At 49.9% G+C, this 72,089-nt stretch overlaps 1 long non-coding RNA gene across 3 annotated transcripts; it reads right to left on the bottom strand.

Annotated features, from left to right (window-relative positions):
• Window positions 1-37,602: 37,602 nt before the first annotated feature.
• Window positions 37,603-42,903, bottom strand: LOC140427310 (uncharacterized). 3 transcript variants are annotated; one of them, XR_011948460.1, is made up of 4 exons: window positions 42,769-42,884; window positions 41,992-42,189; window positions 40,502-40,635; window positions 37,603-38,452 (listed from the first exon to the last, which is right to left on the bottom strand). It is a non-coding gene; the product is annotated as an uncharacterized lncRNA (long non-coding RNA). The 3 variants fall into 3 exon arrangements; XR_011948459.1 differs by having other exon boundaries at window positions 37,604-38,452; window positions 40,502-40,632; XR_011948461.1 differs by lacking the exon at window positions 41,992-42,189 and having other exon boundaries at window positions 37,609-38,452; window positions 42,769-42,903.
• Window positions 42,904-72,089: the final 29,186 nt, after the last annotated feature.

Genomic DNA, 72,089 nt, shown 5'->3' with positions numbered 1-72,089 from the left:
TGCCCTGCCGTGGAGAGGAGGAGGGCGATTTTCCTGGTGTCCGAAGCATTCTCCCTTTCTGTGGCTTCTAGGAAGAACTGGAAGCGCTGTTTAAACAGCTTCCAGTTGACGCCGAGGTTTCCAGCGATTTGGAGCAGCTGCAGCGGGCTGATGGTGTCCATGGCGCAGGATGGCGGATTCCTGAAGATGTGTAGGTAGGTCTCACAGTCGCTGGGTTCCAATCCTGGTACTATGTCGTGTTGGGTGCTCTGCTACACACACGAACCAACACGGTTGCATATGGGACAACTCTGTTTTATTACTAACAATAACAGCATCTGTAAACTTGTAACTGTGGTTCGTGCATTACCCTTTAACCTGTGGACCCAGCCCTAACACTATCTTGGAGAGGCACTCAGCACATGGTGAATGTCTGAGTGGCTTGCTGTGAGCTCTGTGCCCTGAGCTGTCTCCTGCTGGAATGAGCGGGAACTGTGGTGTTCCCCGATTTATAGTGCGTGTGCCCTTGCTTGTGATTGGCTGTGATGTTGCGTGTGTGTTGATTGGTCCATTGATCTGTCCATCAGTGTGTATGTGTGTTTGCACCATGATGTTTATCTGAATATCATGACAATAGCGAGCGTGAACTGCTGCAAGCTTCCCGGTGCTTGGCCCGGTGAGGCGGCAATGCTATTCGCCGCAAATGAAGGCTCGCCAGCCAATTTGCCGGGACCACACTCGCCAGCCTCCGACTCGCTAACAAGGCTGAGCAGCACTTAAACAGCACTTGCAAAGCCAGCCCCACTCAGCTCGCAGCCATGGTGCCGAGAAGACCGGCCCCAAGATTCAGGAATGCAGACCTGGGGAGGATCCTCGCTGCAGTGGAGGCCAAGACGGATGTCCTGTTCCCCCAAGTGTTAGAATGTGGCCGGGGCATTCAGAGGGTCCATAGCTGATTGGAGGAGTCCCAGAGGCTACGGGCACAGGAGATGTCGCTGACAATGCGTGGCACCGAGGCCAACACTGCTAAGGTGGCAACCGCAGTGGAGAGCTGGGTGCACTACATCAGCAGCATTAGTGAAGGTGTCCAAGACGTCCCGTAGTCGGTGACAGCCATGGCTGAGGGCCTCAGTAGAATGCCCGACTCACTGGGGGATGTTACCTAGTACCAGGCCGACCTTGATGAGGTTCTGCGGGACATGTCCCGTTCTCAGATGGGAATGACCGAGGCTCTGCGGAGCTTGTCCCAGTCGCAGGTGGGCATTGCCGAGGCGTTGCAGAGGATGGCCCAATCACTGAGGAGCATCACCTCTCCATAGCACTCACCCACCCTCCAGCCGTGCTCATGTCCCTGGAACTGTCTCCCATCCCTTGTGTTTAGGCTGTTGGCTCCTGCGTGTGTGGTGTTGCCTCCCGCAGTGTTCAAGCGCAGTGTCCAGGCATCAAGGTGTGATTGGGATGCGAGGTAATGACTCCCACATGCTTCATGGCCCGTCCATCGGGTTGCTTCCGGACACATGATCCAGAGGTTGGAAAGATGATGCCATGTGTGGTTGCCTCCCCAGCACCTCCCCACCTCACACTCCCCCCCGCCCCCATCGCATGGCAGCCCATCCCTGCGGAGGGTGCCCCCCCGCCCCCCCCCCAGCTGAGGGTCTCCAACTCCACCGAGCACTGGGGTGGCAAACCCATAACCCCCGGGCTCTTTGCCTGTGAGCAGAGATGGCTACTCACCTCCTCGGCTCCCCACAGAAGCCCTTCCACCAGGTTCACGTTTTTCAAAAGGAGTACTATTCGGCGCAAGCGTGACCACTTGCTGGGGAAGCCATGAATCACGGGAGGGCATTGGATATGGGGTAGCTCCCTTTAATTGTATGGGCTTGAATGGTGATAATTGGTTTCTCGCCACGCTATGGCAGGATCCTGATTTCGTCTACGGGAGCGGGTCGGTTGCATAGCAAATTGTTTGGCGCATGGCTCTGTTCTTGTTTTCGGCCTCTCCCACTACTCACCGGCCTCATTTCACTCAAGCGAGGGCGCAACGAGACCTGAGAATCGCACCCATTGAGAAATGTATTGTTTTGGCCAGAAATTCCCCCAAAACAGAGAGAATTCTGCACAAGGCCACAATATAGAAAATACACTGGCAGCATTAAGGATAGCAACGAGAAACCTGAAAAATGATAGATCCACTGCAGACATTACCATTAAGAGTTCAGCCAGTTACATTCACCATGTGACATTGATGTTAGTGAATGACCTCCAGTGATGCCATTAATGTTAGATACGACACCTCGGTGTGAAGGAAGCGCGGGTGGAAGGCTGGGTGACTATTACATTTTGATTTCCTCTTTAATCTATTTAAATTTCTTGGTAACAATTCATTTGAACAGCGCTAAGCAGTTCTGGTTAACAAAGAATGTGCAGCTGTGATCCTAAAAACTGATTTTGTAAGCAATGTTTTAGCTCAGTAGCAAAACACATTTTGTTGTCGGTGATAACATAAGCTACATCGTTGATGAAAAAAACTCATTCCGATAAGTTCAAGTCATCTAAAGTGTAGATCAGGTAATTACTTTTAGATAAATTTCAGAATGATTTACATTGTTTTAAAATTGATAAACTGTCCATTGTGGCATAAAAGCTAAAGAATTTTTTTGAATGAATGATTATATTTTCACATCTTGCTGCAAAGAAGACAAAGTTGTCTGTTAGTGTAATAGAGGAGCGTTTCAGTGCCAATAAATAAATCACATCACCTTAAATGAAGATTTACCAACTTCAAAACTGCAAAGTAATTCAAAGGTTTTGAGGGGAGGAGCATGGGACAATTACTTGCATGTCATTGGATACAGATTTCAAGTAGATGAACTTTTCATTATGGATTCTTTAACAAAGATCCCATTGTGAGGGTAGGAAAAGGCAGCGACTAAATGAATAATCATAATAGCTAGAGGACACTTGATGAATGGTATCATTTTGATGCCAATTCACTCCAATGCTCCCACTGGCAAATAAGATGAGGGCCATCTTCTCACAGGTTTTTAGAGAGCTAGGCCTCCTCATATCCTTATGTATTCGCAATGTATTGGATAGCGTTGACCTATAAGAACAGCACATTAATGAAGATGCTAGTTTGTGACCAGCTAATGAAAACAAAACTTATGTCTTAATAACTTTCCTCTGTGATCCAGAATTCTCTCAGCAACTTACATATTACTTTTCGTGCCAGTTTGTTATCTGACTCTCTCTCCATCACGCTTAGCACTCCTACCCTATCTGCCACTCCCCAATCCCTGCATCATGACTGTTGCTGCCCTGAGTCACATCTCACATGTTACTCCATCATACTGGGTTATTCGTTTGGTGCTCGACTTGTTGTGGTACCTAAACTGCATCACTGTTCCCTGGTACTCCTGATAGTTTAGAAGTTGTGCATCATGAATGCTGGAGAAAAGGGCCAGCACGGTGGTGCAGTGGTTAGCACTGCTGCCTCACGGCGCCGAGGTCCCAGGCTCGATCCTGGCTCTGGGTCACTGTCCATGTGGAGTTTGCACATTCTCCCCATGTTTGCATGGGTCTCGCCCCCACAACCCAAAGATGTGCAGGGTAGGTGGATTGGCCACGCTAAATTGCCCCTTAATTGGAAAAAATGAACTTAAATAAACGAATGCTGGAGAAAGATTCCATGTTTTGGCTAAGTCCACCTATTGCCATGCAAGTGTAGGCAGTGTATAAATGTGTTGGCCTCAATTATACTTAGGAAGGGCCACATTATCAGCCCTAGCCCCACTCTCTCTCCCCCCGCCCCCCCCCCCCCCCCCCCCCCCCCCCCACCATCCACAATCCCCACCTTGACCAATCCCTAAGTCAACAACAAGTAGTCCCAGGTCAGAAATATTGGGCATGATCTAACCACATTGCAACAGAGGCCCGTGCGAGCGCATTTAGCTGCGTGTTTCCTGGTGCTCGCAGCTCCGAGAAACACTACACTCTATCGGGACTTTATTGCAATCTGGGGCCTCAGCGCGGAATGCCCTGCCGAGGCCACATTTAGTCCCATTTCTTGCACTGAGGATCTCCGGACGCCAGAACTCCTCAGTGCAGGAAGAGATCAGGACGCATTTTTAAATGGGATCCCAGTCTCTCAACTCCCCCCAACGCAAGCTCCAAACCCCCTATAAGGGCATCTTGAAGTCTCCCAATACCCCACAGCAACCCCAGCACAGGAACACCGCCCCACCAGTCTGGAAGTGCCACTGGGCACCTTGGCAGTGCCAGGATGGCAACCAGATGGTACTGCCAAGGTGACAGGCTGGCAATGCCAGGGTGGCCAGATGGCACCACCAGCCGTGCCAGGATGCCACCTTTCCCAGAGGGCAGCCATCTAGGGGCCTCCAATCCCCTGGAAGACCCCCCAAGTGCAATTCCATCTGCTCCTCATTTGTGGGGACCAGCACTGAAGAGCAGTCGCCCAAGGTCTCCAAGTCAAATGGGTTAGATCCCAGGACCTCAGAAGATCTGGTGAGTGCATATGCAGATCTGCCAGACAGTGATCCCGCCCACAATGGGCGGGATTCAGATCGCAACATCTGGTGAGATTGCGTTAGATCTCGTGAGGCTTGGCGAGCTGGGTAGATCCCGGAAGAAGGATATCGCGGAAGAGGGATCTCCCAGCATCTACCGGCCACACGGAGGTTCGGGCACAACATGGCTGATAGGTCGCGCCCATAAATACTAATTTGCATTGATATAATGCCTTTAACATAGACCCTTAATTTGAGATATAACTAGCTTATGTGTTTTCCATAGGGTTTGTACAATGTTTGTATAGTTGTAAAGTTGGGGAAGATGATCAAGTTTCAGATTTTTCAGTATTTGCTCTTAGTGTTAGTTTATTTGCATCTTAGTGGAGTGGGTTGAAACCACTGTGTGATATTAGGACTGAAGGTATGAATGTACCAATAGAAAATGTCTTTCTCTTATTTAAATAAAGTTTGAAATCATTTATATCATGCTCTTACAATCCAGCTATGACAATGGCATTCACCTGACAATGTGGATCATTGCCCAAATATTTCCAATCCATAAAACCAATGTAGCCTGATTCAAATGATGATCTATGAGCTTTCTCCACAGTAAGGTCTGCCGGGGTCTTCAATAGTACCATCAATAGCCATCTACTCATCCATAACCTGCTCAATGACACTGAGTTTGGGTTCTGCCAGATATACTCAACACCACGTCTCATTGATCCAGAAATGGACACAAGAACTGAATGCCAGAGTAACTGACCTCCACGTTAATGTAGCATTCGACCAAGTATTACAACAAGGGCCTCTAGCATTAGTGAGGTCAATGACAGTCAAAGGGAAAACCCTTCTGTGTAATACCTGACATAAAGGAAAATAGTTGTGCTAGTTGGAAGCCAATAATAACAGCTCTAAGGCCATCACAACAGGAGTTCCTCAGGGAAATGTCCTCAGTTCAAAAATCTTCAGCTGCTTCAATGACCTTTGCTCCTTCATAAGGTCAAGAGTGGGGCTGCTAGCTGATGATTGCAGTATTCAGTTCTATTTACACACCCTCCAGTTATGAATAGTCCATACCAGTTTACTGTGCAACTTGAATAATATAAAGGTTTGGGCTGATAAATGACAGGTAAACTTCATGCCATATTAATGTCAAATGATTACCCTCTCAAACAAGAGAAGGCAAGACCAACTCTACTGACCTTTAACAGCAGATCATTGTCAAGTCTGTCCAATATCAACACCTCAAGGGTCACCATTGAGCAGAAGTCTAACTGAACCAGCCATATTAACATTGTGGCTATGAGAGCAAGAGTGATGAATGACATCACTCCTGGTCCCGAAATGTTGCTTCACCATCTTAAAGGTTCAACTCAGATGTGTGATGAAAGCTACCACTAGTCTGAATGGTGCAGGTATAATCACACTCAGATGCTTGGCATCATTTGGGACAGATTTGCATGATCTGTATCCCACCATTGGATCCAACACCCTCCAGCTCAACTAGCAGTGTGCTGTTGCTGTGGTATGTGTGATCTAAGGATGCACTGCAGAAACTGAATAAGGTTCCAGTATCAACGATTCAAATTTTCATTAAGCGCCATAAGATCCTTGGAATGCCAATCAGCGATGGATTCCCTCGCTGTTCCCACTTACCTGTGACAAATTTCTGCAGTACCTTTCTCGCCCAAACTTCCTGCCTCAGGCTGAGTGAGATCCAGGCAATGCAGCCGTCCTCGGGGGCCTGTGAGCCAGAATTCAATGTGGAGGGGTCGTCGAGGGGCATGGAATACTGCGGGAGAGTGTTTAGTCTTTTAGTTAGTGGTGATGGGGGGTGGGGGGGGGGGAGGGGGGAGTCTCGTGCAGGCTTTGATCTGGGTGTTTAAAATAGTTACGCAAAAGTGAGAAGAAGTTTTATTTCTTCTAACTTTATTGGAGCAACTATTAGTGTGACACTGGCAGAATCATCCAAAGTTAGTGGTTTAAATCACTTTTTTTGGATGGTTCCCAGCACAGTGCAATTGCCCAGGGGAAATTGGCCCTTCTGCGCAATCGCTGTGCAAATACTTAACCTGGGAGGTTCTGAGAGAGATTCCCCGGTGCATTTTTGGGGTACCACCTCAATCTGACGCTGGGAGCCTTGAGTTTTCAATTCCCACCCTTCTCTCAGCTTCACCTAGGCCATCTCTGACTCTTCACTTCCTCAATTTCTCTGTCTCTATTTCTGATCATAGAATCGTAGAATTTACAGTGCAGAAGGAGGCCATTCGGCCCATCGAATCTGCACCGGGCCTTGGAAAGAGCACCCTATCGAAGCCCACACCTCCACCCTATCCCCATAACCCCAACTAACCATTATGGACACTAAGGGCAATATAGCATGGCCAATCCACCAACCTGCACATCTTTGGACTGTGGAAGGAAACCCACGCAGACACGGGGACAACGTGCAGACTCTGCACAGACAGTGACCCAATCCGGGAATCGAACCCGGGTCCCTGGAGCTGTGAAGCAACTGTGCTAACCACAGTGCTACCGTGCCGCCCGTGATGAAGGCCATCAACCAATATTCACTCCAAGCCGACAGATTCCTACACTTTGCTCCTCCGTTGACTACACTTCCTCACATCCTTCTTCCTGTAAGAACGCTAGTCCAGTCTCCCAGTTTCTCTTAATGTGTCACATCTGTTCAGATGATGCAACCTTCCACACTAGCGCTTCCAATGGGTCTACCTTTTTCTTCAGCTGAGGATTCTCACCCCATGTGGTTGACGGGTCCATCCACCATGCCCGATTTGTGTCACACACTTTTGCCCTCACCCCTACCCCTTCCTCCCAGAACTATGATAACGTTCCTCTTGTCCTCACTTTCCACTCCACCAGCCTCTGTATTCAACTGATTATCCTCCGACTTTTTCACCAGCTCTAGCGTGATGCAACCACAAAAGACATCTATTCCTGCCCCTCCCCTTCCTGCATTCTGAAGCCACTGTTCCCTCTGCGACACCCTAGTCCACCCCTCCGTAACCACCAGCACAAAGTCCCTTTCTCTGACACCTTTTCAGGCAAATGCAGGAGGTGCAACACTTGTCCTTTTACCTCCTCCCTTCTCACCATCCAAGACCCTGAATTCCTTTCTACAGAAACAGTGATTTACTTGTACTTTTTCCTGTTTAGTTTAATGTATTCTGTCTGCTGGCTTGACCCCGAGCTTCCTGTTATTTGTCATTTTAATTCTCTCCACCTTGCTCCCACCCTGTCTATGGCCTACTACAGTGTTCCAATGATGCTCAACAGTGCCTCATCTCTCAACTCGGCATTCTACAGCCTTCAATATTGAGTTCAACTATTTGAGGTCATGACCTCTGCTTCCATCTTTTTTTTGCTTGGTTGGTCGGATCTCATTTTTTTCTTTATCCACATTCCCACCTCATCTTGTTTCTTTACTATGTCTCTTTTGCAACTTGCAATCTTTTGTAATTTCATCTCCACTGTCTTCCACCCTATCGTACACCTTCCCTTTTGTTCTTCTTAACCCTCTCCCCTTCCACTGCCTCAAAAGCTATTACATTTCTATCTTTCTTCAGTTCTGATAATCTCAACCTGAAATGTTGTTGCGGAGCATACCTTTTGATATTAAGGGTTAAAATTCCAATAAAAATACTTCACAAAAAAGAAGTAACCTTATTACAAAAGCAAAATGCTGCAGATACTGGAACATGCGTCGCTTGTAAGAAGGCTGTGTCCCCCACCCTCAGGTTTTTGAGATAGACAAGGACTCTGGATCTTTTTACTGGCCTGTTGAGGCCTCTCGCATTCCATGTAGTTATCCTAATGGGGGCATTCTGCCCCCTAGCTCCTGTGACGTCAGCCATACTCACCCTGAGGGCCTGGCCCTGTTTGTCTGGGCTTGAACTCGCTCTTGGTCCATTCAAAGTGGCCGCTGTCTACTTCCTCTTTTTAGCCGTCTCCATGTGCGACCTGTTGTAACCAGCACTCTACCCTCCTCACTTCTCCCCCCACCCCATATTCTTCCCCCGGCCCCCTCTACCCATGTGCCCCCCCCCTTCTTGACCCCCCTCCTTTGGCTCTACCCCCAGCATCTCCCCCTGTTTCTCCCTTATTGATCGTTGTTTCCCCTGAACCTCTGTTTTTCCCCTCCCTCCTGCCAGTCGCTCCCTCCCTCCTGGGAGGTGCCCCACGGCCTCCTCCTTCGCAGTCCCTCCACATACCTGCCTGTTTGTCTGTCCCTCAATGATCAAATTCCCCAATTTAACCAGGTCTACTTCTCTCCCCTTCCCCTCTTTGCACACCTTCATGTGATTACCGCTGTCCCTCTTGAGATCCTAAAGCTCAGACTATGATCATTGCCTTCTACAGCTGTTTCCCCAGTTCATTATTTGCACCAACTCCTTGGCCTCTTCCGGGTCATTGAAGTAGTAGTCCTTGCCCTGGTAGGTGACCCATAGCTTGGCAGTGTACAGCATGCTAAAAAGCACGTTGCTTTTATATAGCACAGATTTGGCGCCGTTAGATTCTGTCTAATGTTTGGCCAGCTCTGCTCCAATGTCCTGGTTCAAGCAGATGGACTGCCCTTCCCACTTGCATGCTTTTGTGCTTTGCGTCCATCTCAGGATCGCTCCTTATCCTGGTATCTGTGGAGCCTCACAATCATTGCGGTGGCTCCCCAGCCATGTGCCGTTACCAGAGTGACCTGTGGGCGAGGTCTGTGGTGATATGCCTCAATATTGTAGATAGTTGGTGGTGTGACCTCCAACCAGCAGGTGGAGGTGCAGATGCACCATGCGGTAACGAGACAGTGGTCATGTGACACGGCACTCAGATATAAGCCGGGGCAGATCCGGTGATCCAGAGAAGGTTGTAAGATGTACATAGGGGTAGTTCCAGGGGAGTATAAAGAAACTCCATGATACCTTGCTCTGTATCTGATTGGTATCTTATCACGTGTGTATTAATAAAGATCCTGGTTTGGACAAGTCACAATCAGTTCTGTGGATTCCTTGCGAGACATCGAACACCAAACACATTACGGTCTATCTCTGGGAGCTTGGCAAAGCCCTCTTTGTCAAACAGCTTCTCAAGCATCACTGCTACATTCTCTGTGGGCTTCCTTCCCTCCGTGCCCTCCGGTAGCCCCATGATCCGCAGGTTTTGTCGACGAGATCTGTTCTCCTGGTCATCGACTTTTTCCCTCAGTTCTTCTTGAGGCCTGCCCAGCCTCGTCACCTCGGCTTTGAGTGCTGAAATCCTATCACTCTGACCGGTGGCGGCTTTCTCGAGGTCTCACACTGACCATTAGCACAGTGGTTAGCACAGTTGCTTCACAGCTCCAGGGTCCCAGGTTCGAATGCCGGCTTGGGTGACTGTCTGTGCGGAGTCTGCACGTTCTCCTCGTGTCTGCCTGGGTTTCTTCCAGGTGCTCTGGTTTCCTCCCACAGTCCAAAGATGTACAGATTAGGTGGATTGGCCATGCTAAATTGCCCTTAGCGTCCAAAAAGTTTGAGTTAGGTGGGGTTTCGGGGATAGGGTGGAGGTGTGGGCTTAGGTAGGGTGCTTTTTCCAAGGGCCGGTGTAGACTCGATGGGCTGAATGGCCTCCTTCTGCACTGTAAATTCTATGATTACCTCTTGGGCCTCAAGCGTCCGCTCCATTTTGCCCACAGCCCCCTTCAACAGGGCTGTCGTGGCCTCCACTGCCGCCCCCATGGCTGCCACGGGGGTCCTCCTTCATTGCCTCCCTGTGTTCCTGGAACTCAGGAGTGATGAATCTAATCATTTTTTCCATCAGTGCCTTGGTGTGTGCTGGAAATTCCATGGGGATGGCCGTCGCTGGTTCTGTGTCTTCATTCGAGCTTTCCACCTCCGAGGCTGAAGTTTCTCTATTTTCATTTTTGCTGCTTTTGACCAGGTTGTTGGTTCCTCAGCCTGTTGGTTGACACTGTGGTTAATGGGGGATTTTCTGTCCTTTTGGTGCCGTTTGTTGCGGTTAAAGGGCCTTAATCAAAGTTCTTCGACAAGAGCCACTTCTGTGTGACCGCTCAATTCATGGCTGCCACTAGAAGTCTCCCATTAAGGTTACTTCACCTCTCTTCCCTCGCGACTTCTATCCTGGATTAGGATAAAAGCAGCAAGGTAGTGGATACACCATAATCTTCAGGTTACGCACTATCCTGACTTGGACATGCATTATTGTTCCTTCTTTTTGACTAGACCAGTATCCTGGAATTACTATATAATGTAACTGTGGGAATTCCAAGGATAATAATAATCTTTATTGTCACAAGTAGGCTTACTGCAATGAAGTTACTGTGAAACTCCCCTAGTCGCCTCATTCCGGCGCCTGTTCGGATACACAGAGCGAGAATTCAGAATGTCCAAATTACCTAACAGCACGTCTTTCAGGACTTGTGGGAGGAAACCGGAGCACCCGGAGCAAACCCACGCAGACACAGGGAGACTGTGCAGACTCTACACAGACAGTGACCCAAGCTGGGAATCGAACCTGGGAACCTGGCGCTGTGAAGCAACAGTGCTACCCGCTGTGTTACTGTACGTGGAAGGGCCACCACCTCATTTTCAGGGCAACTTGGGATGGACAGTGAGAGGGACCTTGAATTGTCATCCAAATATTGAGAAAAAGAACAACATAAAGTGTTGCCTGTATTCTTTTTATTTTTCTTCTTTAATCTGTCCTTGTCCCTGTCTTCACATTCATCGTGCTTTTTTCTCGTGCCACTACTGAAGCGAGTGGAGGACCCAGGCTGTTGTGTAGGTTTGTAGGATCACCTGTCTGAGCACACCTTTCAGGTGGTTTGGAGACATGCGTTGTTGGGTTCCCAGTGATTCCTGCATTTTCGGCCGTGCATTTGTTTTTTATGATTATTATTTTGGGAGGTTGTGTAGCTGAGACTTTCCCGAATTCACTGGTTCCATGCAACTCGTACATGTCATGAAAAACATACAGCCCCAGAAATAACAATACACTGTAAACCTCCCTCTTGATTGCTCTTTGAACCATTGATTAAGATACTCGAGAGCTTCCAGTGCCATCGTTCGCTGCTTCAGGAGAGGCAAGGCAGGTACTGAAGACTTGTGCTCCAGAATTTCCCTGACCCGAGCCAAGCTGTTCCAGTACAACACCAATACTGGCATCTACCCGGCAATGTGTCCACAAAAAGCAGGACAAATCCAAGCCGGTCAATCACTGCCCTTTCAGTCTTCTCCCAATCATTAACAAAGTGAATGGAAGGAGTCATCAACAGTGCTCTCAAGCGGCACTTACTCAACCATAACCTGCTCACGGATGCTCAGTTTGGGTTCCGCCAGGGTCACTCAGCTTCAGAGCTCATTACAGCCTTGGTTCAAACATGAGCAAAAGAGCTGAATGCCAGAGGTGAGATGAGAGTGACAGTCCTTGACATCAAGGCAGCATTTGACCGAGTGTGGCATCAAGGAGCCCTAGCTAAACTGGAGTCAATGGGAATCGGGGGAAAACTCTCCACTGGTTGGAGTCATAGCTGGCACAAAGGAAGTTGGTTGTGATGGTTGGAGGTCAGTTATCTCAGACCCAGGACATCATTGCAAGTATTCCTCAGGGTAGTGTCCTAGGCCCAACCATCTTCAGCTGCTTCATCAATGACCTCCCTTCCACCATAGTGTCAGAAGTGGAGATATTCGCTGATGATTACACAATGTACAGCACCATTCGTGACTCCACAGTCCACGTGCAAATGCAGCAAGACATGGACCTTTTGTTGTTTTACTGAAAATAATACGAAAAGGAGACTCAAAAGCCTTAAAAATGTGGTGCTCTCAGCCCCCATTGCCCTTAAGGTGCCTCAAGTGTGTGGTGGACTCCCATCAGAATTGACCTCAATTTAGACTGAATTTCGCATAACTCCGGGTCCTGAAACCTCCATTGGGAACCAGGGCCTCACGATTTGAGCCACCTCGCAGAAATCTCCTTTGAACCTTTCCATTCTGTGTGGAAAGGTTTGCTGTATGGGCTGTATACCCTTCAATTCCTCATCCTCATTAACCATCTGGACATGTTGTGGCCAGGTGTCCTGCTGTCAAGAGATGGTGTGGGCCCAGGTAGGAGGCTCTACATTTGCGTCCTCCCCTTTTCCATCACATGGGGAGTGTTTTATGCAGCAGTCCCGTGCAATAGAAGATTGAGGTGAATCATGGACTCCCAGGCCATCTGTATCTTCTGCAGCCTTCAGGTGTCCTTATTCCACAGGTTGGCTGAGGTTGTAACCGCTTTCCCATTATTCGATGGATCTGCTGCTCAGGTGTTGTATGCACTTAATCCCCATCTTCCTGATCTTTGGCAACCTGGTGTGGGTGGGCGGGGAGGAAGGCCTCCTTACCGCATTGTTAGCTTGCTCCTGGGCCTGGCCAATGTGACCATTAATGGGTCTGGGCAGTGGATGATTGATGGGGTTGTTTGGTCTGATTGCCTGCCCCTCTTCTGTGGTTACACTCATGTACAGTTGTTCTTGGAGAGGAAGCGCATGTTATACGTCAGGGACTGGAGTGCTTCATCTGCCCTGGAAATATTTTAACTTAAGTTTGTAATTTTCATTAACATTTCTTTTTTGTTACAGGGCCTTTTAAGGGGCTGGATTCGCCGATTTTGAGGCTATGTCTCCACGCCAGTGTGGGAACGGTGGCGTTTTACGGCAGAAAAAATGGCGTAAAACGGCTACCGATCTCCATTTGGCTGGGGACTAGCTGGGTAGAACACCCAGCGTAAGCTGCCGATACGGTCCGGAGAATTGCCGGGTCCATGGCTGCGCAGGCGCACGGCGGCAGCCTGCAGCGGCCACGCCATGCAACATGGCGCCGGTCGCTCGCGGACCCGGCTTGCGAAATGTTGCCCAGCCTTTGCCCAGCTCGCGTTCCCCGGACAAACCCGCAACAGTGCCCCCCCTAGCCCCTGACAAAGTCCCCCCTGCCCGCGGATCGGCCCTTCCCTGATTGTGGCGGCGCTGGACTGAGTCCGCAGCCGCCACGCCGAGTTCCGGACGGATGAGACCACACGCGATCAACGCTGTCGGGAACTCGACTGGTTGGGGGTGGAGCATCGGGGGGTACGCCGCTTTGGAGGGGCGGAGTGTCGCGAAACTGGCGCTGCCCCTAATTTGTGCGTGAACGGGTATTCTCCGGCCAATCGTAAGACAGTCGCCAGTTGGTAAGAAGGAGTATCACGACTCAGCCAAGAGAGACAGGTCGTTTGAAGCAGAGGATTCCGTTGTTGTCTCGAATTTTGGAGGGGGACCAACTTGAGTACCGGGAAGGCTATTGCAAAGACTGGCCCTTTGTCTTATGTCTTCGACCTATAGGGCTGTGAAATGCGGAAGCATGAAGATCATATGAGAAGACAGGAAGCTGCTGCCCCCACAGTGAGGCGTGTGGGCCCAAGGGTAAATATCAGTCCACCACCGGTGAGAGAACCAAGAGTTTCTCAAGGGGACCTCGTGTGTCAGCACAAAGAGTTGAGGAGGGTGTTGATTCTGCCTCATCTTCGGAGTCTGTAAGATTGCTTGCCACAGATGTGGACTCTGATGCTTGAAGTGTGCAGAAACCGATTGCCGAGTTGCAGCGCTCTGCAAGAATCCAAACGTCCCCTGAGACACTGACCTTTTTTTTAAATTTAGAAATTCAGAGTACCCAATTCTTCTTCTTTCCAATTATGGGGCAATTTAGCGTGGCCAATCCACCTAACCTGTACATCTTTGGGTTGTGGGGGTGAAATGCAGACACGGGGAGAATGTGCAAACTCCACACGGACAGTAACCCAGGGTCAGGAACGAACCCAGGTCATCGGCGTCGTGAGGCAGCAGTGCTAACCACTGCGCCACCGTGACGCGCCCCCCCCCACCCCGAGAGACAGATCTGATTAACTTTGCCCATTGGCTCCCTTTCTGTTCATTCCATGTAACTGTACATAGTTGTACGTATGAATTTTTTGTGTAATTGTAAGGGAACTTAAGGGGGGGAGGAAGGTGATAGTGTGACCCCTTTAAGGGGTGATCCTTCACAGGGCATGTGCCCATACAGAACGTTTGGGGATGAAGCACGCAAACGTGGGCTTATCGGGTGCCAGAGTGTGGACATGGGTAGCGGGGATCATCAGAGTAAGCCCTGGTGCTGGTGGGACTAGTCCTGTGTTGGAGTTGCGTTGATCTGTAAATATAAAGTTCTTCCTTTGTTAATAAATCACCGTTGAGATTTAACTCTGCCTCGCCATATCACCTCGCGTTCCAACATTTGATTTACCCAAATGAATATAAAAAGGGGGCTAGGAGGTCTTGTTCGGGAGTGGGTAGCATCCCTGCCTCTAAACCAGTAGTTCAATTCCAACCCTGGGACCTCCTGGCCAACAGGTGAGTTTGTAGTGCATCAAATAGGCTGATCTGCAGATCTGCAAATCCTTCCAACAAATGCCAATCACAGGCGGTAACACAGGAGACATTTCTGGTCAGCCATGTGGTGGAAAGAAAGTGAAATCCACTACCATCACTATCTATAGCTCCAGGCTACAACATGCATGTAAAAGTTCATGTTGCTTCAGCAACATAGGCACCCTGAGTGAACTGTACCACACCACCATCACATTGCTGTTTGTGGGAGCTTGCTGTGCACAAATTAGCTGCTTTGTTTCCTACATTACAGCAGTGACTAAAAGTACTTATTTAGCTGTGAAATATTTTGGGGTGTTCTGTTGTTGAGAACGGTGCTCTAAAAAGGGAACTGCTGGGTCACTGGGTGTTGGTAGGTAAGAGGCAGGCATCAAATGTTGAATTCCCTAAATAAACTATCAAGATAAGGATTTGTGCCGAGTTTAATACTTTACTGTCTAGCTTAGGATTCATGGTGTATATGTCTCAGTTCCACACACGACATCCACTCTGTGGGTTTTTAGCCAAGTGCAGATCTAACTATTATTTTTGTGATACTGCTAAACAGGAGTTGACAGCACATTGACTGCTGTAGAGCTCTTCCTCACATGATTAAAATTTGAACCCTTTGCTGTGTTGAACTATTGCTTTGATCAGCTTTGTCAATGCTTTATCATGATCTTAACAATTTCTGTAAGATTGCCTTGAAATCGTTGATGTTCCAGAGAAAACAGACCCAACTTCCTTTATTTTCCTCATAATTTCAACCTGGAAAATTCAGAAGTCAGCTCGATCTGGATAATCGCGAGTGTGGTTATTCGCTGTTGATGAGCGAAGCCACACTATTCAGCATGGCTCCAATTTCAATGCTGTTGTTGCATTCTCAAACTTCCAACTGCTTAGACTTTGACCCTCCACTGATCACAATATCTCTGCAATTTTTTTTATTTTTCAACTATTCTCACCTTCGTTATTGATATACGGCACTTTTCTTCGATTCTTCTTGTTCAAAGGATGCAGGTGTGAACATATCTGCTAGACAACTGGTTTAGCCATCCATCACCAGGTTTGGCTTGACCATTTGTGGCTTTAATGGGTCAATTCTTTGCTAAAATGGCCCACTACTCATTCTGAGGAGTAAAGATAAACCCACGCTTAATAGCTTTACTCCTGTCTCCTCTATCCTTATCACTGTCGACGTACAAGCAGCTCATGGTGTTTTCAACAAATTAGAGAACCAAGTTCAGATGCCTCTTCTCCTTCATCCCTTTTCCCTTGCATGCTAAGTTAAACCCTCCCCCTGGCCAATCCAACCCTGAAACCACATCTGAAAATTTCCCCTCACATCTCTGCAAAGGACCATTTTCCCTCACTTAAGGAGCTATAGCAATGCATCTTGTTGTTGGATTAGCTGATTGTAGTTGGGGTATTGCAATTATCCTCAATGCCACTGGGCTACAGAGGGACAAACTCAGCCAGGGTTCCTTATTGCGATCCTGCGTGTCTGCCTTGGGCCCGTGCCACACCCTGTACGGCAATTACTCACTGAGACACGGGGATCTTGAACATGAAAGAATAGTAATAAACATTAAACAAAAATAAAAGAACATTATTGATTCTGAAAGCATTTATTGAAGCATGGAGATGATGGTTTGTGCTACTTGCATCGTTCCCTCAAAAATATTTACTTTTGCAAAATACTAGAGAATAGATCCTGTGAAGGTTTATGTTTTTATTATAACCTTTCAGTTGCTAGAATCATTATTAGTTATTATAGTAATGTTGAAATATTGAAAATATCTACTTTTTGCTAGTAAAGAACCTACAAGTAAGGTTTATTATTACTTGTACTGACTCTCTTGGTCCCCGTTTCCCCTTTCCCTTAATCACCATTTTCCCTTTTGTAGCCACTGAGAGGGATCTTGTGATGCAGTTAGTGTTGCCAGGCGACAGGCACTCTGTGTGAAGGCATGCAGGTCCATACGTCTTATACCTCAGGCTGTCATGGCCCATGGTGCCTTGCATCCCTAGTGCGTGCTGTCGGCAATGCAGACCTTTTACGTTGAGCATTTATCAAAGCACAGCATAGTAATGACCACTCACCAGAGGGGAAATTGAGATGACCCACAGGCCAAAGCTGTTAGGGAGACTGGTGGGAAGGGTAAAGGGGTCATGGCACCCCTGTCCCACCCACTTAGTGGCCAGTTAGCACCGGAACAGCAGTGTTCTGTTCTCCATTGTCTCCTAAGGCTCGATATCAAACAACAAACATTTACTTGACAACTACACTAGAACAAAGAAAGGATAGACCAAAAGTTTAACAAACTCCACAGAGATTTTAGAATTTTTTTTGTAATTAATTCTCTAAATTAATTGCAAATAATATTTCAGTCTCCTGTATGCCATTTGTTGGAAAAGGAAGGTAGTACTTTGCTCTCTAGAAAAGCTGCCATGTATCTTCCTATGTAAGTTTCCTTCCATCGTGCCTCTTTGCTGCTGGCACCAGATTATTTAGTGTGATTTATGAGGCAGTGGGAAGCACTGGGAAGCAGAGACACAGGTCTTTTAATTCTCAGTTACCCCTGAAAAACAAAGTCTTTGCAGTGACAATGTTTCGGAGTGCCTAACCTGGTCAATTGGTGACACAACCTCTTTTCTTAAAGAAAACGGCACAATGTGATAAACAAATACTCCAGTGCATAGCTTTCTTTTGTTCATTCGTAATCTTTACAATTGTTTTGCCCAATGTTTGAATCGCTCAGGTACTTCTTTCACCACCCCACAAAGAAGTGAAAGTCCTTTAAAGAAAAACCAGCAATAATAAACTCATTTGTTTTGGTTAAGGTAATTCCCTCGAAATATTTCAAATAAAATTTGAACTTTAAACTCGATCAAGATTCACCATGCTGACTTGATGTCGTGACAAAGAGCTCTATGGAGAGACATTATTTCGACTTTGGCACTTCTTTAACATTAGAGCAAAATTTAGGACCGGAATTCAAAATGTTCCATGCCAGCCAGCCTCTGAGCTCCATCAGTTTTCTGCAGTACTATTGACAGACAAGCATGAAAACTGTATACAATTTTCAGAAACACATCAGAGCATTTAATTTCGGAACGTTCCCCCAATAGCAGATTTTAAAGCAAATTTAACCTTTCAGAACTGAAAAAAGTATTTACTTGAGAACTGATATACCTCTTGAATTAGAATTGGGGGCTAGTTGAGCTCAGTTTTTTTCTCTTTATTCATTCTTGGGATGTGAGTGTCACTGGCAAGGCCAGCATTTGTTCCCCATTCCTAATTGTCCTTGAACTGAATGACTTGCTGGATCATTTCTGAGGCCAGTTAACAGTTGAAAATGAAATGAAAATGAAAATGAAAATCGCTTATTGTCACAAGCAGGCTTCAATGAAGTTACTGTGAAAAGCCCCTAGTCGCCACATTCCGGCGCCTGTTCGGGGAGGCTGGTACGGGAATGTTGCTTCACAGTGCCAGGTTCCCAGGTTCAATCCCACTTGGGTCACTATCTGTGCAGAGTCTGCACATTCTCCCTGTGTCTGCATAGGTTTCCTCTGAGTGCTCTGGCATTCTGAGTTCTCCCTCCGTGTACCTGAACAGGTGCCGGAATGTGGCGACTGGGGGGTTTTCACGGTAACTTTATTGCAGCGTTAATGTAAGCCTACTTGTGACAATAAAGATTATTAGTATTATCCCATTTATGTGGAGATGCCGGCGTTGGACTGGGGTGAGTACAGTAAGAAGTCTTACAACAGCAGGTTGTAAGACTTCACCTGTGGCAGGAGCAGTGCTCCGAAAGCTAGTGATTCGAAACAAACCTGTTGGACTTTAACCTGGTGTTGTAAGACTTCTTACTATCTGCATTTACGAATGGAATACAGGACTTCTGGTGACGGGGATGTGCTGAGCAGTCGCACATCAGGTGGCTCTCCTCCAGAAAACAGCAAAATTGGCACTTCTGGCCGGATTCAGCCCGAATATTCGGACTCATTCATCCCCTCACCCACAAAGACAACAGAGAGGAAAATAATGCCAGGAAGCAGTAGCTCGGGAGGCCGCAAAGAAGCCAGAAACTGCGGCAAAGGGCAGCAGCAGTGAGCGACCAGGTCAGCGGACCCACAAGTGAAGATATTCCTGGCCACCTCCGAAAGAGGGAGACTGGTGAGCCGGATAGCGGGATCCCCCCCCCCCAAACAGGAGATGGTTGGGAGACCTTCCTAACTAAGGAACTAACCACGATGAAGGACGGGATTAAGGCAGAGTTTCAAACGGCAACGGAGGTGCGGGCCGCCATGCAGACGGCACTCGACAGCATGGAAAGGAGGCTGGAAGCCCAAGGCAACACTATACAGGAACCCAAAAGGGCATCGACCGACCAGAGCGACCGAAACATCGCCCTGGGGGCTGAGATAAAGAGGTTGGTGGTGACCCACGGAGCCTGAAAGGGAACATCGAAGAGCAAGACAACCGATCCAGGTGACAAAATATCCGAATAGTGGGTCTGCCAAAGCGCATCGAGAACAGAGACCCAACTGACTACGTGGCCCAGATGCTGGACAACCTGGTTAGAAGGGACAGCTTCCCATAGCCGCCATTGATCGACAGGGCACACATGCCGCTCCGACCAAAGCTCAGTGACAGGAGTAGCCGAGGGCATTAATAGCCATGCTGCACAGATATCAGGATTGGGAGAGGACCCTGCGCTGGGCTCGGCAGACAAAGACAAGCAGCTGGGAGGTACACCAGGACCCTGGGGCGGACCTGTGATGCACAATCAATTGCACAAAGACGCAGATTGGGTACAACTGTGGCTTTATTGCAGTCAGATGCGTGGCCTCCTGGTTACAGCTGGCGAAATGCAGAGCAATGGAGGTCACGCATATTTATACAGATCTTAGTGGGCGGAGCCAGCCGGCAGGGGCTACCGGCGAACCTGTAGTACGGGTCCTACCTTACATCCCATAATACAGTGGTTCACCACATTCACCCCCTGTTAAAAATGAGTCCGGTGGGGGTGATATCAAACTATATACAAATAGTGCAATTATGTACAGTGTTAAGAATGGGGAAAACAAGGAAGAAAAAAAAGAAAAGTTCATGTTGACGGTCCGGAGTCCGTCAAAGGTTCAGCCGATCCGGTGCTTTGGTGCTTCGTTGGGAGCGGTGTAACGGTGGCGGTGAAGTCGGTGCTGGCGGTGGTGGAGGTGGCACCGATGGCGGTGGTGGCGGTGCTGATGCTGGCCAGTCATCGGGGAACTCCAGGAGCGTGCCGAAATCCTCTTCGTTCTCTTGTGCGGGAAGGGGGGGGGGAGGTTGGTCTGGTGGGGTCAATGTTGGCGGCGCGATGGGAGGAGGGGTGGGCACATGGGTGGGGGAGTGTGTTGGGCTGGAACCTGACGGTGCCAGGTCCCTGAGTGAGACAGTATCTTGGCAGCCGTCGGGGAATTCCACGTAGACATATTGAGGTTTGGTGTGGAGCAGGTGAACCCTGTTCACCAAGGGGTCCGCCTTGTGGCGTCGGACGTGCCTACGGAGAAGGACCGGCCCTGGAGCTGCGAGCCAAGTCGGGAGCGACACCCCGGATGTGGACTTCCTGGGGAAGGTAAAAACACGTTCATGGAGTGTGTTATTAGTGGCGGTGCACAATAGTGACCGGATGGAGTGTAGAGCGTCAGGGAAGACCTCCTGCCAGCGAGAGGCTGGGAGGTTCCTGGACCGTCGGGCCAGCTGGACGGCCCTCCAAACCGTCCCATTCTCCCGTTCTACTTGCAGTTTCCCCGGGGGTTGTAGCTGGTCGTCCTGCTGGAGGCTATACCCCTGCTGAGCAGGAACTGACGCAGCTCATCGCTCATGAATGAGGATCCCCTGTCACTGTGGATGTAGGCGGGGAAACCGAACAGAGCGAAAATGTTGTTGAGGGCCTTGATGACGGTAGCAGACGTCATATCGGGGATGGGATGGCGAAGGGGAATCTGGAGTACTCATCGACCACACTGAGAATGTACGTGTTACGGTCAGTGGAGAGCTCGATTCTCCACCGCAATATTTTATCATTTTTGATCTTGCCCCGCTGTGTGTTATTGAACATGAAGGCTACCGACCGTTGGTCAGTGAGGAGAGTGAATCTCTTACCGGCCAGGTGATGCCTGCAATGCCGCACAGCTTCAACGATAGCTTGGGCCATCTTTTCGACGGATGAGTGTCGAATTTCAGAGGCATGAAGTGTGCGGGAAAAGAATGCCATTGGTCTGCCTGCCTGGTTTAGAGTGGCGGCAAGGGCGACGTCTTAAGCGTCGCTTTCTACTTGAAAAGGCAGTGACTCATCCACTGCGCGCATCCCGGCCTTGGCGATGTCTGCTCTGATACGGGCAAAAGCGTGTTGTGCCTCAACCACAAGGGGGAATTGGGTGGACTGAATGAGTGAGCGGGCCTTTTCCGCATAGTTTGGGACCCACTGGGCACAGTAGGAAAAGACCCCCAGGGAAGCGTTTGAGGGCCTTGGGGCAGTGGGGAAGGGGGAGCTCCATGAGGGGGCGCATGCGGTCGGGGTCGGGCCCGAGAAGTCCGTTTTGTACTATATAGCTGAGAATGGCTAACCGGGTCGTGCTGAACACACACTTCTCTTTGTTATAAGTCAGGTTGAGAAGGGTGGCAGTGCGGAGGAATTTATCGAGGTTGGCATCGTGGTCCTGCTGGTCATGGCCGCAGATGGTGACATTATCTAAGTACGGAAAGGTGGCCCGCAAACCGTACTGGTCGACCATTCGGTCCATCTCTCTTTGGAAAACCGAGACCCCATTTGTGATGCCGAAAGGGACCCTAAGGAAGTGATAGAGCCGACTGTCCGCCTCGAAGGCCGTGTATGGTCGGTCCGACTTCTGGATGGGGAGCTGGTGGTAGGCGGATTTCAGGTCAATTGTTGAGAAGACCCAATACTGCGCAATCTGATTGACCATATCAGATATGCGTGGGAGGGATACGCGTCGAGCTGCGTGTACCGATTGATGGTCTGGCTGTAATCCACGACCATCCTGTGTTTCTCCCCAGTTTTAACCACTATCACTTGGGCTCTCCAGGGGCTGTTGCTGGCCTCGATAATACCCTCCTTAAGCAGCCGCTGGACTTCGGACCTGATGAAGGTCTTGTCCTGGGTGCTGTACCGTCTGCTCCTGGTGGCGACGGGCTTGCAGTCCGCAGTTAGATTGGCAAAGAGGGGGGGGGGGTCGACATTGAGGGTAGCGAGGCCGCAAACGGTAAGGGGGGTTAGGGGGCTGCCGAATTTGAGGGTGAGGCTCTGGAGATTGCACTGGAAGTCCAGGCCCAACAAGAGTGCAGCGCAGAGATTAGGAAGGACATAGAGGCGGAAGTTACTGAATTCTACGCCCTGGACAGTGAGGGTGACTGTACAGAAACCTCGGATCGGGACGGAGTGGGATCTGAAGGCTAGGGAGATCCTTTGATTGGCAGGGTGGACCGCGAGGGAGCAGCGCCTTACCGTATCTGGGCGTACGAAGCTTTCGGTGCTCCCGGAGTCCAGCTGGCATGAGGTCACGTGCCGTTGATTTTCACCGTCATCGACGCGGTGGCCAGGTTGTGCGGGCGAGATTGGTTCAGCGTCATTGAAGCGAGTCGCGGGTAGTCGTCGGATGCTTCGGATGGCGAGTGTGTGCGGTTCCGATCTCGGGATGTCCGGAGACCCTGTGAGGAACAAAATGGCAACGCCCATGATGCGCACATTGTGAGGTTGGGACAAGATGGCGGCGCCCATAGGGCGCACGTGGCCGAAGGGGGACAAGATGGCGCCGCCCATTGGTCGCACATGGCCCCGGGAGGAGAAGATGGCGGTTCTCATTGTGCGTTTGGCGTGGGGGAGGGGGCGATAGCGGGTGCGATTGTAGCGACTGTGCGGGCCTGGCACACAGCTGCGAAGTGGCCCTTCTTACTGCAGGATTTACAAACGGCAGTGCGGACCGGGCAGTGTTGGCGGGGGGTGCTTCTGCTGACCGCAGAAGTAGCAGCGGGGACCCCCGGGGTGCGCGGATCGGCGTGCGGCGCAGGCGTATTGGGAAGGCAGGGCCCCAGCTGACGAGGTCGTCAACGGGGTCCAGGGAGGGTAGGAAGGGGTAGAAGGGTGGGCAGCGCGGCGGGAGGGGGAAGACTGTACATTATGGGATGCATATGGGACCCGTCATGGAGAGTGCCAAGGTTTCCGTCTCCGCTAGTTCGAGCATGGCCCCTTCCAGTAATCGTTCTCGGATGCGGTACGACGCAATCCCCGTCACGAAAGCATCGCGCATGAGGAGATTAGCGTGTTCAGCGGCCGTAACAGCCTGACAGTCACAGTCCCGGACGAGTGGAATTAGGGCCCGCCAGAAGTCTTCGATAGACTCACCAGGTAGTTGCGAGTGGGTGGCGAGTACATGCCTGGCAAAGAACGTGTTCGTCTTCTGAGCATAGTGTTCTTTAAGGAGTGCCATTGCTTTCGCGTAATTTGAGGCGTCTTGGAACAACGGGAACACGCTGGAGCTCAGTCTGGAGTACAGAACGTTTATCTTCTGGGCCCCTGTAGGCGCGGGGTTCGCAGCGTTGATGTAGGCCTCAAAACAGGCTAGCCAGTGATTAAAGTCTTTTCTGGCGTCGAGCGAGAGCAGATCCAACTGCAGGTGATCGGGTTTGATTCAGATATCCATTCTGTGGAAAATTTCTGACTGCAATAAATTGATGCGCAATCAATTGCACAAAGACGCAGATTCGGTACACCTGTGGCTTTATTGCAGTCAGATGCGTGGCCTCCTGCTGCAGCTGGTGAAATGGCAGGGCAATGGAGGTCACGCATATTTATACAGATCTTAGTGGGCGGAGCCAGCTGGCAGGGGCTACCGGTGAACCTGTAGTGCAGGTCCTATCTTACATCCCATAATACAGTGGTTCACCACAACCTGTTGAAGCGCAGGGCCGAATTCAACCACGTGTAGTTGATCCTGTACAAAACAATGTTAGATTTGGGATGTTATTCCCAGCCAGGCTCTGGGTAACGTACCAGAACAAAGAGCATTATTTTACTACCCTGGCAGAAGCGGACGGGTTCATTCATACGAACGGACTAGCCAAACGATAAACGAGGCACTGGTGAGGAAGACACAGAGAAAGCGATTGAAGTAGACAATATTGCGCAGGACTGCACTGCCTCGCAATGAGTAAGGTGATGCACAATCAATACTCTTGAGACCACGAGGAGTCATATCGATTCAGCTTTAATCAGATAGAACTGAACCCAGCAGCGATGTTACAGAAGTGAAGGCTGCTGGGATGGCACCCGTTCTTATACCCCGCTATCAGGGCGGGGCTATGTGCATTACCCAATGGTAGACCCCGCGGTCTAGCCAATGGTCATTCACCTCACAGGTACTGCAATACCTGGTATTACCACATTCACCCCCTGTTAAAAAAGGAGCCAGCGGGGTGATGGCCAGTGTCACTGTCGCCTTTGCATGGTAGGACCAGGTATTGCAGGTACCATGCTGTCGAGGGTAACGGAGAAAGTTCTTGTGGTGTTTATTTTTTTCGTGGTGCTGCAATCAGACGATCGGGTGGCCTGGCCGTCCTTCTGGAGCATCTAAGTTTCGACGGCGATCCTGGTGAGGGCCCCAGCGGTTGTGACTCCGGGAACGTGGTGTCTTCCTCCCAGGCAGTTTCGTCACCCCAAGGTGGCACTGTAGGAGCGAAAAATGGGCAGGGGGGGGCACCTGTAGGGTTCATCGTTGCCTGTTCGGCGCTGGGTCGGGGTTCCGGCGGCAGTACTGACCCTCCGGTCAGGTGCTGCGAGGGGGGGGTGGGTGGGGGCAGTGGCGCGGGCGCGCGTGGGGACCCGGCGGGTGCCAGGTCCTGAAGGGAGACCATATCTTGGCGTCCGTCGGGGAACGCTACGTAGGCGTACTGGAGGTTTGCATGCAGCAGGTGGACCCTCTCGACCAACGGGTCTGACTTGTGCGCCCTCACATGTTTCCGCAGCAGGACGGGTCCGGGTGTCGCTAGCCAGGTTGGGAGCAAGGTCTCAGAGGAGGACTTCCTGGGGAAAACAAGGAGACGTTCGTGAGGTGTCTGGTTTGTGGTAGTACAATGCAGGGGCCGAATGGAGTGAAGGGCCACTGGGAGGACTTCTTGCCAGCAGGAGACTGGGAGATTCCTGGACCGAAGGGCCAGCAGGACAGTCTTCCAGACCTTTCCATTCTCCCTTTCTACCTGCCCGTTACTCCGGGGGTTGTAGCTGGTCGTCCTGCTCGAGGCGATGCCTTTGCTAAGCAGGAACTGGCGCAGCTCGTCGCTCATAAAGGAGGACCCCCTATCACTGTGGATGTATGCGGGGAAACCGAACAGTGTAAAAATACTTTGGAGGGCCTTGATGACGGTAGTTGTGGTCATCTCTGGGCAGAGGATGGCGAATGGGATCCGGGAGTACTCGTCAATCACGTTAAGGAAGTACGTGTTGCGGTCGCTGGAGGGGAGGGGGCCTTTGAAGTCCATGCTGAGGCGTTCAAAGGTACGGGAAGCCTTTATCAGATGCGCCCTCTCTGGTCGGTAGAAGTGCCGTTTGCAGTTTGCGCCGTTTCGGCAGTCCCTGGTGACTGTCCTGACCTCCTCGATCGAGTAAGGCAGGTTTCGGGACTTAACGAAATGGAAGAACCGGGTGACTCCCGGGTGGCAGAGGTCCTCGTGGAGGGCTCGGAGGCGGTCTATTTGTGCGGTGGCACAAGTGCCGCAGGATAGGGCATCAGGAGGCTCGTTCAGCTTCCCGGTTCGGTACAAGATCTCGTAATTGTAGGTGGAGAGTTCAATCCTCCACCGCAAGATCTTGTCGTTTTTTATCTTGCCCCCGCTGCGCATTATTGAACATGAAGGCCACCGACCATTGGTCCGTAAGGAGAGTGAATCTCCTGCCGGCCAGGTAATGCCTCCAGTGCCGTACGGCTTCTACGATGGCCTAGGCCTCCTTTTCGACCGAGGAGTGGCGAATTTCGGAGGCATGGAGAGTGCGGGAGAAGAAAGCCACGCTTGGTTGAGGGTGGCGGCCAGAGCTACGTCGGACGCGTCGCTCTCGACCTGGAAGGGGAGGGACTCGTCGATGGCGCGCATCGTGGCTTTTGCGATGTCCACTTTGATGCGGCAGAAGGCCTGGCGGGCCTCTGTCGACAGGGGGAAGGTTGTGGATTGGATATGGGGTCGTGCCTTGTCGGCGTAATTAGAAACCCATTGTGCATAGTAGCTAAAGAAGCCTAGGCAGCGCTTTAGGGCCTTGGGGCAGTGAGGGAGGGGGAACTCCATGAGGGGGCGAATGCGTTCAGGGTCAGGGCCTATGACTCCATTTCGCAATACGTAGCCTAGGATGGCTAGACGGTCGGTGCTAAACATCTCCTTATTGTAGGTCAGATTTAGGAGTGCGCGGTCTGGAGAAATTTACGGCGGTTGGTGTCGTGGTCCTGCTGGTCATGGCCGCAGATGGTGACGTTGTCAAGATACGGGAATGTTGCGTGTAAGCCGTACCGGTCAACCATTCAGTCCATCTCACGCTGGAAGACCGAGACCCCGTTTGTGACACCGAAGGTAACCCTTAAAAAGTGGTAGAGCCGCCCATCTGCTTCGAAGGCAGTGTACTGGCGGTCACTATTATGGAGGGGTAGCTGGTGGTAGGCGGACTTGAGATCCACCGTGGAGAAGACCTTGTATTGTGCAATCCTGTTTACCAGGTCGGCTATACGGGGGAGAGGGTACGCGTCCAGTTGCGTAAACCGGTTGATGGTCTGGCTATAGTCGATGACCATCCTATGTTTCTCCCCGGTATTTACCACCACGACTTGAGCCCTCCAGGGGCTATTGCTCGCTTCGATGACCCCTTCCTTCAGCAGCCTTTGGACCTCTGAATTGATGAAGGTCCGGTCCTGGGCGCTATGCCGTCTGCTCCTGGTGGCGACGGGTTTGCAATCCGGGGTGAGGTTCGCAAACAGGGAAAGCGGGTCGACCTTAAGGGTCGCGAGGCCGCAAACAGTAAGGGGGGGTATAGGGCCGCCAAATTTAAAGGTCAGGCTTTGTAGGTGGCACTGGAAATCCAGTCCCAGAAGGGTGGCTGCGCATAGATGCGGCAGCACGTTTAGGTGGAAATTGCAGAATTCCCTGCCTTGAACGGTGAGGTTCGCGAGGCAGAACCCTTTTATCTGCACCGCGTGTGACCCGGAGGCCAGGGAGATCCATTGTTGGATGGGATAGGTGACCAGAGAACATCGCCTTACCGTGTCGGGGTGGACGAAGCTCTCCGTGCTCCCGGAGTCGATGAGGCACGACGTCATGTGGCCGTTGATGGCGATCGTAGTGGTGGCCTTCGCTAGCGTTCGGGGCCAACTCTGGTCCAGGGTAACGGAGGCCAGCTGCAGCAAGGAGTTTAGGTCGGGCAGCACATAGTCAGCCGTGCTGGGAGCTTGAGGCCCCATCCAAGATGGCGCCGGCCATGAATCGCACATGGAGTCCGGGGCCGGGGACTCCGAAGATGGCGACGGGGAGGAACAAAATGGAGGCGGGGAGGAACAAAATGGCGGTGCGCACTGCTCCAGCATGGCAGAGGCCAGCTGCAGCAAGGAGTTTTGGTCGGGCAGCACGTAGCCAGCCGTGCTGGGGGCTTGAGGCCCCATCCAAGGTGGCACCGGCCATGGATCGCACATGGATACCGGGGACGGGGACTCCGAAGATTGGACCGGCGAGGGACAAAATGGCGGCGCGCACTCCTCCAGCGTGGTTGCCGGAGGGCAAAATGGCCACGGCTGTGACGCTGCCTGGAGGGACAAAGGCAGCGGTGCGCATTGGGTCGGCGGGGCTGGGAAAAAAGAGTGCGGTGGGCCTTGGACAGTCGGGACTTGGAAAAACGTCTGTGGTTGAACAGCAGCGGCCTGGAAAAACGGCTGTGGGTACTCGCTGGATACCGCGCCCACTGCGCGGGATAGGCAGACCGCGGCATAGTGGCCTTTCTTGCCGCACCCTTTGCAGGTGACGGTGCGGGCCGGGCAGCGCGCGCGCGGGTGATTCACCTGGCCGCAGAAGAAGCAGCGTTGGCCGGCGGCGGTAGCGGGGCGCCTTGCCGCGCAGGCCTGTGGAGTTAGCGGGTAAGTCTGCGGGTTAAGCGGGTAAGTCTGGGGGGCTGCCGCGGCGGGGTGCCACGCAGCCCAGGGGGGCGCGGTGCGCACGGGGGCGTATGCAAGGGCGTTTTTGTACGCCACGTCCATGGACCCTGCCGGGGCCCGGGCCTCAATGAGGCCCAGTGTGTCCATTTCGAGGAGCCTTCGGCGGATGTCGGGGGAAACCATACCTGCCACAAAAGCATCTCGGATTAAAAGTCCAGTGTGCTCGTTCCCTGTCACCGCTGGGCAGCCTCAGTTTTGGCCCAGCACTATCAGTGCCCGGTAGAAGTCTTCGAGCGTCTCATCTGGGCTCTGCCATCTCGTTGCCAGCAGGTGACGGGCGTAGACCTGGTTCAGTGGACGAATGTAATGTCCTTCCAGCAGCTCCATGGCTTTATCATAGTTCGCCGCCCCTTTGATCAAGGGGTAGATCGCCCAGCTGACCCGCGAGCGTAGGAGGTGCATCTTCTGCCTTTCTGTGGGGGTGTCGACAGCCGTATCGATGTAGCTCTGAAAGCACGCCAGCCAATGCTTAAAAATCGCGCGGAGTTTTCTGCGCGAGGGCTGAGCTGAAGGCACGTCGGCTTGATGCGGAGATCCATCTTTCAAAAGTACTTATCTGATTAAATTGATGCACAATCAATACTCTTGAGACCACGAGGAGTCATATCGATTCAGCTTTAATCAGATAGAAATGTACCTAGCAGCGATGTTACAGAAGTGTAGGCTGCTGGAACGGCACCGGTTCTTATACCCCGCCTCTCAGGGCGGGACTATGTACGTTACCCAATGGTAGACCCCGCGGTCTAGCCAATGGTCATTCACCTCTCAGGTACTGCAATACCTGGTATTACCACATAAGGAAACCAGCTCATTGGAAGGAAGGGGCGAGGGCAGCAGAGCACGTGGACGGGTGAAAGAGGAGACAGAGAGGATACCAATGGAGCGGGCGTAGGGGGGGGGCAGATCAACCCCGGGAGGAGGGCCACCACACTAGCGGGAATGAAAGCACCAGGAAGCATGAGAGAGAAGGGGGCCATGGCACATCTCCCAATGGGGAGAGAGCATCTGGCAGGGGGGTGGGGGAGACACATGGATGGGAGGAGAAGGTAGCGGGACAGATAGAAAAGAGGAAGCATGGGGGAGAAGCGGGTTACTGCAGAGAGGGGGATAGAAGGAGGAATCGACACCATGGGGGGGGGGGACACAGCGATAAGGGGGAAGGGCTCTAGACTGGCTTCAGCAGGTCAATTTTGGAAAGGTGGAACAAGGCGGCACCGCAAGCAGCCACTTTGGAGGGTCCCGGAGCAAAAGGAAACCCCGGAGTGCAGGGACCCAGCCTCATGGTGAGAGCGGTGACCGCAGCCTTTTTGGATGGCCTCCTAACAACCCCGGAGTGCAGGGACGCAACCACAAGGTAAGTATGGTTGATCCCGAAGGAAGGTGAGGCAGAAACCCCGCACCAGGATAGTCTCCCGGAATGTTATATGGACCTAACAGCCCAGTGAAAAGATCCAGAGTCTTCGCCCACCTGAAAAGTATGAAAGCTGACATAGTCTTCCTCCAAGAGACGCAGCTGAGGGAGAAGAACCGACTGCGGGTAAGGAAGGGCTGGGTTGGACAGACCTACCATTCCTACTAGGGGACGAGGGCTGGGCGGCATACTATTTTGGTAAGCAGTGCTCACGGCGACAAAGACGGTCAGTGACCAAAGGGGGACGGTATGTCATGGTCAGCGGTGTCCTGGATGGGGCACCAGTACTCCTGGTGAATGTGTACATGCCCATTCAGCTCATCAAGCCTAAGCTTGCTCCCTACAAGAATAGTTTAACTAGTCCCACTCCCTGGCCCTTTCCCCTAAAGTCCTGAAAATTTATTTTTCTGCAGGTCCTTATCCAATTCCCTTTAAAAAGCCGCTGTTGAATCTGCCTCCACTACCCTTTGACACAGCACATTCCAGATTTTAAAAAAAAAATCATTTGTGGGGTGTGGACTTTGCAGGCCAGACCAGCATTTGTTGCCCATCCCTACTTGCCCTTGAGAAGGTGGTGGTGAGCTGCATCTTGAACCTCTGCAGACCCTGAGGTTTAAGTACACTCGCAGTGCTGTTAGGGAGGGAGTTCCAGGATTTTGACCCAGTGACAGTGAAGGAATGATGATATATTTCCAAGTCAGAGTGGTGTGCTACTTGGAGAGGAACTTACAGGTGGTGGAGTTCCCATGTATCTGCTGCCCTTGTCCTTCAAGGTGGTAGCAGTCATGGGTTTAGAAGGAGCTGCCTGAGGCGCCTTGGTGAGTTCCTGCAGTGTAGCTTGTAGCTGGTCACACTGCTGCCACTATTTGTTGGTGGTGGAGGTAGTGAATGTTTGTGGAAGGGGGAGCAATCAAGTGGGCCTGACCTGTCCTGGATGGTGTTGAGTTTTGTGAGTGTTGTTGGAGCTGCACTCATCCAGGCAAGTGGAAAGTGTTCCATTACACTCCTGACTTGTGCCTTGTAGATTGTGAACAAGCGTTCAGGGGGTGAGTTACTCACCGCAGGATTCATAACCTCAAACCTGCTCTTGTAGCCACAGCATTTATAAGGCTAGTCCTGTTCTGGTCAATGGTAACTCCCAGGATATTGATAATGGGGATTCAGTGATGACAATGGTGTTGAATGTCAAGGGGCAATGGTTAGATCCTCTCTTGTAGGAGATGGTCATTGCCTTGCACTGGTGTAGTGCGAATGTTACTTGCCACTTGTCAACCAAAGCTTAGATATTTTCTAGGTCTTACTGTAGTTGGACATGAACTACTTCAGTATTTGAGGAGTCACGAATGGTGCTGAACATTGTGCAGTCATCAGCGAACATCCCCGCTTCTGACCTTATGGTGAAAGGACTGTTATTGATGAAGCAACTGAGGCTGGTTAAACATAGAACCATAGAAACTAGTAGTAGGAGTAGGCCATTCAACCTCAATGTCATATGCCCGCATTCTTCCCGTACCCCTTGATGCCATTAAAATCAAAACAATTATCTATCTCTTTCTTGAATACATTCAGTGACTTGGCCTCCACAGCCTTCTGTGGTAGGGAGTTCCACAGGTTCACTACCATTTGAGTGAGGAAATATTTCCTCATCTCAGTCCTAAATTGTCTATCCCGTAACCTGAGACTATGTCCCCTTGTTCTGGATTCCCTAACCAGGGAAAGCATCCTCCCTGCACCCAGTCTGTCCAGCCCTGTTAGAATTTTATACGTTTCAATTAGATCTTCTCTCATCCTTCTAAACGCTAGTGAATACAGACCCAATTGAACCAACCTCTCCTCATAGGATAGTCCAGTCAACCCCAGTATCAGTCTACTGAACTTATGCTCCACTTCCTCTATGGCAAATATATCCTTTCTTAGGTAGGGTGACTAAAACTGCCCACAATACTCCAGTTGTGGTCTCACCAAGGTCCGTAACCCGCAATTCTGCTCAGTTTAGTGCCGTCAGAAAACTTGGAAATGTTACATTTGGTTCCCTCATCCAGGTTCCCTCATCCACCTCACCTCTGGAGTTCAGCTCTTTTGTCCAGGTTTGAACCAAGGCTGTTATGAGGTCAGGCGCTGAGTGGCCTTGGCGGAACCCAAACTGGGCGTCAGTGAGCAGCTGAGTAAGGCTGCTTCATAGTGCTGTTGTCCATCAGTTTACTGATCAAAGAAAATATTGACACAATATTGAGGAAAGATAGCACAGATGATATGGAATCTGTATGGTATACTGAAGGAGTGGTATACAGACCGCGACCTGCAGTGGTAATGTTGGGAATAGCATTAGGCAGGAAATCAGGGATGCATGTGATAAAAGAACATCTATGATTATGGGTGACTTTAATCTGTACATAGATTGGGTGAGTCAAATTAGTCACAGTACAATAGTGGAGGAGTTTCTGGAATATATATGGGATGGTTTTCTGGACCAGTAGGGGCAGCACGGTAGCATAGTGGTTAGCACAATTGCTTCACAGCTCGATTCCCGGCTTGGGTCACTGTCTGTGCGGAGTCTGCACGTTCTCCCCGCATGTGCGTGGGTTTCCTCCGGGTGCTCCGGTTTCCTCCCACAGTCCAAAGATGTGCAGGTTAGGTGGATTGGCCATGCTAAATTGTCCTTAGTATCCAAAATTGCCCTTAATGTTTGGTGGGGTTACTGGGTTATGGGGATAAGGTGGGGGTGTGGGCTTGGGTAGGGTGCTCTTTCCAAGAGCCGGTGCAGACTCGATGGGCTGAATGGCCTCCTTCTGCACTCTAAATTCTATGATCTATGAATACGTTGAGGAACCAACAAGGGAACAGGCCATCTTGGACTGGGTATTGTGTAATGAGAATTGTAAGAGAACCGTTGGGTATGAGTGACCATAATATGGTAGAATTCTTTATCAAGGTGAATAGTGAGGTAGTTGATTCTGAGGCCAGTGTCCTGAACCTCAATAAAGGCAACTATGATGGTATAAGACATGAGTTGGCTATGATGGACTGGGAAACATTACTGAAAAGAAGGACAGCGGACAGGCAATGACCGGCATTCAAGGAACGAGTAGGTGAACTCCAAAGGTTGTTTATTCCTTATGGTGCAAGAGTGGAAAAGGAACTGTGGCCAAACCGTGGCTTACAAGAGAAATTAGAGATAGTGTGAGATTCAAAGAAGAGGCATACAAATTAGTAAGAAAAAGCAATAGACCCAAGGATTGGGAACAGCAAAGGCAGACCAAGGAATTGATTAAAAAGGGACAATACAATATGAAAGTAAGCTAGCAGGGAACATAAAAGCTGACTGTAAATGTTTCAATAGATATATAAAGAGAAAAAGATTGATAAAAAAACGATTGTACTCCCTTACAGTCAGAAACAGGGGAATTCATAATGAGGAACAAAGAAATGGCTGAGGAACTAAATTCATACTTTGCTTCTGCCTTTATAAAGGAAGTCATGAATAATGTACTAGAAGTTCTGAGAAACACAAAGTTTAGTGAGGAGCTGAAGGAAATTAGTATTAGTGAAGAAATGCTTTTGGGGAAATTAATGGGATTGAAGGAGGATAAATCTCCAGGATCTGATAATCTTCATCCCAGAATACTTAAGGAAGTGGCCTGAGAAATATTCTCCAAAATTCTTGGACTCTGAAATGGTTCCTACAGATTGGAGGGTAGCTAATATAACCCTGCTATTCAAAAAGGGATGTAGAGAGAAATCAAGGAACCATAGATGAGTGAGCCTAACGTGGGTAGTAGGGAAGTCGCTAGAGTCCATTATCAAGGATTACAAAGCACAGCATTTGGAAACCTGTGATATAAACAGACAAAGTTAGCATGGATTTATGAAAGGGAAATCACGCTTGACAAATCTACTAGAATTCTTTGAAGACGTAACTAGTAGAGTTGACCAGGGAGAACCGGTAGATGTGGTTTATTTAGACTTTCAGAAGGCTTTCGACAAGGTCCCACATGTCAGATTACTATGTAAAGTTAAAGCGCATGGGCTTGTGGGTAGTGTCTTGAGATGGATAGAAGGCTGGTTAACAGACAGGAAGCAAAAGTTGAAATAAATGGGTCCTTTTCTGATTGGCAGGCAGTGACTAGTGGGGTACCACAGGGATCTGGGGCATCAGGCTGTTCACACTGTATATTAATTATTTGGATGAGGAAACTAAATGTATTATTTCCAAATTTGCAGATGACACAAAGTTGGGTGTGAGGGTGAGATGTGAGGAGGATGCAGAGATTCTTCTGCGGAATTTGGACAGGCTGAGTGAGTGGGCATATGCATGACAGATGCAGTATAATGTGGACAAATGTGAGGTTATCGGCTTTGGTAGCAAAAATAGGAAGGCAAATTATTATTTGGATGGATGTAAATTGAGAGATGTGGATACTCAGCGAGACCTTGGTGTCCTCGTGCATCAGTCTCTGAACGTAAGCGCACACGTACAGCAGACAGTAAAGAAGGCAAATGGTATGTTGGCCTTCATAGCGACTGGATCTGAGTATAGGAATAAGGATGGTTTACTGCAATTGTATAGGCGAGGCCACACCTGGAGTATTGTGTGCAGTTTTGTTGTCTTTATCTGAGGAAGGATGTTTTTGTTGTGGAGGGAGTGCAGTGAAGGTTTACCAGGCTGATTCTTGGGATGGCGAGAGTGTCATATGAGGAGAGACTAAGTTAGTTAGGATTATATTCATTGGCGTTTAGAAGAGTGAGAGGGGATCTCATAGAAACTTTAAAAATTCTATCAGGATTAGACAGGGTAGATTCAGAAAAAATGTTTCTAATGGTGGGGGAGTTCAGAACTAGGGGTCATCGTTTGAGGATAAGGGGTAAACCTTTTAGGACTGAGATGAGGAGATATTTCTTCACCCAGAGTGAGGTTAACCTATGGAATTCACTATCACAGAAAGTAGTTGAGGCCAAAACGTTGTGTATTTTCAAGAAGGAATTAGATACGGTAACATAGTGGTTAGCACTGTTGCTTCACAGCACCAGGGACCTGGGTTCGATTCCTGGCTTGGGTCACTGTCTGTGCGGAGTCTGCACATTCTCCCCGTGTCTGCGTGAGTTTCCTCCCATGGTTCCCGAAAGACGTGCTTGTTAGCTGAATTGGACATTCTGAATTCTCCTCAGTGTACCCAAACAGGTGCCGTAGAGTGGCGACTAGGGGATTTTCGCCGTAACTTAATTACAGTGTTAATGTAAGCCTACTTGTGACACTAATAAAGATCATTATTATTATATAGCACTTGCGGCTAAAGGAATCAAAGGATATGGGGGGAAGGTGGGATCAGGATATTGAATTTGATGATCAGCCATGATCATACTAAATGGCGGAGCAGGCTCAAATGGCTGAATGGCCTCCTCCTGCTTCTATTTTCTGAGTATGTTTCTTTGTATGTTTGAGGGTAGACTGATAGGGTGGCAATTGGCCGGGTTGGATCATAAAAAAGGTTTTCCTCATGTCGCCATATTTTCTTTTGCCATTCAGTCCAAATCTATGCCTTTTGGTTCCTCAACCCTTCCTCCATTGGGAATAGTTTCTCTCTATCTACTTAGTCTAGACCTCACATGATTGTATTGAATGGGGGAGCAGGTTTGAGGGGCTGAATTGCCTACTCCTGCTCCTAGTTCTTATGTTATATTTTTATGTTAATTCCAGCTTCTCCAATCTATCCTCATATCTGAATTCACTCAGCCTGGAACAATACTCGTGAACGTTTTCTACACCCTCCTGAAAGCTTTCACATTCTTGCAAAAGTGTCTTAGCCAAAAGTGAGCTCCACCTGAGGTCAGATCAATATAAAAGTTCAACATCACTTCCTTGCTTTTGTCCTCTATTTATAAAGCCCATTTCCCATCTGTCTTGTTAAGTGCTGTCTCGACCCACCATGCCACCTTCAATGATTTGTGCACATATACTCCCAGGTCTCTCCTGTTCTTCCTACCAAGTTGTATTACTTCACACTCCTCATGCAAAATTAATTTGCTGCATGCCCACCCCTTCCATAACCCGGTCCATGAATAAAAGCAAAATACCGCAGATTCTGGGGATCTGGAATAAAAACAGAAAGTGCAGAAAAACTCAGCAGGTTTGGCAATTTCTGGGAAACAATTCATATTGGACTGGAAACATTAAGTTTGTTTCTCTCTCCATAGATGTTGCCAGAACTATTGAGTTTTTCCAACACTTTCTGTTTTTATGTCTTCTTGAAGTCGATTGAAGCTCTGCGCCAATTGCAACGCGGTGGCTGAATCGGACCCAATATTAAATGATTTTATTTTGCAAGACGTTGTCCGGTGCCATATGAATCAATTTTCCACAAGATGTTTTGATTTGGGCAATGTTTGATGGTATATAAATCACATTTGATAGCAGGTATTTTTGTGCTTCTCGCAGTGGTGATGACATGACATTTTACTGAATTTCTTCTCAAATTTTGCCTCTATTAACCAGCATATTGTCCATAGATGAGGAGCCATTTTGGATTTACATTAACATATGTCTGTGAATTCAACCAACTAATGGCACTTCATGTTTTTGCAATTCTTGCTCTGGCAACCTCACAACACCTTGGCTGCTCATACCAGCAGTAGTATAGTTGGAATTGGACAAATGAAACATTAAAAATGGTTTACTAAATCTCACTTGATGTGGATCTCTTAATGACATTAAAATTTAACTGGAACCTGGATGTTGGTGAGCAGAGCTCCGAGTATACACAAAAATACTTTCCTTGATGAGAGAATGACCAGAGGCAGCAATATTTTCCGTCTGCTGACCTTTGCAATAGTGTAAGCAAGTACCAGTCTCAAACTGGCACTTGTAGGGCAAGTATGACATTATGTGTCTGGATGCTATTGAAGGGCCGCAGATTACTGGCCCACAATTTCCTTTCCGGATTATTGACTTGTCAACAAAGGGAACAAACTTTTTCTTTGCAAGTACCAATGGCTGCCATACATCTGCTGCTGAGGAGAATGAGACAACAGACACTGAAGACCCGTACCAGTTGCTTGAAGGTGTAAGGTTAATTGTAAGCCAGTAATGACAGCCTTGGAGAAGCAACAAGGCGCTGGGAGGGAGAACAGTAACGATACCAGTTTTGGCAAGATCACATCGTGCATGAGAAAGAGGATATTGATTTCTCCTTACAATCGTATTTTTGACACAATCTGCTTCACTATGTCAGCACCTGCTAGGCATAGACATAAAATCTTATAATGCAGAAGGAGGCCATTCAGCCCATCTAGTCCGCACCGACCCACTGAAAGAACACCCCATCTAGGCCCATGCCCCCACACCATCCCCATAAGCCTTTAATCCCCACCTAACCTTTTGGACACTAGGGGTCAATTTTAGGAAGGCCAATCCACCTAACCTGCACATATTTGGACTGTGGGAGGAAACCGAAGCACCCAGAGGAAACCCACGCACACACGTGGAACATGTGCAAACTCCACGCTGTCATCCAAGGTTGGAATTAAACCTGGGTCCCCGGCGCTGTGAGGCAGTCGTGCTAACTACTGTGCCACCGTGCCGTCCCACCGTGCCAAACCGAGAAAAAAATACTTAACAAACACTGTTATACTCTTTAATGAGAAAATGTTTCTTTAAACTATTTGATTAAAAAAAAGCAGACTGGAATTTCCCTTGGATGGTCTGTGACAAATTCACTACAGGTCGTGTTACTCAACTTGAAAGTGACTTGTGTCAATCCCTGATCTTTACAAAATTAGCTGATGTCACCTGTTCTAGCAGTGGTCATCACAACTGGCCTAAGGTGCTAAAAATGTATCACAAAGACTTAACATCAACATTTGACTATGTAATATTAGACAATGTACAGAAAGTACTTCATATTCGTGAAAAATTTCAGAACATAAACCCAATATGCTGTTTCAGTTTACCCTGCTGCAGGAGCTTCTAAAAGGGCTGTTTCTAATGCGGAGCTTACTGCATGGACTGTCGCACAGAGAATTTATGTACCATTTAAAACATCTATGGAGATTTGTTTTTCAAAATAACACTGCAAACTGTTGTTTGCATAAACTGTGTTTATTCAAAGTGACCAGTTATCCAAACAAAGGGACTCTGTAATAACAATGTATGAGGGGGTGTACAATTATGCACAGTCTTCAGTTCAAAATCAACTAGCTTGAAATTCAGCATTATGCATTCATCCAGTACTGTATTACTATTTTCAATCTTGCATTGTTCAACAATTGCTAATACCTTAGTTCCAGTTATGTTTGAATATCATTACCCACGTTTGCAGTGACGCCTATTCAAAAATACTTAATGGATCAAGTGACACCACCTAGTGTAGAATGGAGTCACATAGACCAGGAAAGTTCCAAATTCGAATTCTGTCAAGACTGAATTAGCGGATATTTGGAATGCTGTAATTATCCAGTATCCACTGTGCTGGTGTTTGTAAAGCTTGGCCTAGACTCCTGTTACTGATCACCATTGCTACTCTGCAGGCATCTGCTAATCGGGGAAGGATAGGATCAGGCTTATCTGGTGCATAAGGTCTACCATTACTCGTTATCCCTTGATTTGGTTTGATTTGATTTATTATTATCACAAGTATTAGTATACAGTGAAAAGTATTGTTTCTTGCATGCTATACAGACAATGCATACCGTACATAGGGAAGGAAGGAGAGACTGCAGAATATAATGTTACAGTTTATAGAGTAGAGGGTGTAGAGAAAAGATCAACTTAATACGAGGTAAGTCCATTCGAAAGTCTGATGGCAGCAGGGAAGAAGCTGTTCTTCAGTTGGTTGGTACGTGTCCTCAAGCTTCTGTATCTTTTTCCTGACGGAAGAAGGTGGAAGAGAGACAATACAACAATATCAAAGGATAGTCAGAATTTCTGAAACTAATTACTTCCTTCAGGAATAGAGGATAAGCAATGGTAATGGTGGAGAAGGAGCTGAATATATTCCTCATTTTCAGTTTCTATTTTTATAGTTTTAAAATAATTGCATTTTATGAAAGTCATGGAACGCATGTTGTTTTTTGTGTGTGGAACTGGGGAATAAGGGAAGCGATTCAGCATTGCAGCAAAACTAATTCACCAATTAAATTTGGGAAACATTTTCCAATATTGGCGTAGAGATGACAGGGACACTGAGTGTCACACTTGGTCGAGTTGTGTAAAGATTGCAGCGATGAATCTTTTAGAGTCATGTATTGCTGCACATTTACAGTGAGCATCCAGACTGTAATCCCACATTCAAAGGTGAATAGCAGCTGTCTGATGAGATCTGCATGTTTGGTGCCAAAATGCTTTGCCACATTTTCTGAAGGCTGCAAGTGTAGGACGAGTGCAGGAGGGAAGTACATAGTGCCTGAGAGGAGATAGTGCTCTGTGTCAGTGCTGCCAGGGAACCTGCTCCAAATGTTGAAAAAGCTTGTAGACCCTGCAAGATCAGCTGACTTTGCTGACAAATAAAAATACCTTGTTTATTTATGTAAACATCTGAATCTTTGGTGATATTCTGGTGGTATCTTCGACCATGATGCTGGTAGTCACATATGTAACCATTATTTCGCTGCTCCATTCTTGACTAACTAAATGGGACCATGTGCTTGAACTAAAGGGAAGTTATTGTTCCCAGGGACCCTCATGTTCAGCATTCCTTTTCTTTCACCTAATAGTAGCTTTGTAGACTACCATCTAATAAAGGCGTCATGGCCCATCAAGCTTGTAAACATTCACATTCATTATTCTATGCTCAAAGACCAGCTGCATGTAAATGGAGAGACATCCTTTTTGTTTAGGAAGGCTGTTAATTACATGCCATCCATAATGGCCTCCGTTGTAGTGAGATTGGCCACAAGGAAATAGTCGGTCTGTTCTTCTGCTGTCTGCTCTCTGTGGAGAAGTGGATGCAGAAGTTATCCGGTGAACAAACCAACTGTCATTTACTTGATGTATCGGTGCACTGGTTGTCATGTAGTGCAGCATATACTTCCTACTGTGTATCCGTTTGTATAGATTTTCAAATCTCCGATCATCTTGACAGCAGCCAGTCAAGTTACCAAGTTGTGGGATGAGTCTGACATTCCTCAAGAAGATGTCATATTCTGTGACTGCCTCCAAAATAAAACAGATCAGATCAGACATGTTTGGGCCGATGTTCTTCACTCAGTGAGGCACGATCAATTTGGCTGGAGACGAAGTTGAATTCAAACTGAGGCTTTATTAGTATCTGAAGTGTGGCCTCCTACAGCAGCTGACGAAATGGCTGCTAGCTGAAGGCCACGCATATTTATAACCCGGCTCCTGGGCGGAGCTAGCATGCAGGGGTTCAGGTGAACCTGTAGTGCAGGTTGTACCGTACAACCCTTAATGTAGGAACACAGTGGTTTACCACACTCAGTACTCATGGATCTTTGGGTAAGGCTGCCCCCAGTGTATAGATGCCCGGCCTTGCATTTGTCCCTTCCTTCTCCTCCAAAACAACGAGGGGCAGAGTCAATAGAATGTTGATTGTAGTAGAAGGGTCTGGCACATATAGGGTTAATATGGGACTGAGTGCAGTACCGCCCACACAGTGATGTAAAAAGGCACATGACCCAGACGCATGATCAGTGTGGTGTTGATCAGAGACGTGCATAGGCCTAAGCATGGCCATAGCTCCTAGCCTGTACCCTTTATTACACATCTGTAAATAGTTTGAATAGTTAATAAAGACTTACAGTTAATCAACAGAAGACTATGGAGGCTTCTTTGAGACATACCATTCTGTAACCAGCACCCTTCCAACATTGATCTTCAGAGTTATTTTTGTACCTTAAACTGCAACAACTGCTCATAACACAGAAAATAGCAGCAAAGCCACAAAGGTTAACACTCACTGTATATGCAGAAGCTGTGCGACCATCAGGTGCTCAACACATCAGACGGGCGAATGCCAACCATATTGGCAACATTCATTATGCGTTCATTTTGCACCAGTATTTGTGCCTTCATGTCAAACAACAGATGGCTGCTGGGTGACAAAACATATCTATTTAATCCTGGCTCATGACTCTGTGCCGTAACTCAACCAAACCCACACATTGTCAGTATGAGTGTAATGAGATCCATGATGTTACAAGAAGCAACATAAAACAGAATATTTGGACATTTTTGTGATATTTGGACAACCAGCCCTGTGTTCCCATTCGTGGTGGTTTGTATCTTCCACAACCTGGCCACCATGAGGCCACAGCCCTTGCTACCAGGGATACGGTGAGCAGCTCCGAAGCATGAGGAGGAACTGGACTGTCCCTGATCACCATATTTTATTTGATTAAGGTTCTGCTCAACACAATCCCAAATCTCAATTCTACAACAGTCACACAATTCACCATCCCTTTGTTATGGGCCATCACAGCATGGCTGGTGGCTGTGTGTATGAGAGAGATTGACAATGCTTCTTCCTCACCAAACCTTTGTTCCTCTTGCATTTCATGCTCTTGCACCAGTGGCATTCTTCGATATATGAAAAGTTAAATGCACAAGGATGGGGTTCTGGTGGGGGAATGGGGAGAAATAAAAGGTTAACTTTTATACCATCTGCAACTTATAAACAAGCAGAGATTTGGATGGGGGGGGGGGGGGGGGGGGGGGAGTTGGATGTGAGAAGGCGGATTAGGCAAGAACATATCTTCATCCTGAATCATTTTAGCCCCACCACTGACCATGGCCTCACTCGTGGCCACACCAATGCTTTACGGGAGTGAGGACATGTATCAGTGTCTGGCCTCTGCTGGTTAGTGCCTGCCGCCCTGTCGTGCAAGACAGATGGAAGTAAATGTGTGCAGTGTAATGTGTTTCTGCAAAAGTTAAATTACAGACAGAGGGTGGTTTTTTTCGTGCAATTGACTACGTGTTTCGTGGCGGGAGAGGTGGCCGGCCAGTGGCGGGATCTTCTGGTGCTGCCGTTGTCAACAGGGGTTTCTTGTTGAATGTATCCCTCACTACTGGAAACAGGGGCAGGGGCTGCACTGTCGACCGAACTGTAAAATCCCACCGGCGTGAACGGCTGGAAAATTCCAGCTCGTGTGTGAAAGCTGTGAGGTATGGATGTGAGACTTGGAGCAGAGCTAAATGTGTGAGGATGAGGTGGGACTATGAAAGTGAGATATGAGCTGGAGTCGATAGGAATTGTTGGTAGGTGAGTGAAGGGATGTGAGGAGTAGTCAGTGTCTCAGTCTAGTGCTTCAGATGTAAAGATGCGTTCACTGAACTGAACAATTTGTGCAAAGTCATCAAACCTCTTGTGGCACTTAATCCAGATGCTCGGAGCTGGATTGCTGGCATTGAGTGTGATGGTTACCTGCTCCTACTGCCTTCACTGTACCTGTCTGGAGGGCCTCTTGAACACCTGAGGGAATAGACCTCTCTCCTCCTGTCCACCTCCTACATCAATGCCTCCAGGTCAGCATCACAGAAGGTTGGGACACGATCTCTGCATGGTGTATTATTTCCACTCCTCTTTCTGCTCAGACACGCTTCTTGAACCACTTCCAGTACCTACTACAGCCAGAATATACGTCACCTGTAAAGGATGCAGTCTGATTCTAAACAGTGCAGGCTTGCTTTTGCTAACTTTGCATTAACTTGGTCTCCTTGCTGAGACATACAGCCACCAAGCAGCACACATCGCGCTGGGCAGAATGCTACTATCATTTCATTTAGGGGAGGCGATGGCATAGTAGTATTGTCACCGAACAATAATCCAGAGACCCAGGGTAATGCTCTGGGATCTCAGGTTCGAATCCCACCATGGCAGATGGGGAAATTTTAAGTCAATAAACATCTCAAATTAAAAGTCAAAGTCAAGTGAAACCATTGCCGATTGTCGTAAAAACCCATCTGGGAAGGTGCAGCACGGTCGCACAGTGGTTAGCACCTGGGTTCGATCCCGGCGCCGGGTCACTGTCCGTGTGGAGTTTGCACATTCTCCCCGTGTCTGCGTGGGTCTCACCCCCCACAACCCAAAGATGTGCAGGGTAGGTGGATTGGCCACGCTAAATTGCCCCTTAATTGGAAAAAATAATTGGGTACTCTAAATTTGTTTTTAAAAAAACAACTGGTTCACTAACGTCCTTCATGGAAGCAAACCTGTCGTCCTTACCTGGTCTGGCCTACAGTGACTCCCAACCCACACAGTGATGCGATTGACTCTTAACTGCCTCCCACTGAGATGGCCCAGTAAGCCACTCAGTTTAAAGGGAATTAGGGATGGGCAATAAATGCTGGCCCAGCCAGCGACAGCCGCAACCCAGGAATGAATTAATTTTTTAAAAAATTAGCATAAAGTTAGTGTGCTGCCTGCATCGCTTTAAATGGCCATGGGTTCATTGTGCATCATGATTCCCCTGTGCCCATTTTAAGGTCTTAGCCAACCTTTTCCCACTGTTCTTTATAGCTGCCCTGATGCTTTGTGAAGGCTTATACTTAGAGATCTACTTCACAGAATCTATCTTTTTAAAAAAAATCTTCTAAATTTCTTTCAACCTTATTTCTCCGTGATTTGGGGAACTAATAACTTGTTCCGGAACAGAAACATCTTCTCCAAATGCAAGCCAAAAAATAGTCAAAGTCCAACTGAGAAAACCTAACTTTAAATAATATTTAACAGTTGCCTTCCTCATACAGCTTACATTTAACACATGATGGTCAGGAATTACATTCAAGCATCAAAGTCCACTTTAACAAACAGCATGGGCATATAACACCCAATTGGGAAATCACACAATCGTGTGCGGGTTTTTCCAGTGGGGACCAGGTGAGATTGCTGAATGCCCAACAGAGTTTGCTAATGGGGCCCAGTTCTAAGACAGATAAAAACACATTTCTGCAGATGCTGGAATCTGAAACAAAAACAGAAAATACTGGACAGTCTCAGCATCTGTGATGAGAAAAGGGAGCTTTTCGAGTCCGGATGTCTCTTTGTCAATGTTGGAGAGAACTGGAAAAAGGGTCAGATATATACTGTAGTGGGGGTCATGGAGTGGTGGGGCTGGATAAGGGGCCAGCGATAGGTGGACATTGACAACGGAAGTGGTGATTTTTGCCAGTAAGGAGACCTTCACCAAGAATCACCGCTGGATCCCTGGAGACAGGTGAGTGCGGGTGTGTTGCAGGGTCACGGGGAGCTGATCAATTGTCCCTCTGGTAGGAATGGCCCGCACAGCAACCCCGCCATTATGCAGGCCCACCCGCTAGCTAGCCTGATCCGGCAACCTCCATTAGATCCCAACAATCAGGGGCAGGATTCTCCACTCAACATGGCCAGAAACACGAAACGCGAGTGGGGGGAGAATTGCGGCGCCGGGCGCCCGACAGAATACCATTCTCCGGTGCCTCAACAGCGGTGTGAATGTGTTCTACTCCACACGTACAGTAAACGCCGTTGGCATGTCAATAATGGGCCTGACACGGTATTCTCCGGGGCTCCAGCAATGCTCGGCCTTTGCCAGGAGGAATTACCGACAGCAAATTTCACTTGTGAACATCAGGAAACAGACGGCCTGGCTGCTGAGGGAGAGAGAGTAAGTAAGATATGTTCCCAGAGGCGTGACCATGGGTTGCTCTTCCTACTGCTGGCATGGCTGCTGGGGAGGGGCATGTGCCAGGACCAGGGGCGGTAGCAGGGGGTGACGGGGGGGTGACTAGGGGATGGGCAGTGTGGTGGAGGTGACCTGCCCCCCCCCCCCAGGGTGTCCAGGCATGGACCGCCATTACCGCGGCCTGCAAGGCTCTTGTTGCGCACGCCACTGATCACTCACCATGGCCCGAAGTTGCGCAGAGTGACACCGGCCATATGGGAACGGCTGGGGTAGGTGCGGGGATGGGGGAGGAGGGGTGGCTTGGGGGAAATGCGGGGGCGGGAGCTGCAGTGCAGACAGGGGCCACCTTGTAACCCGATGGACCTGGCTGGGCACAGGGCTACGCACCATGCTAACATATCTGACCTTCACCCCCTGCAGACAATGGACTTTGGAATCCAACCAGTAATGGTGACCTTCATCCTGGCTGCCGCATCCCTGGGGGATGCACTGAGGCTGTACAAACAGGAGCTGCTCACGCAGGACGCAGCAGCAGCAGAGCCTGCCCCAGAGGAACAGGAGCCAGCCGGTGAGGATGGAGAGCCAGCCACCCATCAGGCCGAGGAGGAGTTGGGGAGGAGGTGCCGCACCTGTCATTTGAGGGCCTGCCGGACCGGGCATGCCGTCGAAGACGCTGGCTGAGCAGCGAGACAGTGCGATATATCTGCTGGAACAGGGTGCATCTGGAAAAGCGGGGGTATGGGGGAGGACACCTATTCCCGGTGGCTGTCAAGGTGACGGTCTTCCTGAACGTTTGCACCACGGGGTCGTTCCAGTCGCTGAGTGAGGTCCTGTCTGGGAATCTCAGACCTGGGGCACAGGTGCATCCGCGCCATCATGGAGGCCCTATATGCCCACTTGACACAGTGTATCAAATTCAATATGGGCCGAGCCCACCAGGATGCCTGGGCAGCGGGGTTCGCCATCATCGCCGGGAAGTCCCAGATTCAGGGGGCGATGGATGCATGCCGCCCTATGAGCACCAGCCCATGACAGGCCTGTCTTCAAAAAGCAAAGGGTTCCACTCAATGAATGTGACCATCAGCTGCACTCATGCACATTGGAGCCCGATACCCGAGCAGTGTGCACGGTGCCTTCATCCTGGCACACTCGATTGTTTCTGACACCCTCTCACCTGGGTGAGACGTTGACTCTTGGTGAGAGGGGTTATCCGCTGTGGTCGTGGCTGATTACATCTATCTTGAGGCCACAGACCGATGCGGAGACCCGTTATAAAAGCAGCCATGTCGCAACCAGGGGCGTGATCGATCAGTGCTTCGGCATCCTGAAGATACGGTTCAGGTGCCTGGACTGCTCTGTAGGGGCCCTCCAGTGTAGCACTAGGAGGGTCTCCCACATTGTGGTGGCCTGCTGCATCCTTCACAACATCACGCAGCAAAGGGGTGACGTGCTGGAGGTGGGGGATGAACGCAAGGCCTCGACCGATGAGGAGGATGCAGGCGAAGGCCAGAATGAGCAGGGTATGGGGCCCAGGGAGGAACAGGAGCCACACAGCATGTGAACAGGGCCGCCGCGCAGGGATGCTCTAATCGCCTCCAGGCTGGTGAATTAGGCAGGTAGGTTCGATGTGGACTGCACTCGATGCAGGGAAGTTAGAAACAGATGTCTAACACTGGAGAAGATCCAACACAGTTTTATTCAACTCGATGAACTGCTGTACATATTCAGCTGTGGGTCGACACTATACTGATCTGACCAGTGACCTTGTAGTAGCCTGACCAGACTTGCTAGCTACTGCATGGTGTTTGTGCTTGCTAGCTCGTGGACTCTGACTGTCTCAGTAGCTGGGTCCCGAGAGAGCGGGAAACCTAGTGCCCTCTGGCTTTATAGTGGTAGTGTCCTGTCTGGTGATTGGCTGTGCTGTGTTGTGTGCTTACTGGTCATCCTATGTATCCATCACTGCCTGTCTGCATCTCATTATATACATGTGTGGATATTATGACTTCTGCCCCTTTTCTTTTTTTGTGTTAAATAAATACGGAGGTGCCTGACTATATACAAATGGTGACTGAACAAACGTATATACATGGGAAGGTGTTGAGAGTGCAGATACATGGCTAACTAAGCAATATTTACAAGAGTTAAGTCGATGAATTCAGTAACAAAAATTTACAAAAGTTAAGTCTACAGATTCAGTCTTTGTGGCAGACGACGAATTCTTGTCGATCGCCGCAGAGGTGGATCAGGAGCCGCCTGCACGTAGAGAGGTGGGATCGCTGCCATTGCGGTGGTTGCGTGGGCCAGCAGGATCGCTGGCAGATCGGTGGCCTCGTGGCAGGGTACGTCCGGAGGAAGCATGACAGCCGGCGGAGCACTGCGGTCAGGTGGTGGGCGTGGAACTCTTCGCAATGCTCGTTGCGCCGTAGCAGGGAGCCATCAGCCATGCGAATAATGAAAGGCCTTGGGGAAACTTGTTTGGCAACAACAGCTGTGGCTGACCAATCGCCCTCAGGCAACTGGGCGCGAACATGATCAGCTGGAGCCAGCTCAGGTAAATCCGTGGCATGAGCATCATATGTGGCCTTCTATTGGGCCCGGGACTGCTGCACTTTTTGTAATACCGTGAGGTGGTCAAGGTCTGGAACATGATGGCTGGAACTGTGGTCCTCAGAGTGCGATTCATGAGCATCTGCGCTGGAGACAACCCAGTGGACAGCGGGGTTGCCCTGTATGCCAGCATCGCCAGGTTGAAGTCGGAGCCTCAGTCTGCAGCTTTGCACAGCAACCGCTTGACAATATGGACCCCTTTCTCGGCCTTCCCGTTTGATTGCGGGTAGTGGGGACTGGAGGTAACGTGACGGAAGTTGGAGGACTGTGCAAAATCAGACCATTCTTGGCTGTAAAAGCATGGACCGTTGTCGCTCATTACCGTGAGCGGTATCCCGTGCCTGGCGAACGTTTCTTTGCAGGCTTTGATGACTGCCTTCGACGTGAGGTCGGACAGTTTCACCACTTCTGGGTAACTGGAGAAGTAGTCGACCTTGGCGTGAAAAAGGTCTACACCTACTTTGGACCACGGAGAGGTCATGATCTCGTGCTGTTGCAGTGTTTCCTTGTCTTGAGCTGGTTGAAACTTCTGACAAGTGGGTCAGTTGAGGACTGTGTTGGCAATATCCTGGTTAATGCCGGCCAGTAAACCGACTCCCGAGCTCTGCGTCGGCATTTCTCGACTCCAAGGTGACCGACCCTCATGGAGTTGACCCAGCACCATAGCCTGCATGCTTTGAGGAATAATGATCCTGTCGAGTTTCAGAAGGATTCCCTCCACAACTGTCAGCTCGTCTTTAACATTAAAGAATTGGGGACATTGTCCCTTCTGCCAGCCATGGGTAAGGTGCTGCATCACACGCTGCAGTAAAGGATCCTTGGCCGTCTCCTCACGAATTTGGACCACCCGTTCGTCAGAGGCTGGGAGGTTGGTGGCACACAATTGCACTTGTGCTTCTATATGACAGATGAAGTCACCTTGTTCACATGGTGTGGTGATGGACCGGGATAGGGCATCTGCAATGATCAGCTCTTTGCCTGGCGTGTAGACAAGTTCGAAGTCATAGCGGCGGAGTCGAAGAAGAATTCGCTGTAACCGAGGTGTCATGTCATTTAAATCCTTCTAGATTATGTGGACTAGAGGCCTGTGGTCCGTTTCCACCATGAATTTCGGCAGGCCGTAAACGTAGTCATGAAACATGACTATTCCTGTCAGGAGACCCAGACACTCCTTTTCGATCTGGGCATACCGTTGCTCAGTGGGCGTCATGGCCCTGGAGGCATATGCCATGGAGCCCAGGATGAGGAGTCATCTCGCTGGAGGAGCACCGCCCCAATGCCGTCCTGGCTTGCATCAGTTGATATCTTGGTTTCCTTGGTTGGGTCAAAGAACGCTAGAACTGGGACTGTGGTGAGCTTTTGCCTTCAGCTCACGCCATTCCACTTGATGTGTGGGCAGCCACTGGAATTCCGTTGACTTCTTGACGAGATGGCGGAGGGCCTTGGTGTGGGATGCCATATTGGGAATGAATTTCCTGAGAAAGTTGACCATCCCGAGGAAGCGGAGGACCGCCGTCTTGTCCTCCGGGTTCTTCATGGCGCTGATTGCCAAGACCTTGTCCGCACACCCTGCCGTGAGATGTGGTCGCCAGGAAACTTTATATCAGATTGACCAAATGAGCACTTGGCCCTGTTGAGCTGGAGACCATGTTCGCTGGAAGACCTGCTTGAGGCGAGCGATGTGTTCCTGGGGCGTTGTGGACCAGATGATCACGTCGTCCACGTATACTTGTACCCCCTCGATGCCCTCCATCATCTGCTCCATGATGCGATGAAACACTTCGGAGGCAGATATGATACCGAAAGGCATGCGGTTGTAACAGTAGCGGCCGAACGTGGTGTTGAACGTGCACAGCTTGTGACTGGACGTGTCCAGCTGTATTTTGCCAAAAATCCGGGAGGAGTCCAGCTTAGTGAAGAATTTGGCATGAGCCATCTCACTGGTTAACTCTTCACGCTTCGGGATCGGGTAGTGCTCCCGCATGATGTTGCGGTTTGGATCCTTGGGATCACTGCAAATGCGGAGCACCCCTGATGGCTTCTTTACGCAGACCATGGAGCTGACCCAGTCTGTTGGCTCCGTGACCTTTGAGATGATGCCCTGGTCTTGGAGATCCTGTCGTTGCTTTTTCAGATGATCCTTGAGGGGCACCGGCACCTGGCGTGGTGCATGGATTACAGGGGTGGTGTTCGGCTTGAGCAGTATTTTGTATCGGTACGGGAGCGTGCACATTCCATCGAATACACTGTGGTACTGCGTGATAATGTCGTCTATGTCGGCTTGCAAATTTCCATCGGGCGCGGCCGTCGCCGGTGACGATGACATGGTGTGGACTCGCTGAACCAGGTTCACGAGCTTGCAGGCGCGAGCACCGAGCAGGGACGTCCCGTCAGGCCTGATGATTTCAAATCGTAATGTTGCCTTGATCGCCTTGTTGGATACCCCTAGTTGACACGAGCCACTGGCAGCTATGGCATTGTCATTGTAGTCAAGGAGCCGGTGGAAGAATGTTTGATCAGGCCCGGATGGTGTTGAGGTCAGATTGTGGGATGAGGTTCGCAGACGCGCCGGTACCAGTTTAAATCGGATGCGAGCCTTATTAACCGTGAGGACAGCACACCACTCGTCGATTGATCCACACTGATGTTGTATTGAGCGGATACTTCTGCGCTGCAGCTGGGATCGCTGGCTGCTGAGCGGTGGAGCGGATCTGCAGAGGGCTGCGTAGTGGCCAAGCTTGCCACACTGGAGACATCGCCGTCCTCTTGCCGGACATTGCCGCTTTAAGTGGGCGGAGCCACAATTCGGACACGTCATGACGCTGACGTCAGCGCGATCCGTGCCACTCAGTCGTGGCACGCATGCGCAGGGATCCGTGAAACGCACGCGAAACGGCCACTCTCCTCAATGCTCAGGCCTTGCATTTGTGCAATGGCCTGCACCCGTTCTGCCTCGTGGGAGACCAGCTTCGCAGTTTCTGCCGCCCTGATGTGGGAGTAATGATTCTTGGCATGCTCATGGACAACGCACGTCTCGATAGCGACAGAGAGGGTCAACTGTTTGATTTTAAGGAGCTGCTGCCGTAGGGAGTCGGAGTGGACCCCGAAAACGATCTGATCCCGGATCATGGAATCAGCCGTCGAGTCATAGTTACATGACTGCGCTAGGATGCGGAGATGGGTCAAGAAGGATTGAAAAGGTTCATCCTTACCCTGAAGCCTCTGCTGGAAGATGTACCATTCAAAAGAGGAACTTTTGCTTGAAGACTTTCCAGTTGGCGCCGAGGTTGCCGGAGAGGCGGAGTTGAGGAGGAGGCTGGATGTTTTCCATTTCGCTGGATGGCTGCTTGCTGGTCGATGCTGAGTCACTCGAGGTAGGTCCGTCAAGATCAATATCACTCTGGTACCATGATGTGTTAGGCAGGTTGGTTCGATGTGGACTGCACTCGATGCAGGGAAGTTAGAAACAGACGTCGAACACAGGAGAAGATCCAACACTGTTTTATTCAACTCAGTGAACTGCTGTACATATTCAGCTGTGGGTCGACACTATACTGATCTGACCAGTGACCTTGTAGTAGCCTGACTAGACTTACTAGCTACCGTATGGTGTTTGTGCTTGCTAGCTCGTGGAATCTGACCATCTCAATAGCTGGGTCCCGAGAGAGCGGGAGACCTAGTACCCTCTGGCTTTATAGTGGTAATGTCCTGTCTGGTGGTCGGCTGTGCTGTGTTGTATGCTTACTGGTCATCCTCTGTGTCAATCACTGCCTGTCTGCATCTCATTATATACATGAGTGGATATTATGACACACGCCTCCTGCAACCCCCCATGTGATTCCCACCTGTGGGTGCGGGCACTGGGTTGGCAGTAACAGCAGGTCTGCTTCATGGGGTGGATGATGATAGATGAGCTCTGGCGCTCCGCATCATTTGACAGCGTCTGACTCCTGCCCACGGTCGCACTTTCCACCATCCACTTGGGTGATCCCTGAATGCGAGCTGGACATTCCATCACACAGTCTCACCGAACCCTTGGGGTGGCGGAGATGGGGACGGGGTGCGTGTGGGAGGGGTTGTGCAAGGGGGAGAGGGAGGAGCGGGGTACCAGGACGATGTGCGGAGTCCGACCTGGGGGCCTCGGCCTGTATTCACCTCCACCGTCCCCCCATTTTGCCTCCTCTACGGCCAGCCCAACCCCACCCATCCCTCACCTCCTGTTGACAGAGCACCGCGGCAGGTTGGAACGTTTGTGCACAGGTGTTTATTTTACAAAGAACATGTGAACATCTCTATAACGGTGTGTGCCCTAGCCCCTATCACTATCCTATGTGCTGCACCCATGCCATCTTAATTGGTGTCCACCTTTCTGGCCTTACAGGCCCTTACGCTATATTTAGGTGGATCCCCAGGCGGTACATCAGGAGTGAGGTCAGCCTGCTGCGATTCCAGCCCTGTGACATAGGTCTCCTTTGGTGGCCATCCTCTGGAACGACCATGTCGGAATAGGCCCGGCTGTCACTCGGGTGTCCCAAGTGGTGTGGTGTGTGTGTGGAGTGGCTTGTCAGCTTCATGAGTGGCAATCCCGACCTCAGGGAATCGGGCACCGTTTGTCATTGGAATCAATCGTGTTCCATGTGGTGTCAGCGCTAGCCCATTAAGTAACATGAATTGCTCTGGGACTGGGGCCAATTTAGTTGCGTAGAAGTCCACTGATTCAGTTCCGGCGTGAACACTTCTGAAACGGAGAATCCTACCGCATGTCTTTTGCCTCTTTAGATTTTTTTACGCAATTTTTCTAGTTTAAAATTTCATGGGTGAGATTCTCCGACCCGGAGATTCGGCGGGGGCGGAAATCACGCCGCGCCGGTTGGCGGGCCCCCCCGCTCGATTCTCCAGCCCGGATGGGCCGAAGTCCCGCCGCTAAAATGCCTGTCCCGCCGGCGTAGATTAAACCACCTACCTTACCGGCGGGACAAGGCGGCGCGGGCGGGCTCCGGGGTCCTGGGGGGGCGCGGGGTGATCTGGCCCCGGGGGGTGCCCCCACGGTGGCCTGGCCCGCGATCGGGGCCCACCGATCCGCAGGCGGGCCTGTGCCGTGGGGGCACTCTTTCTCTTCCGCCTCCGCCACGGTCTCCACCATGGCGGAGGCAGAAGAGACTCCCTCCACTGCGCATGCGTGGGAAGCTGTCAGCTGCCGCTGATGCTCCCGCGCATGCGCCGCCCGGAGATGTCATTTCTCCGCCAGCTGGCGGGGCACCAAAGGCCTTTTCCGCTAGCTGGCGGGGCGGAAATTCGTCCGGCACCGACCTAGCCCCTTAAGGTTGGGGCTCGGCCCCCAAAGATGCGGAGCATTCCGCACCTTTGGGGCCGCACGATGCACGGCTGATTTGCGCCGTTTGGGCGCCAGTTGGCGGACATCGCGCCGTTTCTGGAGAATTTCACCCCATATCATTGATTTTCTAATTTTAAAAAAATATAATCTTCGGGTACTGACTATACTGATTTTATTCTCTCCCCTCGAACCACTCCCCAGTCCGCCCTTCCTCTTTCCAGGGGCCTTGAGCTCAATTGTAGCCGCCATCCCATTGGCCATGTAACCCACAGATCAAAGGTTGAACCTGGGTGTTTTCTTGTTGAGTAACTCTGCAGTTGCTCATACTGAGGGTGCTCCTGTTTACAATTGGATTTTACAATTATTTGCAGTTTTTTTAATACACTACCGGAGAGGGAGTAAGGGTAAGAACTGGAGAGCACATCGAGGGTGCTTTCTGTGGGTAAGCAGAGTGACGGACGGAGCCAAATCTCATGAAAGAAAAATCAGATGATTGCCAAAATACGGGGGCTGGTTTCTCTGCACTGCAGGACACGATTGTGGCACCATTTTTAAATGCTGCTCCGATCTCTCGACTCCGCGGACCCCCCCCCCCGTCCCCCAATGCCCCAACACACCTGCTGAGGGGTCCTCATGTCCCCCGCACCCCACCTTATATGGGCAGGGCACCACCGGGCCCAATCCCCGGCATGAGCACCATGGTAGTGGCAGGCTGCCACCTGGGTGGCACTGCCAGGATGCCCAGGTAGCACTGCCAGGGTGTCAGGCTGGCAGTGCCATGGTTCCCAAGTGGCATCAGCAGTGCTAGGATATCACCCTGCCTAGAAGCCACTCTGTGGTGGTATGTATTAGGGGTAATACAGTACACCACGTGTCGACAGGCTATTGGTGGAGGGATGCCAGGTCCTGATAGGATCTGCCACCTACTGGACTCCACCCAGAAATGCCGGTATAAGAACCCAGTGTTTCCCTCCATTTCCCTCAGCAGTTGTATTCTGTAACCACGCTGTTGGGGATAAAGTTCTGCTTAATAAAGCCTTCAATTGACGTTACCTCAACCTGCCTCGCGTCATATTGGCTACACACCCATCTGATGGTCTCCGAGCACCTGCCTGATCCCTCCCCCCAAGTGCCATTCCACCTGGTTCCCGTTCGTGGAGACCAGCGCTAAACGGTGCCAGCTGGAGTCTCCTCGGCGAATTGGCAGATTCCAAGTGCCGGTTAGATCCAGCGTCGGCATATTTAAATAAGCAGTTAAGCTTACTTAACGATGCAAGTCTGGATCGCACCCATTGTGGGTTAGATCTCGTTAGATCTCGTGAGGCGTAACGGGAATCTCAGAAGAGGCCTTTCGCAGGATGTGTGGGCCGCGTCCAGTCCCAATTCCGGCAGGACGCAGCTGGTAAATCAACCCGTAATCTTTCAGTGAATTGTCATCGAGCATCAATTGAGAGTCAAGCGCTTTGGCAATTTATGTAAGAAATGTTCATGCATAGAAAAATTAAATCCATAGCTGTATGTAATAATACTCTGAGAAAATAACAGACTGGAGTGGTTGCTGTGAAAATAATTCCCTTCTTAAAGTTCTGGTGACAAGCCTCTCGAGGTTTAGGATGTCATTGGAATCACTAAATGAGACTATTTTCTCTGAATCATTCCTGAGCCACTTATTATTCTGTCGATGACACGATTAAACAATCTCAGGTCCTCCTTGGACAACCTGTTTAATTATCCTTCAAACCTTTTAACTCCTTTATGCTAAGCAGACAACACATCGAAAATAATATTTCCCTCTTCACCTGCTGAAAGTGTTTGTCGCAACAGCGAATATACCTCAGGCTCTTAACAAAATCTTAATCAATCATTTGTTTCACCCAGATTTCCATCCTAATTTTTTTAATCTTCAGGGGTCTTTGCATGAAGACTCATAATGGGGTCTAATTGCATGGTTGCTGATAGTCTTCTGCTAAATTACACAGAGGTCACACTCACGTGTTGGCCTGGGCAGTGAGTGTTGTTAATTATTTAACTATGGGAGGGGGCAAGATCAGAAAAACCTGATCCTACTCCCATTCACACCAGAGGCTCGATTCTAGCAAAACATTTCTAAGGGCACGATTCTCTGAAAGATTTCTAAGTGTGCTAGCGAGCGGGAACTGCCGCGAGCTTCCCAGCGCTCAGCCCAGCAAGACCGGCAACACTATTAAACGTTAATTGGCCCACTTAACAAGGCCTCATGGGCTTCTCGCCGCAAATGAATGCTCGTATGAAGGCTCGTCAGCTGATTTGCCGGCATTGCACTCGCCAGCCCCCCCGCTAACAAGGTCGAGCAGCATTTAAGCTGCATTTGCTCAGCCAACCCAGCCAGCTCACAACAATGGCACCCAAGAGACCGGCCCCAAGATTTGGGGACGCAGACCTGGGGAGGTTGCTAGACGCCCTGTGGAAGCCAGGAGGGGTGTCTTGGTCCCCCGAGGGTCCAGGAGGGACAGCCATAGGGCAGCCAGTGCTGCCTGGGACGAGGTGGTGACATCTGTGAGCGCCGGGAGTGTCACCAGGAGGACTGGCCTCCAGTGCAGGATAAAGGTCAATGACCTACACTGAACAGCACGAGTGAATAGACACCCACCCGCCCCCCAGACCTTTCCGCTCCCATGGGAGCATCCAACCCCCAACTTTCCGTGCGACCCCCGACTCTCCCTCCACCCCCTCCCCTTTCAAACCTCCCAACTCTTCCTTCACAACCCCCCGCCCCCCCCAACCACCACTCTGAACCACCTGTGTGGCTAACGATGCCCTCTGTGTCTCCTCAGGAAAAGCTCTCCCACAATCGCTGGGAGAGGGCCTAGACTGGCAGTGGTATGCCGGACATCAGAATCCTCACCACCTTTGAGGAGCGGGCCCAGAAGGTGGGCATGTCCATTGTCCCACAGGTCCTTTAGCCAACAGCATTGGCCCCCTTTCCAATCTCCCATGAGACAAGCTTGGAGGAGAGCGACCATAATAGTTACGTCACAGCTGTCATCCCCACCCTCCACCAGATACACACACCTCAGTGGGAAATGTTAGTGGTCAGGCTTCTGGGGCACAATCTGGTGAGCACCGCACTGCTGATAATGCACATCAGGTGGAGGCAGGCACCCCCAGGCGAGACAGCAGTTGGAGGGCTGCTGGATCCCAGGACCCAACTGGGTCCCAGCCTGATGCTGAGCCTGTGGAAGAGGTCATCCCGGAGCTGATGGAAGCATTAGGGTGTGGCTGGGACATTCAGAGGGAGCTGCCAGTGTCACTGCAGCAGATCCATAGCCGCTTGGAGAAGTCCCAGAGGCTACAGACGCTCGAGCTGCCGCCGGCAATACGTGGCATCGAGGCCAAGGGCGGGGACCACAGCCTGGTGCACGACGTCGGCACCATTAGTGAAGGTGTCCAAGGCGTTGCGCAGTCGGTGACGGCCATGGCTGAGGGTCTTGGCAGAATGTCCAACTCACTTGGGGATACTACCCAGTACCAGGCCGATCTTGATGAGGCTCTGTGGGACAAGTCCCGCTCTCAGATGGGATGGCTGAGGCACTGCAGAGCTTGTCCCAATCACTGAGCAGCACCGCCGAGGGGGTCGACACGATGGTGCAGGCCAATGGGGAACTGCCAGGGCTGGCAGAGCCAGATGATTCAGGGGCAGCTGGGGTGTGAACCAGCTGCCCTTCCGTCCAAAGCTGAACCTGAGGGCCATATGTGCGCCGGGCAGGAGGAGGGGGCGCCGGGTACCAACGCGGATGCGTCCCATGGAGTGGCGATGGTGGTCACCAGCTCCCCCGTGTTCCACCTCTCTGATGCGGCCACATCTTGCAGCCAGCACATGGGACAGGGTGGCACAGCTATGTATGAGTCGCTGACAAGTCAACCAGGGCCCTCCGCACTCAGAGCCCCAGAGGACGCCCGCGTTTTTCCTGCATCGGAGGACATTTTCTGGGTGACTCACTCACATTATTTCTCTGAGTTATGGTAAAAAATCAGCAGAGCAGTTAATCTTCAGCAAATAGTCATCTAAACCATCGCAACCTTTCTTATCTTGCCATCCTACCATGGCCTTTTCAGAACTTTCCAGACTTGTTTCTCCGAAGCCCCCAACATATTATTATGATACATCTGACGTTCATACTCTTCATTCTCAATTTTTAATCATTGCACAATCAACGGCCACAAATTCATACTTCACCAGCAATGCAAGAATGTGTGGAAAATCTTACCTCCTCCAGTCTTCCCTTTCTTCTAAAGCTTATTTTGAAACTCAAGTTTACATCATTTAATGACACTTCCTGATTTATCTGACCCTCTCATATTACTCTGAACCTGGATGGTGCCTGTACCGTAAAGCCTGGTACTTCACCTTGAATTCTCAACAGTAAATAGAGAGGTCACTTGGAATTACACAAAAGATGCATGGGGTCATGTGGAAGGTACCAAGGACGGGAGAATCAAGCATCTCAATATGGCTGCTCAGGATCTTGCAAAGATGTCAAATGAAAAGTGCAACATAATAAGTCGTCAAGCAAAGCTGAAGTCCATGGGTATAAGGGGTGCGATTGAACGCCCGCGTTGCCCCTGGTGAGGATCCGTGTGGGCTGGTTAGATCACAGGAGAGGCCCAAATCGGGAACCGTGCTGAACCCTCCCATTGGCAGGATCTGGATCTGGCCTTGACATGGCACAAAGCTAATTGAGGCCAGCTAAGATGACAATCTCCATCTTATTAGCGAGATGGAAGCCCGATCTAATGGCCTCCCGTGATCTAATCGGCTCCCCTATGAGAGGCCATGCCGGTGCCGATTAGTACTGGTCCACACAAATGTGAACCACATGTCACGGCACCTGGGAGGTCTCCCAGCCATTTGAGGCCCCTGAGTGGTCAGGGACAGGGCAGAGTGGTCCCCTGGCTCTCCCCCTGGCACCTGGGCACCTAGGCACTGCCTCCCTGGCACTGCCAATGTGCCCAGGTGGCAGTGCCAAGCTGGTAGGAGCACTGCCAGGGTGGCACTGCCAACGGTCAGGGCCTGCGAGCGGGTAAGGCCAATGAAAGGTGGGATAGGGGGATGTAAGGGTTAGGGGTTGGAGGGCGGGATGAAGGGACCTCCAGATGGTTGGGGGGTGAAGGGTGGGAAGGCCTGAAAAGGGTGAGGAGGCGCTCAGCGACCCTGTAGCCGGGTATCCTCACTTGGACAGCATGTGGGGTACTGCCCATATGTGTGAGATATGGCATTGCCTGTGGGTGGGGGGTGTGGGGGACCCTCACTTAGATCACTTAGAGATCAGGCACCCTTTCAAAATGCTGGTCCGATCTCTGAGGGCATGTCTGGCCAGCGAGTTCAGTTCCCAAGCGATGAAAATAATTCTTTTTTAATGAAATGTTTTTTTAGGGGTTTCAAGTAACAGTTACAGAAAAGAAAAGAAGAAAAGCTGGGTTTCACACCGGTTCATACAATGACAAAGAGCAAACCTTGAGCCCCTTGCTATCACCATAGCTGACACTGGGGCTCGGCTGGATAATATTTACATTTTTACATCAGGGTTTGATTTTTAAAACGGTTTGTCGGGTTCCACTGGGGCCCCTGCCGCTTGGCGGTAGGTGTTTACCCCAGTTTCCCCCTCCTGTGTCTTGGTGTGGTTGGGGTTCTTCCCCTCACTCCGGTTTGTAGACTTCATTCCGCTGGTGGGGGGAGGGGAGAAATGGGGGGGGGGGGCGGGGGGGAGTCCCACACCCCCTTGGTCTTCAGGTCTTCGAGGGAGGGTGCGTCTGCTTATTACCCTGGTTTCTCCCTGTGCAGAGGAGGCCTGTACTAATGAAAATAATTCTAAGAATGGGAACTATGTCCCATAGTGAGCGCTTTTATCCGCGTATTTCCTGAAAAACACAACGCTATCCAACACGACTCCAGTTAGATACGGGGCTTCAACAGGGAATAGGTGGCCAAGGCCACATTTAGTCCCGTCCCCTGCACTGAGGAGCCCCACTTGCTGTAAATCCTCAGTGCAGGGAGAGATTGGAACGCTATGTTTAAACGGCATCCCAATTTCTCGAGGCCCGATGCAGCCCCTGAACACCTCCCAAGCCCCAACCTACATGTACGGTGGTCCTTGGGTGGCAATGCCAAGGTGCCTGGCTGGCATTGCCAAGGTGCCCAGGTGCCACAGGGAGAGCCAGACGGCCACTTTGCCCTCTCCCTGACCATTCAGGGATCTCCAATGGCCTGGGAAACCCCTCAGGTGCCATTAGGGATGGTGCCCGTTTGTGTGGGCCAGTACTAAACAGCATCCAGTCCAAGCCTCGCTGGGGAAGGTGTTAGCTCCCGGGCGGCAGGAGAATCCGGCTCAAACATATTTAAGTGAGCCAGCGAGGGTGAGATCCAGGTCGCGACATCTCAGGATGTTCAGATGAATCTTACAAGACGTCTCGAGCATCACTAATCTCACGAAAGGCCTCTCGCGAGATTCACCAGCCTCGTCTCGTCACCAAATGTAAGCCCATAGAATCATAGAATTTACAGTGCAGTAGGAGGCCATTCAGCCCATCGAGTCTGCACTGGCCTTTAGAAAGAGCACCATACTTAAGCCCATACCTTCACCCTATCCCCGTAACCCAGTAACCCCACCTAATATACCCAGATATGTTACCTTAGCAGATTCAGTGAATTCAACTCCAAGACCTTCCTATTTTGTATGACTCAGTTCTGAGCTATCAGGGAGCATCATTCAAAAAGAATCCGAAACGGAAATAACAAACCACAAAGACCAAGACAAAAGAGTTACAAACGCAAGTGTGTTACTGGAAAAAAATTTGCAACATATTTGATTTACAAAAAACGCTTATTATAGCAGTTGCTTTAGGCCATGGCAATACAATTGTTCGAGCTTAATAAATAATATACAAGATGAAAAGATGATAGAATGTAGTAGACATGAGTCACAGTATAAAAATGCCCATTTTCTCCCTCTGAAAGCGCTCTTTGTTGCAACAAAAAACAACATTTTTGTGTGTTTGTTCTTTTACATTACATCCCATCATTCCAAGGATGTGGCTAATTAGGATTTGAATGATCTCCATTATTCCTGTGTCCTCCTTGTAACATGCCAGATACAATCCCGAGATGGTCACAAACACGCCTCAGTGTTAGGTAAAAAGAAGGCTATGGGACAGGTCTGTTTAAAGGGTTAATGTCATTCACACCCACTCAAGGTTGATTCATTGGACAATGGACCTTCTGTTGTCTATTCCGAGGCAGCTGTGTTGAATTGTATAAATCCAACTCCTTTGTAGGAAGGAGTAGGAAATGTCAGTTTTTGTAAATCTTCCGTACGGAATATTGTACAAAACACCCATCTATAACAGTTAGGACATGAACGTTTCAACTGGACTGAAGAAAGTTTGTTTATGCCCCAGCAAATTCTTTCAGGTTTTTGTGCCTGCAAAAATCTGAATCATAACTACAAGCAACAAAGTCAACCCTTTAATAGTCTGAGCCACCTGTCATGTTATGTACTCTGGGATAACACAGGCTGCAACTGGATGCAGCTTTAACCAAAAGATACTCCAGACCTTGAAGTTAGTTCAATCTGATTTATTGAACCAGTAGCACAGTTAGCACAGTTCTCCATGAGCTCGACTCTCTGCTAACCGAAGTGTGGTTACTCTGTCTGACTGAACCAGACTAGCTCTTAGCCACGTGCTGGAGGTGTGATACTGTACATACACCCTGACTCACTCTGTAGATGTTCATCAGTGGAAAGAGGTGGAGTGTGAGTGCCTCGTGCCTTTTATAGTGAGATACCACCACTGAGTGTCCTGCCTGCTCATTGGTCATGTCCTGTTCTCTGTGTTCATTAGCTCCCTGTCTGTACCTGTCTGTATATCATTATCTGCATGTCTGCATATCATGACATCTCCCCTTTTTTTATGTTTTGTTGGCATTTGGGAATGTACTTACATGTGGTGGCATATATTAACATATTTACAAGCGGTGGCGTTTGTGAACATATTTACATGTGAAGACAGCTGTCTAATGTGAGAAATGAAAATGAAAATGAAAGAAAATGAAAATCGCTTATTGTCACAAGTAGGCTTCAAATGAAGTTACTGTGAAAAGCCCCTAGTCGACACATTCCGGCGCCTGTTCAGGAAGGCTGGTACGGGAATTGAACCGTGCTGCTGGCCTGCTTGGTCTGCTTTAAAAACCAGCTATTTAAAAACAGAACATAGCAAACAAAACAAGTGTTCATAAGTCCAGTCTCTGGGGCTTGCGTCTGATCCTTGTCGACCGCCGGAGAGGTGGTGGTGGGGACGACGGCGCCTTGACAGGTGGGATGGAAGCCTGACTGGTGGCCTCGTAGTTCGAGGTATCAGGAGGTGACAAAACAACTGACGGAAACGGAGAAGAAAGCGGTTGCGGGCAGCAACATTGCGCAGTGCCCGTCTGTTTCGTCGCACAACAGAACCATCAGCCATACGTACAACATACGAGTGGGGCGCAGCCTGCCAAACAACGACAGCTGGAGCAGACCAGCTACCATCCGGTATCTTGATCCTGACAGTGTCTGCCGGGGATAACACGGGCAAATCGGTGGCATGAGCATCATAGCCCTGCTTTTGCTAGTTTCGGAGCTGCTACACCTTCTGCAGCACCGGGAGGTGATCCAGGTTGGGCAAGTGTATGGCTGGAAGCATCGTCCGCAGGTCACTGTTCATCAGGAGTTGAGCCGGCGACATGCCAGTGGACAGTGGGGTTGCCCTGTACGCAAGCAGTGCGAGGTAGATGTCAGAAGCAGAATCCGCGACCTTGCAGATGAGCTGTTTCACAATGTGCACCCCTTTTTCAACCTTCCCATTGGACTGCGGATAGTGTGGGCTGGAAGTGACATGTTTGAAATGGTATGACTTGGCAAACATAGACCACTCGTGGCTGTTGAAGCACGGGCCATTGTCACTCATGACAGTGAGTGGGATACCATGCCTGGAGAACGTCTCCTTGCAGGCCTTGATGACGGTCCGAGATGTGAGGTCTGAGATCTTCACGACTTCAGGGTAGTTGGAGAAATAGTCAATAATCAACACGTAGTCACGACCATTCGCACGAAAGAGAAGGATGCCAACCTTGGACCACGGGGAGGTCTCGATTTCATGCTGCTGAAGCGACTCCTTGCTCTGCACTGGCTTGAAGCGTTGACAGGTCACACAGTTGAGGACCATGTTCAAGATGTCCTGTCTAATACCGGGCCAGTAGACAGCCTGCCTGGCTCTGCATCTGCACATCTCAATGCCCAGGTGTCCCTCATGGATTTGGCGGAGCACCAAGCTCTGGAGACTGAGTGGAATGACAATCCGGTCCAGCTTGAGGAGGATACCATCAATCACCGTCAGGTCATCCTTTACATTGTAAAATTGAGGGCACTGCCCTTTCTGCCAGCCATTGGTGGTGAATGACACGCTGCAAGAGGGGGTCTTTGGCTCTCTCCTCGAGGATACGAACCACCTTCTCATCAGACGCCGGGAGGGTGCTAGCACACAGCTGCACCTGTGATTCAATCTGCCAGATGATTTCCAGCGGTTCACTGGGCAATGTGATGGAGCGGGACAATGCACCAGAGATGATGAGCTCCTTGCCAGGCGTGTACACTAAGTCAAAGTCGTACCTTCTGACTTTGAGGAGGATGCGCTGCAACCGAGACGTCATGTCGTTCAGGTCCTTGTGGATAATGTGGACCACAGGCCTATGATCCGTCTCGATAGTGAATGTCGGCAGGCCGTAGACATAGTGGTGAAACTTGAGAATGCCAGTGAAAAGACCCAGGCATTCCTTCTCTATTTGCGCATACCTTGTTTCGGTGGGCATCATGGTTCTCGATGCGTAGGCTACCGGTGCCCAGGTTGAAGTGTCATCGCGTTGAAGCATCACCGCACCGATGCTATCCTGGGCGTTCACATCTGTTGAGATCTTTGTCTCCCTGTCTGGGTCGAAAAATGCCAAGACGGGTGCAGTGGTGAGCTTGGCTTTCAGCTCCAACCACTCTGCCTGATGTGCTGCCTTCCACTCAAAGGCAGTGGACTTTTCCACCAGGTTTCGTAGGGCCGTTGTGTGTGAGGCCATGTTTGGGATGAACCTGCCCAGAAAATTGACCATGCCCAGGGAGCGCAACACCGCCTTCTTGTCTTCAGGGACCTTCATGGCTTTGATGGCCTTGACCTTGTCTGTGTCCGGGCGCATGCCCTACTGAGAGACCTGGTCACCTAGGAACTTGAGAGTCGACATGCCAAAGCAACATTTGGACCTGTTCAGCTTCAGGCCATTGGCATGGACACGGCGCAATACCTGCTGGAGACGAGAGATGTGCTCTTCCGGGGTCGTGGACCATATGATGATGTCGTCCACGTACACACAAACCCCTTCAATGCCCTCCATCATCTGCTCCATGATGCGATGGAAGATCTCCGATGCCGAGACAATGCCAAACGGCATGCGATTATAGCAATATCTGCCATACGGTGTGTTAAAGGTGCAGAGCCTTCTGCTGGACTCATCCAGCTGGATTTGCCAAAATCCATGTGACGCATCTAACTTGGTGAAAAAACGTGTGTGTGCCATCTCACTGGTGAGTTCCTCCCGCTTCGGGATGGGAGAGTGTTCACGCATTATAATCTTATTGAGATCCTTGGGATCAATACAAATGCGCAGTTCTCCCGAAGACTTTCTAACACATACCATCGAGCTGACCCAGTCAGTCGGTTCGGTTACCTTGGAAATGATGCTCTGTTGCTGAAGATCCTTGAGCTGTGCCTTCAGACACTCCCTCAGCAGAGCCGGGACCCGGCGTGGTACGTGGACCACTGGCTTGGCATCAGGTCGTAGCAGAATCTTGTATCGATATGGCAGCGTGCCCATCCCGTCGAACACATCCGGATACTGAGCGAAGATGTCGTCAATGCCGGCCTGAAGATCCACATTGGAGGATGTCGTTGTGTAAACCCGCTGCACGAGGTTCAGCTGCTTGCAGGCATGCGCGCCAAGTAGGGATGCCCTGTCTGGCTTGACAATTTCAAAACGTAACCGTGCATGGGTGCTCCGGTTGGAGACGAGCAGATGGCAGGATCCCAGTGCCGTGATGGCATTTCCGTTGTAGTCCAGGAGCCTGCAGGCTGCTGGAAGGACCTTGGGGGGGCTTCTTGATGCGTTTGAAATCTGCTTGTGAGAGGAGGTTGACAGAAGCACCTGAATCCAGCTTGAACTGGATGGAGCAGTGGGTGACCTGCATCACCGCACGCCATTCGTCCGCAGAATCCACAGCGAGGATGGACTGAATTTGTGATGAGTTGGATGTGGCATATTCACATTTGGTAATGATGCCCACACAGTAGGCGGAGTCCAGGCATTCTTCCTCTGGATCCATTGTGCTGCCAGGATCAGAATCCTGTAATCGTTGTTGCACAATCTGAACGCACCGTCGTCGGAATTGGGAGTGCTGGCCCCTGAAGACTGCATAGTGTCCAGGCTTCCCGCAATTTAAACATCGCCTGCCTCTTGCAGGGCAGTGTTTCTTTAAGTGGGTGTTGCCGCAGTTCGAGCGCGTCATGACGTCGGCGCCGATGTCCTCAGTGATACTCGATGTGCTTGGCCCTCCTAGCTCTACCACTGCGTCTGGTACAAAATGATCAGGGGGTTAGATAGGGTGGACAGTGAGAGCCTTCTCCCGCGGATGGAAATGGCTGGCACGAGGGGACATAGCTTTAAACTGAGGGGTAATAGATATAGGACAGAGGTCAGAGGTAGGTTCTTTACGCAAAGAGTAGTGAGGCCGTGGAATGCCCTACCTGCTACAGTAGTGAACTCGCCAACATTGAGGGCATTTAAAAGTTTATTGGATAAACATATGGATGATAATGGCATAGTGTAGGTTAGATGGCTTTTGTTTCGGTGCAACATCGTGGGCCGAAGGGCCTGTACTGCGCTGTATTGTTCTATGTTCTATGTTCTGTGGTGTGTCCCCTGGATGTACATCAGTGGTGGAGGCAGCCAGCTGCCTACCTCGTCCTGTGGCCTTTGAGGTCCCTGGTGGGTGTCCTCTGGGGGCTCTGGGACCGGAGGGCCCGGCTCACTTGCTGGCGGCACATGCACAGCCTTACTGCTCTGTCCTGTGGGCAGACTTCAAGATGCGGCCTCATCAGAGAGGTGGAACTTGTTGGAGCTGGTGGCCACCATCCCCACTCCATGGGACAGTTCCTCCTCCCACTCAGTTCCCACAGGGACCTGGGGTTCAGCGTGGGATGGAGGGGCAGCTGCTTCGAATCCCGCTGCCTCTGCATCATCTGGCTCTGCCAGCCCTGGCGGCTCCTCAGTGACTGTGACAGGCACTGCAGCACCTCAGCTATGCCCATCTGAGAGCGGGACGTGTCCTGCAGAACCGCATCAAAGTCAGCCTGGTATGAGGTCATATCACCAGTGAGTCGGACATTCCGCCAAGACCCTCAGCCATGGCCGTCACGGACTGTGCAATGCCCTGGACACCTTCACTAATGGTGCCAACATCGTGCACCAGGCTCTCCACTGCGGTCGCCACCCCAGCAGTGTTGGCCTCGGTGTCACGCATTGCCAGTGACATCTGCTGCGCTCTTAGCCTCTGGGACTTCTCCAGTTGGCTATGGATCTGCTGGACTGTTGCGGACATCTCCCTCTGAATGTCCCGGCCGCTCCCTATCATCTCCATCAGCCCTGGAAACCCTGTACCAGAGGCTCAGCACCAGGCTGGGACCCTGCTGTGTCCTGGGATCCAACAGACCTCAGACTGCTGTCTCCCCTGGGGGTTCCAGCCTTCACCTGATGTGCATCAGCAGCTGTGTGGTGCTCACCGGATTGTACCCCAGGAGCCTGTCCACTAACCGTTCCCGCCGAGGTGTGTGTATCTGCGCTGGTGGAGAGTGGACAAGGCATCTGTGATGCCTCAACCTTGTGTTCCTCTGAGCTCTCCTCCAAGGCAGTCTCCTGGGAGGTTGGAAAGGGGACCACCCAGAACTGACCTGCAGGAGAATGGACATGTGGTCAGTGGGAGGGATGGGTCAGTCAGTAAGGCCATAACAACTCATGTTTAACAGGTCCTCCAGGTGGGGCCTGGTGCTTGCTCACCTCTGCGGCGTCTGCCAACCTCCGCATTGGTGACCGCCCTGTCTTGGCAACCCCGGTCACCTCCGGGGCTCGATCCTTGAAGGTGGTGAGGATTCTTAAGTCTGGCATCCCGCCGTCAGTCTGGGCCCTCACCCGATGGTTTTGTGACAGCTTTTCCTGGAGAGACACAGTGAGGGCATCATTAGCCACACGTGGGGATCATAGTGGTGGGAGGGGTGTGTGAAGGAAGGGTTGAGGGGGTTTGAAGGGAGGGTGGTGAAGGGAGGGTTGGGGGCAAAAAGGTCTCGGTGGGGGGAGGGGGGGGGGGTCTACTCGGGGGGGGGGGGGGGGAGGTTGGTGTCTACTTACCCATGCTGCCCGGTGTAGATCGTTGACCTTTTTACAGCACTGGAGGCCAGTCCCCTGGTCACGCTCCCACAGCTTACAGCCACTGCCACCTGGTCCCAGGTGGCACTGGCTGCCCTGTGGCTCACTCTCCGAGACCCTCAGGGGAATGGGGCATCTCTCCTGGCCTCTCCCGCCAGGAGCCTCCCCAGGTCTGCATCCCCAAATCTTGGGGCCGGTCGTCCTGGGGTTGGCTGAGCAAGTGCTGCTTAAGTGCTGCTTGACCTTGTCAGTGTGGCACTGGCGAGCGCAGTGCCGGCGAATTGGCTGGCAAGCCTTCATTTGCGGCAAGAAGCCCGTGAGGCCTCATTAAGTGGACCAATTAATGATGTCAGCCTCACTGGGCCAAGCACCGGGAAGCTCGCAGTAGTTCCTGCTCGCTACAACACTTAGAAATCTTTCCGAAGAACGGCACCCTTATTTTGCACTAAATTGAAATGGTAAGTTTTATATTTACAATGTTAGATGAGAGATGGACTGTAATTATTCTTCAATCTGAACTTCAGAAGAGCACTTTTTCTGAACTCAAAAAACATTTCTATTCACCACATGAGTCACCCTTATGTCCTGCCTGAAGGAGACTCTCAAATAAGCCCGTATCAGCTGGACCTTTGTGCTGTGGGCTTGTGTTAAAAGGCCCTGGACTGAGATGGGCCAAAGTTCTGTAAAGGTCTGGGAGATCATTCCTCTTATCTGATCTATTTCTTCAATTGATTCTTGAGATGCGGAGATCACTGACCAGCATTTAGTCGCCTTTTCTAGTTGGCCTGAATGGATTTCTACGCTACTTCCCTGAAGGACATCAATGAACCAATTGTTTTTTTATGCAAAAATCCAATAGCTTCATGATCACTTTTACTGACAACAGCTTTTCATTTCAAGATTCTTCCAATTCAACTTCTTAAACTGCCATGGAGGAATTTGGACTCCCATTCTCTAGATGATTAGTTCAGGTTTCTGGATCATGAGTCCTTCTGTAACTGTGTCCAAGAAAGCCAAGAGGATCACTGAAGAAATAACAGCCCCTCCAAAAAAAAAATTCATTTAAAAAGTAATGTTATACTTTTCAAGGATATTCATTAGTCTGTGTTTGCATGCAGGAAGCAAGTTCAGTGGCTGAGCATTAGTAAGATTTACTGTAATATTTTACAGGATAATGTTATTACATGTGTATATTGTTGCTATGGAATCATGTTAGTTATTTTTACTTGGTTTTATGGTTGGGGTTGTAATGAGTGTAAAGTGGTGATTTAAAACTTCGATTTAGTATTATTAATGTGAACTGGAGGTATAATGAGAAGTGATGTCACCTGATATTCATGATTTCCGTGCCAATTTCCCCACCCCGTTTTCGGATGTGTTCACTCACGTCCAGTTCTCTCCAGCATCAAATGTTTATTCCTGGTGGATGAGCCTGGATAAGCTTGGATAATGAGTGTGTTACGAATTCTGGACTTTATAAGATGGTTATGTTTTAAACAGTCTCCTTTAATTCAAGATGAAATGTATTAGTCTGGAGAAGAGAATGCGACCTCCTATGAAATCTGCCCAGAGACAAGTCCATTTGGCTTGATTGCCATGGGGACCAGGGCACAGGTCAATTTCTATCAAAATTAAAGTGCAAGGTTTAACATCTGGACACAAATGAGGAGGCAGCTAACCTTGCTGTGTCATGTCACACAATCTCTCAGAGTCAGACAGATAGATTTGGGGAAGAAGACTCACAATAAGTGCTACCATACCAAGTGGAAAAATAGGACTTTATTTGGATTAACCACTAAACAGAGAGCTGGTGGCAACCAATTTGCAGTACAGAGAAATGATGATTGTAGAGAGTTAAAGACCAAAAAGTCATTAGAGCATGCCTTACTACTGGAAATCCATTTTAGTATGCTCAGAAGATTGAGTGAAGGGATTTTTGTTTAAAAGGACACAAGAAGATTCACCCCGTTGGAGTACTGAAAAAAGATCCTGTCAAAACCAGGAGGAAATTGGGACTTTAAACACAAGGCTATATTTCTGCTGAAAGGGTGGTGTAATGTATAAACAGTTGGGCTAAGAAGTTAATGGAGAATAGCGTTTCAGTTGTTTAGTTTAGTCAAAGTTTATTTTAGTTTGTTTGGCACAGTAAAAGTCTTAAAATGTGAAATCTTGTTATGTGATTCCTTGGCTCACTGGGAAATTCATAACTCTTTTCAAAAATGTTATTGATCTCTATGGAAATCATAATAGATGGCAGCAGGCTGTTCCACCGTTTGAGATATCAGCATTAAGGCCACTTGTGCATAAATGCCTTCCAGCAAGCACCAATGCACTTGTCATCAGAGATGGAAACCTTGGGTAATTTTGTTCCTTCAGTAGTACAAGGGCATCAAGACCAGTTTTGGCACCTCATCCATGGCTGTGGATAGCAGCAGCCAACTCACAAAAGTCAACTTATTTTTAACCTGTTTTGATTGGGGCTGGTTTAGCACAGGGCTAAATCGCTGGCTTTGAACGCAGACCAAGGCAGGCCAGCAGCACGGTTCAACTCCCGTACCAGCCTCCCTGAACAGGGGCGAAATTCTCCGGTATTGGCGCGATGTGCGCCGACTGGCACCCAAAACGGCGCAAATCAGTCGGGCATCGCGCCACCCCAAAGGTGCGGAATGCTCCGCATCTTGGGGGGCCGAGCCCCAACCTTAAGGGGCTAGGCCCGCGCCGGACTAATTTCCGCCCCGCCAGCTGGCGGAAAAGGCCTTTGGTGCCCCGCCAGCTGGCGCAGAAATGACATCTCCGGGCGGCGCATGCGCGGGGGCGTTAGCGGCCACTGACGGCATTCCCGCGCATGCGCAGTGGAAGGAGTCTCTTCCGCCTCCGCCATGGTGGAGACCGTGGCGAAGGCGGAAGGAAAAGAGTGCCCCCACGGCACAGGCCCGCCCGCGGATCGGTGGGCCCCGATCGCGGGCCAGGCCTCCGTGGGGGCACCCCCGGGGTCAGATCGCCCCGCGCCCCCCCCCAGGACCCCGGAGCCCGCCCGCGTCGCCTTGTCTCACCGGTAAGGTAGGTGGTTTAATCTACGCCGGCGGGACAGACATTTTAGCAGCGGGACGTCGGCCCATCAAGGCCGGAGAATCGCGGGGGGGGGCCCGCCAACCGGCGCGGCGTGATTCCCGCCCCCGCCGAATATCCGGTGCCGGAGAATTCGGCAATCGGCAGGGGCGGGATTCACGCCAGCCCCCCCGGCGATTCTCCGACCCAGCGGGGGGGTCGGAGAATCTCGCCCCAGGTGCCGGAATGTGGCGACTAGGGGCTTTTCACAGTAACTTCATTTGAAGTCTACTTGTGACAATAAGCTATTTTCATTTAATTTCATTTCATTGATGAAGAAGTCGGCAAACACGTTGACTTCCCCAGGGAGTTGGCTGTGGGCATTTGACATCAGGGGTGTCATTCTCCGCTGGCGGGAGTCTCCGTTTTGCCGGCGCCCGGGGGTTTCCCGACGGCATGGGGCTGCCCCACAATGGGAAACCCCATTGACCGGCCGGTGCAACGGAGCATCCCGCCGGCGGGTCGGGGCAGAAATGTGGCGCGGCGGGATGGAGAATTTCGCCCCAGATGCTGTGTGTAGCCATTGCAGTTAACACAATATGTCTGAGGTTGGAGGTGAAAAATCAAAAGGAATGAAACTGGACTGAAAAAGCAGTCAGACACTAGAGGAGCATTTTTACTCTGCTAGGCAGACATGGCAATTAAATAGGCCAACCCACCCACTCACCAATACCCATCCCGGTTCCAACCATCTTCCATTTTAACCCGCTGTGTGAGCACATGTCAAAAGGAGCTGCCATGGAATGGTACCCCAGGATGGATCAGTGCCTTCAACAGAGGGGGAAAAATGCCAGGGGAGGAATAAATGCTTAAATTTGTTTTTCTAAAACCTTCCATTTGATAAAAAATTTCAGTGCAGAAGAAAGACATTTTAGATCTACAAGTAACCCATAAAGTTTTACAGGCACGAATGGTCCGTGATTACTAATGAATGTTTCAGCTCTGTGCTGCATCTAAATATGTCAAGACTAATGGCGCTGTTGATCTTGATGTGTTGTAAGTATTTGAAGATCTATAAACAAATTAGTTAATGGGTAAGCAACACTACATCTTGCCGCTGCAGATGTTTTTGTGCAGAGTCTCAGATGCATTTCAAAGAGATTTCATGATCTGAAATGTTGTTGTCATTAAGGGTTTGGCGCTCTCCGCTGGGAGAGGCAATAGGCAGCAAACAGAGCTAAGCATGCTGTGTAAAGGAATGATTAGAAAATGGGTTTGTTACTGGTAATAAGAGAATTAGATTATGTAAACTGTAATTAGCCTCACACTAAACAGCCAGACTCTCACAGTACATGACAATAGTTTTTAGTATACTGCAGTTATTTTTTCAGTCAGTGTTTAACAAATTTAATTGCTCATTTTCTCAAGCAGGGAGCCCAGATGAGATTGAAATGATAGGGTTTCAGTGTGCAGGTGGGAGAAGCATTCTGAGTGACACAAAGGTTGGAAATCCCATTGAACCTTATCATCGCACCACTTGGGTATCACACTATTGTGGTAACAATAACAAATAGCTCTTCTTTCCCTTAATAAAGAGGGCTGACCATTTTTTCTTCATGGAGATGGCACCACTTCAAGCAGGTTATTTGTATATTCTATGTAAATCACTCAGGTTGATTACCAATCATGCATCATGCATCCAATTAGGCTAACCGAAAAGGGTTTAAACATAACAAGAAGGTCTATTCATTTTCTAGTCTCTTGGGTCTGTTTTTATTTTTCATTTCTGGAACAGTTGAGGTTTATTCAACGCCACACATGCTGAAACACTCAGTGCCTGCACAAAACTAAAAGCATTGAAAATTGCAGGATGCTTTAACCTGGAGAAAGAAGTGACCATCAAAGGGTTAAAGACCGAGGAGAGGGAAATGGTGAGGCAGGCACTTGATGGACATTAGCTCACAGATCCCTGATGTCTCAAAATATTAGGTTTCTCTTCCAATAATGTTGGAAATATTGCTTACTGTCACGACTAATTTCCGCAGCAGTGTGGGCTGATTGTGGGTGACACGGTCACAGCACAGTGCCTGTGTTAGTTTCCACACGCCGTCAAGTCTACTACACATGCTGGGTGAAGGGAAAAAGAACTGTGATACCAAACTTTGCGGCGGCTAATAGATTGTGACAAGGGAGAAGGAAACCTTTGTTTTAATTTGAAAAACAAGAAAAACCAAATAACAAAACTTCAGTACGTGCCTAACTTTGTGGAGTCAAGTGAAAAACATTTAGCACCCCTCCCATGTATCAATTCTTGGCTGGGATAAAGGGAAAGAGAAGATATTTGCAGATGTGGAGGAAGACATGAAAAACATTTTTTGAATAAAAGGCCCGAATTATTTCTCTTCAGTTCACTAAGTTTCACAGGCATTTATACACACCCATTGTCCCACCACAGGAACAAATCCCTCTTTCTTCCAGGGGTGATAAACAAGCCAGCATTTCTCATAATTAAATCTATACATTTCGGCCAGTCCATTTATGACTGGGAAATTCTTTTGTGCCGGCTATTCAACAATGGCAACATTGATTTTAGAACCGAAGAATTTTGGTGCGTTGAACAAACTGGGGGGAAAACAAGGAAAATTGTCTGTGCTGCAGGGAACACTGTTGTCCCTGCAGCAACAGACAACAGACAAACTTGCCTTTTCTCACAACTTTTGCACGGTGACAGATTGACTTGACTCATTCAAACAACGTTATTAAATGCAATCCATCAACTAGTTACTTTATAGAATGCTCATGGCTGACAAAAGTTATGTCATCTTCCGTTCAGTAAAACTTGGCGCAGATAATTCCTTCTGTTGGATCTCTACAATCAAAGCCTTGTTTATGAAGTCGCATTTATGAAGTGAAAGTATTTTTTGAGACTGATAGGACATTGATGTTCGGCTTGCCAAAGGCAGTCATCATCATGAAAAGTCACGACCTCCCCCATTTTGCCACATAGCAACTAATTGAAACGATACAAATTACTGCAATTCTTTGTATGCCAATTTAGCTGCTGGTTGTGGTCAAAGGTCAAATGGTTCCTATTCATGAGATAGTGTTTGAAGTGGCTGGTGCCACAGTGAGCAGCTCAGAGTGGACCCTCTGACTCCTCTGGACACTACCCCATACTGGGGAAAGGAGTACAGTAAATGACAGTTGCACAATGGACTAGCAGACAACCCCTTATCATGCACATCAAAAGATCCCTTCTTGTCAGTTTGTGCTTGTCGCCAGCACAGGACATGGTTTTCCAGATGGAGGATAAACGTTTAATTCAGCGCAACTCTTCAGGATACAAAGTGAAAACATGTCAGCAG

Source organism: Scyliorhinus torazame, chromosome 7 (assembly GCF_047496885.1).
Source record: "Scyliorhinus torazame isolate Kashiwa2021f chromosome 7, sScyTor2.1, whole genome shotgun sequence".
Lineage (NCBI taxonomy): Eukaryota > Metazoa > Chordata > Chondrichthyes > Carcharhiniformes > Scyliorhinidae > Scyliorhinus > Scyliorhinus torazame.
This window is presented reverse-complemented; position numbering and strand designations above follow the sequence as displayed.